Genomic DNA, 72,089 nt, shown 5'->3' on the forward strand with positions numbered 1-72,089 from the left:
TGTAAAATATATCATAACAAAATAAAATACAATAATACTGCACATAAATGAAATATTTGAAAAATGAAATACTCTAGTAGAATACACATTTCAGACACCTGAAACATCCCATTCTACAATGCTTTATGTTTTGGCTAAATTATAAGTGAAATTTTTTGTAAAATATGTTATACCATTCCTGAGTTAGTATTCAAAGCATGTTAAATATGATGTAATTTTTTCTTGAACTCTCAAGTGGTGTGCCATAATCAAATTCTATAAAAATACATGTAATGGAGGTTTAGGTTCAAGATAACAAACTGAATATGTTAATCATTTTCTCAAAATTCCAATGTAGTATCTGTAAAGAAACTATCAACAGAGTAAAACACACAACTTACAGGATGTGAGAAAATATTTGCAAAGTATGCATGTGGCAAAGGTCTGATATCTAAAATCTATCAGAAACTTAAATAAGCAAAAAAAAAAAACCTGTTAAAAAGTGGGCAAAGGACATAAACAGACACTTCAAAAGAAGACATACATGTGGCCAATAAGCATATGAAAAAAATGCTCAACATCACTAAGCATTAGATAAATGCAAATCCAAACTATAATGAGATATCATCTCACACCAGTCAGAATGGCTACTATTAAAAGACAAAAAAATAACAGATGCTGGCAAGGTTGTGGAGAAAAGGAAAAACTTATACACTGTTGATGAGAATGTAAATTAGTTAAGTCATCGTGGAAACACAGTTTGACAATTTCTCAAGGAACTTAGAACTACCATTAGACTTGGCAATCCCATTATTGGGTATATATTCAAAGGAATATATATAAATCATTCTATCATAAAGATACATCCATTTATATGTTCATCACAGCACTATTCACAGTAGCAATGACATGGAATCAACCTAAATGTCCATCAACAGTAGACTGGATAAAGAATACATGGTACAAATGCACCATGGAATACTATGCAGCCATAAAAAAGAACAAGACCATGGCCTTTACAGCAACACTAATGGAGCTGGAACCATTATCCTAAGCAAACTAACACATAAACAGAAAACCAAATACCACATGTTATCGCTTATAGATGGGAGCCAAACATTGAGAACACATGGACACAAAGAAGGGAATAACAGACACCAGGGACGATTTGAAGGTGGGAGGAGGGTGAGGATGGAAAAACTACCTGTGAAGTACTATGCTTATTACCTGAGTGATGAAATAATCTGTAAACCAAATTCCTGTGAAACACAATTTACCTATATAACTTACCTACACATGTACCCTGAACTTAAAATACAAGTTTATTAAAAGAAAAGAAAAGAAAAGAAAAATTATGGTGTATATATATACCATGAAATAGTATCCAGTCATAAAAAGAATGAGATCATGTCATTTGCACCAACATGGATGGAGCTGGAGGCCATTATCCTAAGTGAATTACCACAGGAACAGAAAACCAAATACCACATGTTCTCCTTTGTAAATGGGAGTGGACATAAAGAAGGGAACAACAGACACCGGAAACTACTTGAGTGTCGAAGGTAGGAGGAGAGTAAAAATAAAAAACTACCTATAGGGTACTAGGCTCATTACTTAGGTGATGAAATAATCTGTACACCAAACACTTGTGACATGCAATTTTCTCATGTAGCAAACCTGCCCATATACTCCATGAACCTAAAACAAAGGCTTGAAAAAAATTGCTAGATTATTAGTGCTCATATCTACTTAATAAATGCTTCTCTGAAAAAACTCTCAGTGCTATAATGAAGAAATCACAGATTTTTAAAAGAGAGACTTCAGTTCATATCCTCACTCTGAAAGTTCGTGAGTGTGTGACTTAGGACAAGTAACTCAAGCTTTCTAAGTCTCAAATTCTACTTTTGAACACTGAAAGTGGTAATCTATCCAATTACACTGTCAGAAGATACTAAGGTATATGGACTGACTGCTTCACTTACATGAGATGATACCAGACAGATGAACTCTTGTAGCTAGAATATTTTTCTTATACATTACCGTCTATAGTGAACTTCTTTGTATGTTTGCGGAATGCCTCACTTCATGAGTTTGGGCTGTGATCCGAGACCAGCTCCCTTTATAGGAGCTTGATATGTTGGATACTAATTTCTCCAACCTCCGTTGCACCTAGAGTGAGGCATGTAACCTTGAATCTGCCAGTGAAAGTGTCAGATTTCAATTCTAGACATGGGACATAAGAGAGCAAAGGTCTAGGCAGTTTACATTTTCTCTCCCTGACAGTGCCTACAGAAGCAAAGACTACAAGCTCAAATTCCTGATGCAGAGGTAGTTGCATTGTAAACAGTCACTTCTGATGCTCAGAGTAGATGAGAACAGTTTACCTCTCAGTGGTTCTGCCGCTTGATTTTGAATCTTGTGCCTGGGAACTTTGCCTTGAGCCCTATTCTCCAGTTTTCCCAATGACTCTAATCTAGCCAATATACTTAATAAACACCTCATTGCTTGCAACTAAGAATCTGACTGATAACGGCACACGGTGTCATTTCCTAATATTATGGTATCTTTTTTAGCAACCCTTGCTTCTGCCTAACCTTAAATCTTTGCCAATAAAAACCAGAGATGTCCAGAAGAAACCAGAGAAGTGTTTTAAAACAATGTGGTTCTATATGACCAGAGTGTGCCACTGTGATCACAGAATTGAGATTAAATAAAGGTGAATCATGCAGAATGAGAAAAATATAAAAATATTAGAATCAGGAAAATGATGCAAAAGAATAGGACAGCTCCAAAAATTGAAGAAAAGTTGACTATACCAAAGTTCAAGAAAGTAATACTAAAGTGAGCCTCTAGAAGAGTTTTTACCATGTAACGTAGTATGACTTTATCAGCTTTTTAGGGAAAAAAATAACATTCACTATAAGTCAGCATAAATTTACCAATAAATCATGGTAAGTTGATATTTTTTCATGTAAATAAATGAAGCTGGTAGATTATGAGAACCCAATAGATATAGTGTACATGAATTTCAACAAGACATTAGACAGGGTTCTTTCTGATATGCTGTGAACAAGATAAAGAAGTGTAGTCTGTACCATGTTGCACATAGACAATCTGAAATCATTTGAAAGATTATTTCACAATGAATTGATGTTGTCATAGTAACTAAAGAGAAGTTTCACAAGGCTTTATTCCATTGCTTCTCCTATTCAAGAGTTTTATCAGATGTAGGTAAATGCACTGAAAGTCTGTTTATAAAATTTCTGTATGATACACATTAAGGATCAAAGATACTATAACAATATCGCTTATAAACCATTCAGTCCCCATGGCATCCAACTATTGACTGGATTAAGCAAATAACATACCTCAGTTGGCTACACTGAGTTCATAGCCTATGCTTTCATAATAGTCTTTCAATGTCTATTCTCTATATGTAAGTTAGTATATTTGTGCTCATGTCGTAAGCATTCAATGGCTTAATATACATTAAATGCTTAGAACAAGGCTTGGCTCATGGTCAGTGTTTAATAAACATTAGCTACTATTACTATTATTTTTATGGTTATTAAATCTAGCTAACAAAGACCTGGCATTATGCTCATAAGGATAGATTGCTGAAAAAGACCATAATAAATGTAGTAGTTACAATAGGCATGGATCTCTAACCACAGAATCATTCAGTCTGAAGGGGAAGTGGTATTACTGAAGGAATCACAATAAGGCTGAAGAAACCAGGAAAGCACCTCCAGCAATAAAACCTACAAAGACACATACATGTAATATAGGCTCTCACCTGTACTTCCCTGTACCTCGTATTTTTAAAATATCTGTTGACTGAATAAATGAGTACATGTTTGTTGGGAAATTTAGAGAGCATAGACAATGAGAAAGAACACTAAGAAAAAAAGAGCCATGGGGTGCCTGTGTGTATAAAGCAGACTGTAGTTTTAACAAGAGTGAATAGCAAGTATTGGAAAGTCAAGGAAATAGGTGGGATAGAGAAAATAAATGAGTCTAACTAATATGTGATCATGAATACCAAGCGAATAATGAATTTAGATTTGACTCTGTGATATGGCTTGACTCTGTGTCCTCACACAAAGATCATCTTGAATTATAATCCCCAAGTGTCAAAGGAGGGAGGTGATTGGATAATGGGGGCAGTTTACCCCATGCTGTTCTCATGATAGTAAGTTCTCATGAGATCTGATAGTTTTATAAGGGGCATGTCCCCCTTTGCACTCTCTCTCTTTCCTTCTGCCTCCTTGTGAAGAAGGTGGCTGCTTCCCCTTCGCCTTCTACCATGATTGTAATTTCCCTGAGACTTCCTCAGTCATGTGGAACTGTGAGTCAATTAAACCTCTCTCCTTTATAAATTACCCAGTCTTGGATGTTTTTGAATAGCTGTGTGAAAATTGACTTAAATACACTTTGGTTCTTAAAGAAGGGAGATAGCACAACTAGAGTCCTGTTTTAGGAAGATTTTAGCAGACAATAGGACAACTTGATAAAAGAATCACTAGAAGACAAAAGGTCATGAGCATGCCATACAAATGACATAATTTTCTAAAGTGTGATAAGGACATTGACATGTTGAGATGAAGTATAAACATAAAAGTCTTTATTAAATCAAGCTTTTAAAAAATTGTATCTCATTTTTAATTTGTAAATAATTATATATATTTATGGAGTACATTAATACATTAGCATTAAATCAGGCTAATTTCACATATCCATCAACTCCACATATTTATCATTACTTTCTGATGAGACCATTTAAAATGTACTCTTAGCTACTTCAAAATATAAAATATTTTATTATTAACTATGATCACTATGGTGTCCAATAGATCACTGAAACATATTTCTCCTCTCTAAAATTTTGTACCCTTATCCCCCAACCCATGGTAACCACCATTCTACTTTTTATTTCTATAAATTTGACTTTTTTAGATTCTACATTTAGGTGAGATCATGCAGTATTTGTCTTTCTGTGCCTGGCTTATTTCACTTACTGTAATGTTCTCTGGATTTATCTATGTTGTCTCAAATGACAGAATCTCTCTTTTGTAAAGGCTAAATAATATTTCATTGTATATATATATATACACACACACCATGTTTTATGTATTCATCTGCTGATAGACAGTTAGGTTGATTCTACAAATTGGCTATCATGAATAGTGTTGCAGTGAACATGGGAATGCAGGTATCTCCCCTACAATCTAATTTTAATTCCTTTGGATATATACCCAGAAGGATTGCTGAATCATATGGTAATTCTATTTTTAGATTTTTTAGGAACCTCCATACTACTTTTCATAATGGCTGTACTCATTTATGTTCCCACCAACAGCAGCAAGTGTCCCATTTTCTCCACATCCTTGACAACACTTGTTATAACTTTAATTTTTTTTTTTTTTTTTTTGTAATAGCTATTTTAACAGGTAAAATATTATTATGGTTTTAATTTTCATTTCTCTGGTGATTAGTGATGTTGAACATTTTTTCATACATCTGCTGGTCATTTGTATGTTTTAAGACATGTTTAACCAGGTTCTTTGCCCATTTTTAATAGGGTTGTTTTCTTGTTATTGAGTAGTTTGAGTTCCATGTATTTGGGGATATTAATTCCATATCAGATATATGATCTGCATATATTTTCTCCCAGTCTGTGGGTACTCTCACTGTGTTGTTGCCTTTGGTGTGCAAACTTTTTAGTTTAATGCAATCCCATTTTTTTTTTTTTTTTTTTTTTTTTTTTTGAGACGGAGTTTCGCTCTTGTTACCCAGGCTGGAGTACAATGGCGCGATCTCGGCTCACTGCAATCTCCGCCTCCTGGGTTCAGGCAATTCTCCTGCCTCAGCCTCCTGAGTAGCTGGGATTACAGGCACGCACCACCGTGCCCAGCTAATTTTTTTTGTATTTTTAGTAGAGACAGGGTTTCACCATGTTGACCAGGATGGTCTCGATCTCTTGACCTCGTGATCCACCCGCCTCGGCCTCCCAAAGTGCTGGGATTACAGGCGTGAGCCACCGCGCCCGGCCTGCAATCCCATTTTTAAAAATTCAGATTGTATAAATATCCCACCTTTTACTTCAAACTTTAAATAGGTGATTATTCAATTTCCATTATTTAATCAACTTAATTTACTTTCAAATTAAAGTTTCATGTTAGCATGTAGTATCAGTTCCAAAAGCTTAGAATAGGATAAGTTCTGATCTATTGGGATAATTAATATCTGTTAAATAAACTAAATATTTGAATGAAATGGTATCCCCTACTTTCTGCAGGAGAGGAATGTTAGAGCTGAAGAAGCTGTAGAAGTTATCTATTCCAACTTCAATGTGGGGCTAATAGTTTATCTAGATGAGGTAAATTCAGAAATCATGAGTAAAAAGAATTTATTTCCAATGTGTTTATTAACTAGAAACCTTATTTTCAATAAAGACATGTTAATTATTTTGTGTATCCTGGTTAATTTTTACCTCCCTCATCCTCTGATTATTCTTTTAATTATATTATGTAACAGGAATCTTTTATACAAAAGTTTTCTCAGTTAATACATTAAAATTTTATATCCAATAATTTTCAGGTTTAAGTCTATTCCTCATGTTACAGTACATTAAAATTAGAGCCAGGCTTTGTCTTCATACAACTCCTATGATAATATTCATTCTAAATTGTTTGGCTATCCCTTTGACTTGATCAAAATTGTAAACTTCTTGTATCTGGAACCATGAAAATCTCTGCCATATATTCACAAAATTAAACCATTGAATAAGTAGTCAGATATGATCAAGAAAAAACATCTTGTGTGTTAGAGAATCTAGAGGTAACATTTGTTAAGCACTGAAAGTCTTTTTGTTTATGCATGTATTTGTGCAATCTTGCAATCTAAACTCTTAAATGAAAAAAGAAAAAGGTTTTTTATATGTGTTTGTGTATAATTAGCGTCCAAAAAGTGATACCCGATGATGTATTATATATTATAGGTTAATATTCCATATATTACCTATGTGCCATTTGTGAGCAGTTTCCAATTTTAAATATTTTACAATCTTGCCAATAAGAAATAATTTTAAATGTTCCACTCCATGCAGGTGCTTCTGAACTGTGCATATTTTTCCCAGAACTAAAACTCACATGATCTATTGAATTCGCTTTTTTCCAAGATACCGTTATCTCACATTTCTCCAAACTCAGGGGTCTCAATTTTCTGTCTTATCTCCTTTACATCTTCTTGTTGGCACATACCAGGGTTCACCTTTTGAACTTTGGTTCTATACACTTACTTTTTTGATGATCCATCTAAATCATAGCTTGAAATCTATCTGTAAATGGGTGAGTCTGGAATGTTACCTCTAGCATAGGTCCTGTCTCTCAACTCAGAAATTCAGTGCCACCTGAGTGTCTGCTAGGTATCTCAAACTCACCATGCCCAAAGCTCAATTCCTAATATTCCTCCTTAAGCATTACTCTTGCCCCAGTTTTTCTCATTTCAGTTGAGAGTATATATATATTTTTCAATGTTTCCACCAGTGCTCAGAGAAATTTTCCAGTAAAAGTCTAGAAAGTATGGCTTCTGATGGATATTATTTGCAGGGGTTTCTTGAACATTTTTTAAAAATGTTAAAACCACTCTTATCTTCTGGGTCATACAAAAACAGATCATAACCCAGATTTGGCCCAAGGGTCATTGTTGGCCAATTCTGGACTTAGACCAAAACCCTAGATCCATCATTAATTTCTCAATCTATTTCACAACCCATATCCACTCCATCAGCAGATGTTGAGTGCTGTACTTTCAAAATACATCCAAAATCCTGCCACTTCTCAACACTTCCTCTCCCAACAACTGATTTGAGCTTTCATCAGGGTGGTCACAAAAGCCTTCTATCTGGTCTTTTGCTTCCTTCTGCCTGGAACATTCTTCCCTCAGAGGTCCAAAGGGATTACTTCCCCTCCTTCTTCAAGTACTTACTCAGATGTCAGCTTTTCAGTGACCAATATGACAAAATGGAAACATTCCCTCAATATTTCTTACCTACTTTCTCAGCTTTTCCTTCTCCATAGTACTATGTAATCCATATTCACACTGTATATTGTACTCATTAATTTTGTTCATTGTCAACAATAAAGTTCCAAGTGGGCAGGAAATTTTTTCTCTTTTATTCAGTTATATACTCAATGCCTAGCATATTGTAAGCATTCAATAAACACATGTTGAATCATTTAGTTAATTTAGTGAGGACAGTAATTTCAACATGGTTATATAACTTATCAATTGTTCATGAGTATTAGATCAGGAACAGCAAGAAAAGATCAAGTCCTTTAAATACACTGGCATCACTGAAAGCCAGGTAGAATAATGTCCTGGTTTAAGAACACATATTTGGCAATCATAGGAGAATAAATCCCATCTCTAGTGCTTTCTGGCCATGTGAGAGAGGGAAGTTTACCTTATCTCCCTGCATCTAAGATTTTTTAGTCTATAAAATGTGTGTGAAAGCTCTTGGATTATTGATACAGTTGAATACAATATGTATATTAAGTGCTTAGCACAGTAAATGCCTCATAATTAGCCTCAGTGATTTGTAACCATTATCATCACTACTGTAACCACAAATATTAGTATAAGAAAATGAATAGATTAATCCTTTAGGCTGCTTTGTTCTTGTTCATGTACCTGAACCACTCAGCCCAAATGTGTCTGTTTAAAGTACTGGACTTCTTTTAATTTACATGTTAAAAATGGACAAGTAGTGAAATTGTTCTGTATCTTGATTGTGGCAGTTGTTTCATGATTGTATGATTTTGTTGCAAAACTGTACGATGAAAAGGGTGAATTTCACTGTAAGTTATGTCTTATTTCAAAAAAAAATAGAAGCATTATTGCAGACGTGTGGAACTATCATACTCATCAGAAATAATTACTTGCTTCCCCCTACAATGAGAAACAAAAACTACAAGGAAAAATTTAATTACATCAGAGATAGAGAATTCCCCCAGCCCCACCTCAGGGTATAGGAGACACAAAATGGCTATGCTTGCTTGAGTTCAGGCAAAAAAAAAAAAAAAAAAACCCAGTTATTTCAAAACAAAATCAAAGTATGTGCTGGCCTTGCAAAACCCTGGACTGATTCTCTTCTTTCTCTCTTATGGTAGGTAAAAAAGGAAAGGTGGCAATTATAAGCCTCTATTTACCCAAATATATGAGATAACCATATTATAATGCATTTATAATTTTATAGTTCCTAAAGCTTTAGAAGCAAATGTCAATTAATGTAAAATCATTTTTAAATGTAATACCACTCGGAAATGTGTTTTTATGGTTAGATGCTGAAGTATTATAACATATCCAAATTTTTACTATTCTTTGATAAATTAGCAACCCAAGTTAAGAGAAAACATCTCAACTCTAATGATATTGCCAGGTCTACTGAAATTTACACAAATACGTGTCAATGAGAACAGAAAAGAAAATTTTTTAATACATTTTTATAATTTAAATGATGCCGTTTTTTCAAACATGAAAGTCATAGTTTCCAATGTGGCAACATACAATGTGGTCAACAGGGAGAAGGGAAATCCAAACCTTTATTTTTAAAAGAGATTTTATTTCAAGATAAACTTCCATTTACATTCATTTTTTATTAAATTTCTCTAAGTTTTTTGCAAGGCTGACTGGCTGCCATATAAAGAAGAGAAATAAAAAATCAACAAAATGTTTTACTTCAAACTAATAACCCAACTTTTGTGGGAAAGTTCCGTTCGTATCCAGCTTGAAAGAAAAGAAAATCAACAACTGGAATTTTCTAATCCCTGTTTAAGGACTCAAGCCAAGATTACTCAGAGATTTAGCTAGACATCTTAAATAAATATAGCAGAAACAAGGCCCATTTAAATTGAATTTGAACAGCTGTCTGTGGTGTCTAGACCCTAAATGATACTGTATTTCAGAAACAAAATGCTAAATGGTTACGTATTTCCAGGACCTAATCTAGAAACACAAAGTAAGCTCATTTCTTTGTAAGCTGTTAGAGTTTCCTAGGTATTTCTAAATACCTGTTCCAAAGAAATGTTTTCTATGTTTAAATGGTGAAAAGATTTGAATCAAGGAACAAGGTCACTATGACATGGGCTTGAATTCCTCAACTAATGTATGTGAGACAGCAATTGGCAAGGGTAGAATTTTTTTTCTAGAGAAAGTAGTCCAAATGCAATTTAATAAAAGGCAGATGGCAAATTGGAAGATAGGATGGTTAGAATAATGGAATTTATGCAGTTCCTTTTTTGTAATGAAAATTATTTATAAATGAAAGATCAAGTATAATTTTCTAATTTCAAACTACAAAGATTAACGCAAGGCTGAGCGGCTCATGAAGGGTCCTTCCCTCTGTAACACTAATCTCCATCTTGCTACTGATGAGCTCTACTGCAAGTGTCATACAGGGCTTCCAGGCAAGCTGGAATCTGCTATGGCATAGGGATGGTTTTAAATGGTTGCAAAGCAGACATAACAAATAGAAAAGTAGAAGTACTTCCTCAGACATCTCCTCAGGGGTCCTCAGAGCTTCTGTGGGATCTTATTTTATGCAGCATGGCAGTCACTTCACAGTTAAGTATTGTGCACATTTCTGGTTTTCCACAAATCACAAGGGACATGTTGAATTAGCACAATGTTCAAAGCAAATCAATATAGATAATTAAAGTGTTGGAAAACAAGGTCTATGGGCAAAGGTGAAAGGAACTAGAACTCCCTCCCTTCTTTAGCTCCTTCAGGTAGGGCTTTTGTATCATGTCTCTTTTCCATCCCCTGAATCCATGAGTATAAAATACCAGGTGAAGGGAGTCCTTGGTAAAAGCCTGTTAGTTGGCCTGGAGGGAAAAAAGTAAAAAGAATGACAACGGTCTTCAGATATATGAAGGGTCATTATTTTTTAAATTTGTAACCAGCTGCATCTATTTCCACCCTGTTTGGTGCAAAGATAGAAGGCAAAAACTAAGCAGGAAAGGTTAGCATTCATTTACCAATCCAAGTGTGACCAGCTTGTCCAAGCTTGCCCAGGGCTTTCCCAGTTTTAGCAACGAAGATCCCATCCTGGGAAACTCCTGCACCAACCTGGACAGGGGGTCATCTGATGCTGCAAATGCTTATAAAGTAAGAGAGATTCAAATATGACTGACAGAAATTAGGCGAATCCAATCTGAATGCAAGGAAGAAAAACTAAGTGTTGTTTCACGGGCTTTCCAACCATACGATTTTGTGAGTATCATTACTATCACATTTATTAATTAACAGAGACAATAATGACAGTGGTAACAGTAGTAATGATTTCATTTTCTACCTGTCAAAGTGAGTTTGTTCTAATGTTAGTTCACTGAAATCCCATTAAATGCATGTTTTGACCCTGAAAAGCTAAGCCACATCCTTAAAGTCATAATAAGTGAGAACTACAAAAATTGAGTATAACCATTTTTTGTAGATACATAGCAAGCCAGTCAATGCTCTGTCATGCTTGAGATTGGTGAGGCCAAATAAAACATGGCCTCGTGGTTAACAGCAGAGGGTGTAATCATGCAGGTCTGGGTATGAGTATTACAAAATGGCCTTGGACCAATTACAGAAATCTCTAAGCATCTGTTTTCTCATCTGCACAATGGAGATAATAATGTTATTACCTACTCATAACAAGTTTATAAGATATTCTTTAATGGCCTTTACTGCTGAGTGATAGCATAATGGAAAGCAGGTCTATGAAATAAGAATATATTTGGGTTCAGGAATTGAGGTCTGTGGTTGTAACATGTATCTTTAATATACTTTATGTGTCAAACTTTCTCAGCAGTTATCATGCATTACACATTGAATATAAGAAACCTATAAGGATTATTATTCTCATCCTTATTTTATAGATTAGACAACTCAGGTATGGAAAACTTAAGTATTTTGCCCATAATCACATAGGTAAAAAGCAGCAGAGTCCATAGTGTGTAACCCCAGAGCCTATACTTGTAAACATGACAATATATTATTATATCTGGATTACCCTCAGTATGACCGTGAAGCTTTGTGTGAATTGAATATTCTTTTAAAAATAACACATAAATGCAACTTCTCTTAGTAAAACTTTTAATAAGTCTTAGTGGCAGTGAAATTGAGGTTAAATTCTCTCACAAGTACCTAAAACATTATATTTTTACTGGTTCCAAGAGTGAAATATTCAGACCTTCAGACATAATTTGAGGGATAAATATAATAGCTCCAATCCATTTTTTACCTAATCCAAAACTCATTTTTATTAGTACCATGTGCTGTCTATTATGTGATGACAACTATTATTGATAAATTAACTGCTAAGATAGCCCCTGTTGATTATTCCAGGTCTGGTTAGCTCACTACTTCATGCAGCAAGCTACTCTATATGCAATAGGAGTTAGGAGTTAAAAACGTGGAATCATGCAGGTCTTTAGGAGTTAAATAACATTTTTCTGATACAAACTTATTTGGCTTCAAGTAATAGAGATGCTTATATTGGACAAAACTTTCCCCAGATTATAGTCATAAACTCTGGAAAAATGTAAACATAAAAACACTATTTGAAGGTACTAGAGAATAATCAAAAGCAGACAAAACTGGTGAGAGGATTCTGGAAACAAAGCAGGGAACCACTCAAGGTAAAATTTATATTTATATAGCTGTTCACTTAAGTCCTCTACTGCTCATTTGGCATGGACAGGCTGGAACTCAAGTAGAAAGCCACAATCTTATTAGCTTGAGAAGCTCAAAGATTGCAAGAGGAAGCTCAAAGATTGAGGTGGAAATCTTAGAAAAGAAGGAGCAACAAAAAGGAAATATTAAAATCTACATATATTCACACGTGAGTTCTATTCGACATCTGAAGCAGCAGCAATGGTAATATTACATAAACTCCTTCAGAAAACATAGGAGAAAACATACCACAACCTGTTTAGACTAGTGTACAGCCTGATATGAAAACTTGTTAAATTATTACAAGAAAAAAATTATAGACCAATATCCTTCAAGAACACAGATATATATATCTTTAAAAAAAGAAAAACTGGTAATAAAATCCAAGGATATTTAAAACAGATAACACATCTTGACCAAGTGAATATCATTATAGTGACACATGGTTGGTTCAACATTCAATATACAATCATTGTGTGTTTTATAATATCAACAGACCAGCAAAACAAAATATGATCTGCAATATATACAGAGAAAGCATTTGATAAAATTGAAAATCCATTCTTGGTAAAAGCTCTCAGCAAAACTAATAATAAACAGGAACTTTCTCAATATGACAAAGGGATTTTACAGAAAACCTAAAGCTAAAATAATAGTGGTAAGATATTTAATGTTTAAAATTGGAAAAAAAGGAAAGAAAGGATATCTGCTCTCACCTATTGTCAACATTTTATTGGAGGTCCCAGTCAATGTAATAAGGCAAAAAAAATTAAAAAGAAAAACTGTCTCTATTTATTGACTGTAATTGTCTAAATAGAAGATTCTAAAATATCTACCATAACATAATTAAATTTATCAAGGTCACAAGCTATAAGGACAATTATAAAACATTTTATTTCTCCATTCTTAAAGTAAACAATTAGGAAACATAAATTTTTTTTTTTTTTTTTTTTTTTTTTTTATTTTTTTTGAGACGGAGTTTCGCTCTTGTTACCCAGGCTGGAGTGCGAGTGCAATGGCGCGATCTCTGCTCACCGCAACCTCCGCCTCCTGGGTTCAGGCATTTCTCCTGCCTCAGCCTCCTGAGTAGCTGGGATTACAGGCACGCGCCACCATGCCCAGCTAATTTTTTGTATTAGTAGAGACGGGGTTTCACCATGTTGACCAGGATGGTCTCAATCTCTTGACCTCGTGATCCACCCGCCTCGGCCTCCCAAAGGAAACATAAATTTTTTTTTTTTTTTGAGACGGAGTTTCGCTCGTTACCCAGGCTGGAGTGCAATGGCGCGATCTCGGCTCACCGCAACCTCCGCCTCCTGGGTTCAAGCAATTCTCCTGCCTCAGCCTCCTGAGTAGCTGGGATTACAGGCACGCGCCACCATGCCCAGCTAATTTTTTGTATTTTTAGTAGAGACGGGGTTTCACCATGTTGACCAGGATGGTCTCGATCTCTTGACCTCGTGATCCACCCGCCTCGGCCTCCCAAAGTGCTGGGATTACAGGCTTGAGCCACCGCGCCCGGCCAGGAAACATAAATTTTTAAAGCTACTCTGTTTATAAGAGCATTTTTAAAACCTCGATACTTAGGAATAAATTTAATAAAAACTGTATAAGACCTCTACACTGAAAAACTAAAAAACATTGCTGAGAGAAAGTAGAGAAGACCTAAATAGAGAGATAAACCATGTTCATAGATTGGAAAACTCAATACTAGATATCAAGTTTCTCCAAATTTATCTGTACACTTAAAGCTGCTCTATCAAAATTCTGGCAGCTAATGTTAAACAGAAAAATATAAGCCAACTCAAAATTTAAATGGGAGTACAAAGAACCTAGGATAGCAAAAAACTTTTTTCAAAAAGAACAACAAAGATGAAAGACTCATACCACACGACTTCAAGACTTACTATAAAGCTACAATTACAAACATATGGTGGTTTTAGCATGAAGACAGATTAAAAAGATCAACAAAACAGAATAGGAGTTCAGAAATAGACTCACAGTTGTAAGGTCAATCAATTTTCTACAAAACATCAAGGTAATTCACTAGGAAAAGGACACTCTTTCAACTGGCATACATCAGAGAAAAAACAAATGTTGCTCATCACCTCACAACACACAAGCCAAATAATTTAGACGGGTAATAAACCTAAAGACAAATACAAAACTATAAAACTTCTAAAAGAAAACATTTGAGTTTTCATGACCTCGGCATAGGCTGACTTTTTTAAATAGAATAAAAGGAAGCAAAAACCATTAATAAAAATATCTGTATATTACATGTCATCAAAATTTAAAAACACTTCCCAAAAGCCACCATGAAGAATACTGAGAGATAATATTCACAAAACATGTATCTGGACAAAGGATATAATAAAAATTGGCAAAGTACTTAAACAGACTCTTCACAAAGGAAGATATACAAACTGACCAATATGCACATGAAAAGGTGTTCAATATAATTTGTCATCAGGAAAATGTGTATTAAATTAGCTAGTAAATATTAAATTAAGCAACCAGCTATTATTACACATCAACTGAAATGGCTAAAATACTGACAGGATCAAATATAAATGAGAATGTGAAGCATAAGAATTCTCATAGACTGGTGAGCAGTATTAAATGAAACAACCAATTTAGAAAAGTGTTTGCTAGTTTCCCATATGATTAAACACAAATCTACCTATGACCTTCTCACTTTTCGATACTTACCCAAGAGAATAAAAACCCATGTCCACAAAATAAACTAGTACATGAATGTTCATAACAGATTTATTTATAAAAGCCCAAAACTGGGAACAACACATATGTCACAGGAAAACAAATAATCTGTGATATATTCATACAAAGAAATATTACTCTGTAAGAGCAGCTTTTAATACACAACAATATGGATAAATCTCATACCCAATACTCTAAGTGAAAGAAACCATACATGGTAGTCCCTGCCTTATCCTCAGGAAATATGATTCAAGACCTGAAACCTCAGATACTACCAAACCTGATTGACCTCAATAAGAATGGTACATAATTCAAAACTTACAAATTGTTCATTTCTGGAATTTTTATTTAATATTTGCAGACAGCCATTGACAGAATAACTGAAACTGCAGGAAGAAAAACCACAGATAAAAGGGGATAACTGAACATACCATATGATTCTCTATATAAAGCTCTCATAGGTAAAACTATTTGTGATGGGAAATAGGAAAGTGAGGAAATAAACTGGGAAGTGTCACCAGGAAGCTCTCTGGGGTGATAGAAGAGTCTGTAACTTGACAGGTTATGGGAGACACATGTATTGATGTATTTGTCAAAACGTATCAAGGTAGATACTTAGTATTTGTACATTTAACCATATGTAAATTTTATGTCAAAAAAAAAGCAAACAATGAAAGGGTTTTGTTTTGGGGATTTTTTCCCCCTCTAGATTTTACCTTTTTGTAACTTCTTCATTTGTTCTGGCTCTGAACTTAACTAAAACAAAACTGCTCCTCCCTTCACACATGTGTGGTCCAATGCGCTGATTAGTCTTAGACTGTGGTCTAGTATAGTGAAGGCAAATGAGTTTCAGTTTGAGAGTTAACTTCAGTTGACAGTAACTACGTAGGGCAGTATTTATAGAAAGAATTTGTGACTTTGTCCAATTTCTCTGCTGTAGATTGATGTTTATATCCCCCTAAAATGCATATGTTGAAGCCCTAATTCCCAGTATGATGGTATTTGGAGGTGGAACCTTGGGGAGGTAATTAGATTTAGATTAGGTCATGTAGGTGAAGCCCCAGTGATGGAATTGGTACCCTTATAGAAAGAGGAAGACACTTTCTCCCTTGGCCATATGATAATACAGGGAGAAAATGGCTGTCACTAAACCAAAAATAAAATCTGCTGGCACCTGGACCTCATACTCCCCAGCCTCCAGAACTGTGAGATAAAGACATCTGCTGTTTAAGCCACTCAGTCTGTGGTACTTCGTTATAGCAGCAGAAGCTGACTAAGACACCCTCTGAGAATTTTTAGATTAAGTGCTCTCAGTGGATGAACATTATCTGTCAGGCAAACAGGAGAAGTGATGAAGATGCCCTACCCCATTCAACATCTTCAACCCTTATCAATGGCATATGTGGTCTAACCTGAGAGGTTACCTTTTAAATACTCTTACAACATAAATATCATTAGGTCAACATAAGGGGACATCACACACTGAATTTTCTTCATATTGTGTCATGATAAATTGCAGAGCAAACTGAGGATGAAGTAATCTGAAGACAAGTGTTCCTGTCTAACTTTTTACCTAACATATCCCAGACCTAAAACTACTGATTATTTTATTTTTATGTATAATACAATACAAACATATACAATAGTATAATCTACACAAGTATTATTATAAACAATGATAAAATGAACATCAACCACCTACTACTAAGCTTAAGAAATCAAACACCAAACTGCGAAGCCCTGGGTGTCTTTCCCTATCATATTCCCCTCATCACTCCTATGATTTGTGCTTTTTTTGCCTAACATGTTTTTGAAATTAATTCATGTTGACATTGGTAGTTATGGTTCACTAATCTTCACTGCCATCAATTATTCCATTCTATCACACTTTATCCATTCTCCAAATAGTAATTTTTGTTGTTTCCAGTTTATCACTACTACAGTTAATGCTTCTATAAACAGTGAACATAAGCAAGGGTTTTGAGAGTATGTTACAGTAGTTTCCATGCCAAAAGTTAATATTTAATTTTACAATACAACTTGTTTCCCAAAATGGTTATACCAATTTACACTTCCATCCATCACATATTAAGAGATTTCTTGAATACTTAATAGTCTCCAGTGTGTTTTTGTTTTTACAAACACACTGTCTCACTCTGTCATCCAGGCTGGAGTGCATTGGCACCATCTCTCTGCAACCTCTGCCTCCCAAGTTCGAGCAATTCTTCCACCTTAGCCTCTCGAGTAGCTGGGATTACAGGTGCACACCACCAAGCCTGGCTAATTTTTGGATTTTTTGGTAGAGACAGGGTTTGACCACGTTAGGCAGGCTGGTCTTGAACTCCTGACCTCAGGTTATCTGCCCACCTCGGCCTCCCAAAGTGCTGGGATTACAGGCATGAGCCACCATGCCCAGCCTTCAGTGTTTTAATGTTTGCCAATCTAGTGGTTGAAAAATGCTACTTCACCATGGTCTTAATTTTATATTTCATATTACTAGTGAGGCTAGGTATATATTCATATATTTATGGGCCTTTCGTTTCTTCTTGTAAGAAATGTTTATCTATCTTTGCCCCATTTTCTACTAAATTGTTTGTTTTACTCTTATTAACTTATAGATGATTATTTTTCACAGGCTCAAATCCTTTGTTGGCTTTATACATTTTTCCCAGAATTATGATGTCTTGTTGCTTTTTAGTGATGTCCTTTGATGAGTAAATGTTCCTAATTTAAGCAAAGGAGAATAATCCTTGATGATTTTTCCTTTCTGTGTCTTTCTTAAGAAATATTTCCCTTCACGAGGTTATAAAATTTCTCTCTTATATTTTCTTCTAAAAATGTTTAGTGTTTTAAATATCTGGAATATTAATTTATATTTTAAATATCTGTAATAAAGTTTTTAGTATAGTTTGAAATATAAATTTTACTTTATTTTCCATATGGGTAACCAATAATCCAAGCACAGCTTATTGAAGAGTTCACCTTTCTTCCATTGCTCTATAGTTCTTTGCTCATTGTATAACAGAATTCTAGTTATGGATGGGTCACTTTCTTATATTTCAATGTCTTCCACTGATCTGTTTCACTTTTCCTGTACTATTGTTGCATTGTCAAATTGCTACAGCTTTATAATAACTTTTGATATCTTTAAATTAAACCCCCTCTCTCCTTGTTCTTCAGGTGAGTCTTGGCAATTCTTGGCCTTTTGATCCTTCATGCAATTTTAGAATAATTTTTTAAGTTTTGTGAAAAATTCTGTTAGTTATTAAATTTGGTTTGATTATATATATCCATTTGTATAGATCTAATTTTTTTCTAAGTTATATTCTGTATATTGCTAGAGCATAGAAATGCAATTAATCTTTCTATATTAGTTTTATGGTAAGCTTGACAATTTTTGCTATTTGGTTTTTAAGATACTGGTTAATATCTTTAAAAATACAGCAACACAGAGAATCAAAGTTAGAATAGTTTTTTACAAGATGAAATAGTTTCTCTCTCATGTAATGATTGAAGTTAGGAAGCTCTATCCTGCGAGGTCATCCAAGCAGCACTGTCTCTCAGAGCAAGCACAGTGGCTGCCCTGGAGCCTGCAGTGGGTTGGACCATGTTGTCACATGTATATTGGCTATTTGGATATACTGTTCCTGTACCTGTTCAAATGTTTGGCTTATTTTCTACTGGATTATTTAATTTGATTAGTATATATCCTTTATATATTCTGGATATGAGTAATTGGTAAATTACATGTGCTATAAATATCTTATCTCATTCTGGAGTCCTGCTGCTTAACTCTCCTAATTGTAGTTTTTGATAAACAGATTTTTAAAATGTGAATATAGTCTAATTTATCAATCCTTTTCTCTGTGGTTAGTACATTTTTTCTTCTGCTTGCATAGTAATTCCTGACTTGAGATTATGAAGACACCCTCCCATATTAGCTTCTAGAAGTTGTATGTTATATATGTCACATTTAGATTTATGATCCATTCAGAACTGATATTAGTATCAGGTTTTGGGGGGGTTTATATGAATATCCATAAACCCAGCATCATTTATTAAAAAGCTCACCCTTCCCTAATTCTCTATCAAAGCCACTCTTTTAACCAAGTTATTTATCTATGTTTAAGTGTGTTTCTGAACTTTATACACATATAAATGTCCCATTCATTTATATATTCATAATTATACTAATGCCACAATCTTAATTATTAGTGTTTTAATAAAGTAAATTTTCCTACTTTGTTCTTCCTCTAGCTAGTCTTCATTATTTCTGGTTTTATTAATTCTCACTAAATTTGAAAGGGTTTGTCAGTTTCTTCAAATTAATACTAATTTAGAATTATATAATTTCCTGGGTAACTTTATAAAATACCACTCTTTAGCTCTGAGGATGCTTTCTGCCTAAAATCTGTATTATATTATAAAATCATACTTTACTAGTCTTTTTGCATATATTATTCTTTTAATTATATATTATCTTTACTTTCAAACTTTCTATGTTATATTTAAAATGTGTCCTCTTTAAGCTACAGATTTTTCAATTTTACAATCTTTGTTTTTTAATTAAAGTATTTTGTCCACTTACTTTTGACATAATCACTATTGTATTTAATATTTTGTCTAAACATAATAGGTTATTTGACCTGTACTTATGTTCTTATTTCTATTCTTTCTGGGGTTTCTTTGGTTGATTTTTTAAACTTCAGATATTTATTGAAATAATACATTCACATGCAGTTGAAATAATTGTAAGAAATAATATGAAGAAATCCTTGTATTCTTTGCCCTAGTTTTTTAAAGATAACATATTGCTAAACTATAGTATAATATCACAATCAAAATACTGACATTGATATAATCTGATCTTATTCAGATATTCCCATTTTATTTGTGCTCATTTGTGTCTGTATATTAAATTCAACATAATTTTGTCACCTTTGTAGGCTCATATATTCATCATCACAATAAAAATATGGAACCATTCCAATGCCACACAAATTCTCCATGTTGCTCCCACCCCCATTTTTAATCCCTGGCAACTATTAATCTGTTCTTTATTTCCAAAATTTTATGATTTTTAAAGTGAAAAGCCTATCCTTCTTCTATTTCTTGGGTTTTTGTCCTAAAAATCAATGGTACATATTTGTATGACTCTCTTCCTGGGTTTTCTATTCTGTTCCATTGAGCTGTACGTCTGCCCTTCTACCAGCATGGCACTGTCTTGACTATTGTATCCATATAATAATACTTAATATTGGATAATTTCCCTTAGCTTTTTATTATTTGTAATGGTTGCTTTAGTTATTCTAGGGTCTGTTCCTTTCCACATAAATTTTACATAACCTTATCTATGTCTACACAAAACTTTTGATGGGACATTGGCAGGAACCACACTAAACTGATAGATATAAGAAGAATTGACATGATTACTATGTTAAATATTCCAATCAATGGACAAGATAGGACTTTTTGTTTATTTAGATCATCTTTAAGCTTCTTCATTAGAATTTTATAATTTCGAGTATATATATATTCCTTGTTTCATTAAGTGAATACCTAAGCATTTAATTTGGAGTGATTGTAAATGGTGTTATATTTATTTTCAGTTGCTGGCTGTTCATTGACAGTGTATGGGAATAAAATGGATTTTTGTATGTTGGTCTTGTACACTGACACCTTACTGAATTCACTTATTAGTTCTAGGAATATTTATAAATTTCTTGGCATTTCCTATAAATAAAATTGTAAATAAAAAGGTTTACTTTTTTCTTTCCAATCCTCATGACTTTTATTTCTTTTTCTTGTCTAGTTACAGTCCTATTTTGAATAAGAGTGATGAGACAGACATATTTGCCTTGTTTCTAATCTAAGGAGGAAAACATTCAATCTTTCATCCTTAAGAATAGTATCAGTTGTAAGGTGTTGTTTTGTTTGTTTTTTGGTAAAGGCTCTTTTTCAAGTTGGAGTAATTTCTCATCTGTTCTTGACTTGTAAAAAGTTTTTATCTTAACTGAGCATTGGATTTTGTCAAATGCTTTTTCTGCCTCAATTTACATGATCATATTACTTTTCTTCTTTAGCTTGCTGATGTGGTGGGTTACACTGATTAATTTCCCAATATTGAGCCAGTCTTGCATACCTAGAATAAACCTCACTTGGTCACAAAGTAAAATTCTTTTTACACATTGGTGGGTTTCATTTGCTAATATTTGGTTAAGTATGTTTGCATCTAAATTGATGAGAGACAGAAATTAGTACTTTTATGATGGATGAACCTTATAAAGCTTTAGCTGCATTTACCCTCTTATGACTTTCATGCTCTTTCATTTTGTATTTTAGTTACATAGAGATAGATATAAAATAAATATCATAAGATAGTATTTTTATTATTTGAAACATCAAATATTTAGTTAAGTTTATCCATATGTTTAAACTTTTCACTTCTCTTCACCCCTTTTCTGTAGCTCTCATTATTCTTCTTTTCCCTGTAGAACACCCTTTATTATTTTCTTTAGCACAAATGTTACAGTGAAAAAAAAAATTCCTCAATTTTTGTTTCTCTGAAAATGTCTTCATTCTACTTTTATTTTTACAACGTATTTTCACAAATATGGAATTCTGGATGATACATTTTCTTTCAGCACTTAGAATATATTATTCCATTGTGTCCTAGCTTCCCCTCGTTTGTATTAAGAAGTCTTAAGAAAATTGATAGTATTATTGTTACTCCTTTGCACTCAATAAAAGTTGGTAAATTTATCTAGTCAGTCATTATCAAAAAAGAAAATCTGTCATTACTTCAATGATCATATTAAGTTCAGCTGCTTTCCTTACAGGTCCAGTTCATGTCTCTCTCATTTTCTCTCATTGCCATCAATTTCCAAACTTTAAGTTCCCGACTTTGATATTTACTGCCAAGGCAGTTTCCTCCCTTTACATACTACTCTTATTTCAATTAATTAATTTATGCTTACTATGCTTTCTTTTCCCATTTTTCATAACCCATGGAGGAGAGGCTCCTCTTCCTTCTTTGTGACCTGGGCAAGATGTGTAAAAGTATCTTGCTGCTGTTGATGCTTTTCTCATCTATTTCTCAGTGTGGAGACTTTTTAGAATGTGTATTCCATCCATATTGCTGGACATAGGAATCACACAGATTTCAAGTAACTGTTAACACTTCTTTAAATGACACAAATTTGAATATGGTTTCTTATCAGTGTTGCTTCAGAAAAGCAATGGAATGAAGAAAGCCCTTCTGCTCTTTACCAGGTCAGACTTAGAAGTCACACCCAAAAAGGAATTCACCTTCAACTCTTCAAAAGGATACCACAGAAACCCTAAAATTTGATGGGAAAGGGAAAAAAGGCTACCCCCAAGTGATTTTTATGTGAAGATACTGCTACAATACCTCTGGACCAGATTGCTTTTAGTGCTGCCATCCTAGATTCTTCACAGTGAGGTAACATACATACAGATTACTCACTTCAACTTAATTTGTGACATTTCTGACTGATGTAATTATTTCTAATTATAATGTATTTCTAATTATATTATATTTCTAACCAGTAGTTTCCTATTAGTATGAACTCCACAATGTTGATTAGATGTTCATGGCATAGCTCCTTTAGGTACAACTCCATGACATTACCAATGACACTTTTAATATCACTGTCTTTTTTTCTATGCTAATTATCTTCCCCCCCCCCCACAGAACTAGCAGTTCATTAGCTACATATAGCTTACCAAAAGGTATTTCTTTAAGTCATTGCTAAAGACCACGATAAGTCTGACGAGGGTAGCTTTTGTAACTGCTTATTAAGTAGATGAAACCAAATACAAAGTTTATCTTTCTTGTGTGTCTGTTGCAACAGAGAGAAAGGAGAATATACAAACATCTGCCACAGTTAGAGCAAACCCGGAAAAACTCTAAAGATTAACTATATTGGACACCAACTTGGAAAAATGTCAGTATGATGTTTAGAAAAATGAAATCCAGGGTTGCTACCCAGCTTCTTTCAGAAAATGTTTTGCCAACTTCAGTATAAATACATATGGTAATAATCAATGTCTATGGCTTTTCTAGGTTATTACTAAATACCCATTCTAAAATGTATGCATTTATATTTAATGGTGTATTTCTTAATTTAAAACATAAATACTCTGTTGTTTTAAAATTATATTTGTTAAGATACAGATTTAGATGCTTCAAATAAAGAATAATACTAGCAGAATGTGAAGAGAGCAAAGGAAAAGGAGAAAGCAAAAACTAGGGAAAATAAAAATGCTAATCAAGAAGGGGATGCAATGAAAAACGGGGGGGCAAAGAAGTAGTCTGAGAGTAAGAGACAGTTTGAGGTTGAGAAGCAAGAGATATAGGAAAATTGCATTGGATGGTTAACTTATTAAGCTATTTGTAAATTACTAACAAATCTATTGCTAAAAACTATACCTTCCATCTGATCTTCAGATTGATGTCTATGGTTGTCTTTCTGCACTCATCCATGGGATGAGTCACAGACATTTCAAAATTAACAGGTTTAAAATCACACCGTCTATCCCAAACACACCCTCCTTCCCTAAATATATACGTCTAAACCTGCCACTCCCAATATTTCTTTTATCAAAGTAAGTAGTGCTGTACCTTCTTGTCATCTACCTAGGCAGTTGTGGTAAACCCTATTTTACTTTACTTCTTGAATAGAAAATATTGCCAAGTGATTTTTTTGATACTACCCCAAAAGAACAGGGAACAAAAGCAAAAATAAACAAATGAGATTACACCAAACTAAAAAGTTTCTACACAGCAAAGAAACAATTAACAGAGTGAAAAGACAAGCCACAAATTAGAAAATATTTGCAAACCACATATCTGACAAGGAGTTAATATCCAAAATATATAAGAAACTCAAACAACCAAATAGCAAGAAAACAGTCTTATTAAAAGATACACAAAGTACCCAGACAGACATTTCTTAATAGAAGACATACAAATGGCTAAAATAGATATGTGGAAAAATGTTCAACATCTCTAATCATCAGGAAAATGAAAATCAAAACCAGAATGAGATACCGCCTCACATCTGTTAGAATGCCTGTTACCGAAAACATGAAATGTAACAAGTGTTGCCAAAGACATGGAGAAAAGAAAACCATGTTACACTATTGTGGGAATGGGAATTAGTATAATTTAGTATAATTATTATGGAAAACCATATGAAAGTTTCTCAAAAAAAAAAAAAAAACAACTTTCATCTGATCTAGCCATCCCACTTTCGGATATAGACTCAAAGGAAACAAATTCAATATGTTAAAAAAAAATCTGCACTCACATGTTTACTGCAGCATTATTCACAAGAGCCAAGATATAGTGTCAACATAAGTGTCCATCAATGTATGAATGAATAAAGAAAATGTAGTATGTATACACAATAGAATACTATTCAGTGTTTAAAAAGAAGGATATTCTGTCATTTGTAACAACATAATGAACCTGGAGGCTATGATGCTAAGTGAAATAAGCCAGGCACAAAAAGACAAATACCACAAGATGTCACTTATGTGTAGAATCTGAAAAAGTTGAATTCATAGGAGCAGAGAGTAGAACAGTGATTACAAAGGTCTGGAGTGGTTGCAGGGAGGGCTGATATTGTTCAAAGAATACAAAATTTCAATTACATAGAAAGAATAAGCTCAAGAGATCTACTGTACAATATGTTGACTATACTTAACAACAATGTATAACATTCTGGACAAATGCAAAGGGAGTAGTTTGTTGTTGTTGTTGTTGTTGTTTAGATGGACTCTCGCCCTGATGCCCAGGCTGGAGTGCAATGGCATGATCTGGGCTCACTGCAACCTCCGCCTCCTGGGTTCAAGCAACTCTCCTGTCTCAGCCTCCCGAGTAGCTGGAATTATAGGCACATGTCACCATGCCGGCTAATTTTTTGTATCTTTAGTAGAGATGAGGTGTCACCATGTTGGCCAGGTTGGTCTCAAACTCCTGACCTCATGATCCACCCACTTTGGCCTCCCAAAGTGCTAGAATTACAGACGTAAGCCACTGTGCCCGACCAAAGGGAGTAGATTTTAAGTGCTTTTGCCACAAAAAAAATGTATGTGAGGTAATGTATATGTTAATTAGTTTGATTTCACCATTCTACAATGTATGCATGTATTGAAACAGCATGTTTACAACATAAATACATACAATTTGTATTTGCCAATCTAAAAAAAATAAAGAAAATATTGCCCAGATTTTTCAGTTAGGTGTAGCCATGTAGCTGACACTATCAACAGTAGAATGTGAATACAAAATACATTTGTCCCTCCCGATTCTTAATCCTTTATAGTCTACCTCCCTTTGTCTGACAGCCAGATGCACAGAATCTAGTGAAGACAGCAAGGCTCTGAGATATGGCAAAGACACTAAAGGATATGGCAAAGGAAGTAAAAGATATGGCAAAGGCACTAAAGGATATGGCAAAGGAACTAAAAGATATGGCAAAGGCACCAAAAGGAAAAAGCCCAGATCCCTGAATAACTGTTTAGAATAGAACCATTCCCCAACACAGACTATTATTAGACTGACATATAAGAAAGAAACACACTTTATTGTATTGGGACATTTGAGGTTTTGGAGATTACAATAATAAACATTTGTCTTTCCTAATTAATTGGTATCTTGAAGTGAGGAACTATGATAATAAATACCAAAAATACATGGCATTGGCTTAGCAGTTGGAAATCGAGCAGTAAAGATACAGCTGTCATAGGTTTTAGCTGCCATAGGTTTTGAAAAGATGGCAAATAATGTTATGCAACAGAAAAATCTTTAATAAAACTGTTGCCCATGACAATTTAGAAGACAGACCACTTGCCAACAAAATCTCAAGATCTAGGAAGAGTAGCCAGAAAGAATCAGAATGCTGTGTATTGCCTGTTATGGGCTTGTTTAGACAAGGTATTACAAGAAAGCAATGAGCTTAAAAAAGAATTGGCTTGCTCACAAGTAGAAATGGAAGAGAGTATAGAAGTTCAGAGAAAACTACGTCTACTAGATCTTTAATAATAAGAGATAAAATTGAGAAAGAAAGCAAAAAATGTCAAGTAAAATTTATCAGTTAAACAAAACATCTCAATCTTTTGTCAAAAATTGATTTAGTGTCCTAACCTCCTATCCATGCTAATTATTGCATATAGACACAGGTAGCCTCTGATATATTGAAAGAAAAACACGGAAATGAGAAATCATTTTAAAATGAAAAAAGCAAACCTGAGAACTAATTTAGCAAAGAAACCACCATGTGGTTATTGGCACATGGAACTGTCTGGAAACAATAAAATCAGGAGGTGACTATGTTTTTCTGAAAAGTTGTTCTGACAAGGAAATTAATAACCTGGTCTAAAAATGCATGTGAGGGTTCAGTAAGCCTTAAAACAAACCTCAAGCAGAACGGGCTATGAAGCAATGTTTTCTTCAAGAAAGGCATCAAATGTGCTCAAGGAATATACAAATAGGCAACCTCCCAGAGGGCAGAACCAGGGATCATAGACCAGAAGCTGCTCCCAGAGAAGAGAACCAGGACTAATAAAAGAACTTCCCCTGTCTCCAAGGTAAGGGCTTTTCACAATGTCTGTCTAGTGGATTTCAGAATTGCTATACACTGGTGACTATGTGTTTCCCACTGTCTCTTTCTAAATGAAAGTGTTTATCTGTGCTTTTCGGTCTCTATCACACAATGGTATGTGGGTGTGGAGGAGGTAGAACATTTGTTATTTTAGACCATAAGTCACCAAACTATGAAGGGACACATCTCTCACTGTAAATCATCTGAAGATTCTGCACTTTGAGCAGAATGAGTGGATGGGAACTCTAGGATGTCTCCATTAGAAAAAGATAAATGTCTTCTAGGTGACAGAAGAATATGATAAATATATTTGATAACTGGAAAGACAGTCTGTGTTTATGTCTTCAGCAAACTTCATTTTCTTCTCCTCCTGGACACCCAGAGAGACCACCTTTTCTAGGCTTCTTTGCAATTAGGCATGACTCTTTGAATCTGTTCTGACCAATGGAATTTCAGAAGTGAGATGAACAATTTCCATGCCTGGACTCTAAACATCATCTTACAATCCCCTAGGCTTTCTTTCTTTCTGTGTTAACCATCTGACTCTGATCCAGAAGAGGAGTCTGAAGCCCTGTGGGATTGCAGAGCCACTAAATAGAAGAAGTTTGGTGTCCTGAATGATTACATACAACAAGGATACCCCCTTCCACTACTACCAAATTGGACCGTCCCATGAGAAAAAAATAAACCTTTATTGGATTAAGCATATTAAGATTATGAAGTCACTGTTACAGCAGTTAATCTATGCTAATAGATCTCTCAAGCTGAACACTGAAAGTAATTCTAAGTTTTTCACTCTCTCTCATTGAGATGGTTTGGATTTATGTCTCCACCCAAATCACGTATCAAATTACAATCCCCAGTGTTGGAGGTGGGGCCTGGTTAGAGCTCAGTGGATCATGGGGGCGGATTTCTCCTTTGATGTTCTCAAGATAGTGAATGAGTTCTCACAAGATCTGGGTGTTTAAAAGTGTGTGGCACCTCCCCACTCTCTCTTTTCCTCCTGCCCCAGTCATGTAATTCATGCCTGCTTCCCCTTCACCTTCTACCATGATTGAAAGTTTCCTGAGGCCTCGCCAGGCATGTTACCTGTACAGCCCATGGAACCATGAATCAATTAAACCTCTTTTCTTTGTAAATTACCTAGCCTCAGGTATTTCTTTAGAGCAGTGTGAGAACAGATGAATACACTCATCTCTTACATATGATCATTTTTATATGTCTGTTTTGGCATCTAAATATTTTTCAATTTTTTCTTTTTCTCACACTACTATGTTAATTTGGGTCCTCATAAGCTTGCTCCAGAATTATTGATATATCTCTGCAAATGAAAATAGACATACAACATACAAAACCTATGGGATGCAGCAAAAACAGTTTTAAGTTTATAATAATCAAGGCCTACACCAAAAATAAATAAATAAATAAATAAAAGACTCCAAACAACCTAGCATTATACCTCAAATAATTAGAAAAAAGAATAAACTAAGGCTAAAGGTAGAAGAAGAAAGAAAATAATCAAAATCAGAGCAGAAATAAATAGGCACTAGAAAAAGATTGAAGATATAAAAAAAAACTAAAGTTTTTTTTGAAAAGATAAACAAACTTGACAAAACTTTAGCCAGACTAATAAATAAAAAAGATTCAAATAAAAAAAATTAGGAATAAAAAAGAGACATTAAACTGATACCACAGAAATATAAAAGTTCATAAGAGACTATTATGAACAATTATATACCAACAAATTAGATAACCTAGAAGAAATGAAAAAAAATGTATAGAAACAACCAACCTACCATACCTGAATCATAAATAGAAAATTTGAACAGTTCAATAAACAAGTAAGGAGATTGGTTTGGTAATAAAATCTCTCATCAAAGCAAAGCCTAGGACCTCATGACTTCACTGCTGAATTCTACTGAACTTTTTTGAAAGAATTAATGCCAACATTTCTCAAGCTCTTCCAAAAAAAAAAATTGAAGAAGGAGGAAAACTTTCGAGTTCATTTTATAAAGCCAGCATTACCCTGATACCAAAACCAGGTAGGGACACCACAAGCAAAGAAAATTGCAGTTCAATATCCCTGATGAAAATAGATGAAAATTCTCAACAAAATACTAGAAAATCAAATTCGACAGCATATTACAAAGATATTCACCATGGTCAAGTTGGATTTATCCCTGAAATGCAAGATGATTCAACATATGCAAATTAATAAATGTGATATACTATATAAACAAAATGAAAAACAGAAACAACATAAACACCTCAACAGATGCAAAAGAATCATTTAACAAAATTCAACATCCTTTCATGATAAAAAATAAGTCACTCTTAACAAATTAGCTATGGAAGAAATGTGCTTCAGTACAATAAAGCCACATATGACAAGTCTTTAGCTAACATCATACTCAACAGTGAAAATCTGAAAACTCTCCCTCTAAGACTGAGAACAAGACAAGAATGCCCATTATGTCATTTCTATTTAACACATTACTGTAAGTCTTCCAGAGCAATTAGGCAAGAAAAAGAATTAGAAGGCATCCAAATAAAAAGGAAGAGTTAAATGTCTCTATTTACAGACAGCATGATCTTATACAGATGTTCCTTGACTTAAAATAGGGTTATGTCCCAAGAAACCCAATGTAAATCAAAAATACCATAAGTCGAAAATGCATGGCTGAGAGCTGTGTCTCACTGCTTCTGCCCAGCATCGCAAGGGAAGTATGGTTTCTACTAAATGTGTATAGCTGTCACACCATCATAAAGTCGAAAAATGAAGTCAAACCATCATATGTCGGGGACTGTCTGTACATACAAAACCCTGACAACTACACAAAAAAAAAGAAAAAAAAACTCTTATAATTGATAAATTAATTCAGTTAAATTGCAGGACATGAAACCAACATACAAAAGTCAGCAGCATTCTATACACTAACAATGAACTATCCGAAATATAAACTTTTAAAAATCCCATTAATAATAGCATCAAAAAACACTTAGGAGTAAATTTAACCAAGGAGTTGAAAAATCTATATACTCAAAACTAGAAAATATTAATGAAAATTTTGAAGGGGCCGGGCGCGGTGGCTCACGCCTGTAATCCCAGGACTTTGGGAGGCTGAGGCGGGTGGATCACGAGGTCAAGAGATCGAGACCATCCTGGTCAACATGGTGAAACCCCATCTCTACTAAAAATACAAAAAATTAGCTGGACATGGTGGCGCGTGCCTGTAATCCCAGCTACTCAGGAGGCTGAGGCAGGAGAATAGCCTGAACCCAGGAGGAGGAGGTTGCGGTGAGCCGAGATGGCGCCATTGCACTCCAGCCTGGGTAACAAGAGTGAAACTCCGTCTCCAAAAAAAAAGAAAATTTTGAAGAAAACACAAAATAATGCAAAGATATCCCTTGTCACGGTTTGGGAGAAATAATATTGTTAAAATGTCCACATTACCCAAAGCAATCTACAAATTCAGTGCAATCCTCATCAATATTTCAATGTCATTTTCACAGAAATGAAAAAAAACAATTCTAAAATTCATATGGAACCCTGAGACCTCAAATAGCCAAAATATGGAAGCAACCCTAAGTATCCTTCAATAAATGAATGCATAAAGGAAATATGACATATATAGCAAAGGAATGCTATTTAGTCTTTTTAAAAAAAATTATGTCATTTGAGAAAACATTAACGAAACTAGAGGACTTTATGGTAAGTGGAATAAGCCAGGTACCAAAAGACAAATACTGTATGATTTCACCTATATTTAAAATCTGGAAGTCAACAACATGGGAAAGTAGAATAGTGGTTACCAGAGGTCCCAGGTAAGTGCAGGTAGGGAGCTAATAGGGAAAGGGGAGATGTTGCTCAAAAGATACAAAGTTTCAGTTATATTGGAGCTACATAGTTATATAATACATGCTGTGTATAACACAGAAGGATGACCATAATTAATAATAATGTATTGCACATTTCAAAATAGCTAAAAGATAGATTTTAAATGTTCTCACCACAAGTAATAATAATAATAAGGGGAAGTAATGGATATGCTAATTAGCTTAGCTTAATCATTCCACAGTGTCTACATATACCAAAACATCACATTGTACCCCATAAATGTATACAATTATTATCGGTTATTAAGAAAAATAAACAAGCTGGAAGAAATGGTTCACAATGATAATCCTAGCACTTTGAGAAGCCAAGGTGGGAGGACTGCTTGAGGCCAGGATTTCAAGACCAGCCTGGGCAACATAGTAAGACTCCATCACTCACAAAGGTAGCCAGGCTTGGTGGTGTGCACCTGTGGACCCAGCTACTCAGGAGACTGAGGTGAGAGGATCACTTAAGCCCAGGAGTTTGAGGCTTCAGTGAGCCATGATCATAACACTGCACTCCAGCCTGGGTGACAAAGTAAGACCTTAACTCTTAAAAAAAAAGAAACAAAAGCACTCTTTAGAGGATGAAAATTGAAAAACAATTATTGATATAGTCTTCTAATTAACTGTCCTATATTCCAGTTCTGGACATCCCTAATTCATCTTAGACACCGCTTCTAAAAAAATGTTCTAAAATTAAAATCTTCCCACTAAAAACCCCTCAATGTCTTCCAAATAACTTCAGAAGAATTTCAAACCCCTTAGCACAGACTGTTTGTGATATTATCACTGCCTGCCTTTCCATCCTCATTTCCTCCATGCTACCATGTGTTCTCAGAACTTCTACACACAGATATTTTATAGGTTTTCCAAATATGCAGCTCCTTAAGTAACCACCTATAGTCTGTTTGCCCATTTTGGGTGTGATTAGAAAACAGATTCCTGCTACCAAAAAAATGCTCTGGAACTGTCATGCTTTACCTACTGGTACCCTATTTCTTACTTCTCCCTCCTTACCTTTCATTCATTCATTTTCTTTATGCTGAACCTTGGGTTCCTTTTTCATGCATATCTTAATTTCACACGTATGTCTAGAATAGTGACTAATCCGATTTCTCGTAACAGTAGTCTGACTCTACTTGTCTTTATCCCTCAATTTTGTATTCATACTAATGTCTTTCAGGGTAACAGCCTGCCCTATACCAATGTCTCCTCTCTGGTCTTTTGAAAGACCATCAGATGTCTGACATTTTCCCAAGTCTGCCCACAGTGGAAGCCTTGTCTGTGTTCCCCACCTTGCTGGGGTTGAGAACAAGACTTGAGCATTTGCTCCTTCAAACTCCGATTCCAGTGTCCATACTCTTCACTCCATTTGAAATATGTCCTCTATTTTACCTAGAAATGTCTACTCATCTTTAAATCCTAGTTCAAATATTACCTTCTCTACAAGATTTTTCTTGATCCTCAAAGCAGAGTTCTATCTTCTCCATACTGCCATAGCATCTTTTTAATACGTCTATTTATCATTAATGCCATTATATTTGTAACATTTTGTTTGCCATTTATCTCCTTCTGGATAGTAAGATCTTTCATAAAATCACCATCTTAAAAAACATAGTTGAGAAAGAACAAACACAGTGGGATTCAGCTTGGTAGCATTAAATGCTTATAAATAGGTCTAAGCTGGGTCTAAAGACCTGACTCTCACTAACTCCAGGAGCAATGAGAAAGGATTTTAAACTGCCTAGATCATGGAGTCACTAGGTCAACATTAGGTATTTATCCTGCTCCAAATTCTAGTATCACATTGTGGGGGGAGGGGAACCCATGTAACATTTTTTAATGGACAATGCCAGACTCTGCAGAGAATTCCTTTAGAGTTTGGTGACCAGTTTATTCTCTCACATGTTAGCAGCAGCAATTCTGTTGGTTAGAATAACTTATCAAATACCATCTTCTCCCTCCAGTAAAATATAAACATGTATGTTGCTTTTTCTAAACCTTGTATTTTTATGAACATGCCTTCTTTATTTTGTCTGATCACTGTCCAGCTTCCAAATTAGCAAGAGCTTCTGCAAAGGATTTTCCCCATTTCACTGATAATTACATCTGAATATGTAAACAGAAGTGCACTGGTTTTAGAAATTATTTCTAAATCAAAAGTTAGCTGCTTCATAAGAAATATCTGATTCATAGAAGAAAATTGCCTATGATATTTGGCTTGGTTAAGTCCAACTTGGATAAGGGTTCCAAATCTGTCATAAATGATACTTTCCCAACATCATACTCAAAGTGAGAAACATACGCATGTTATCAAGTCATTACCTCATTATTGCCATCAGTTCTATGTGTGTGCTGGACAACACGTCTGTCTATCCTAAGTGTGAGAACAAAGACTTAATGCCAAATAGTTATCAGGCTGCTGAGAAAATGGCAAAAGCTAGACTGTGGTAAGATTAAGATTCAACTGTCCATGCAACAAAATTGAGAAAGCTTGGTGAATGAGTTCGATTTTACGTTTCTTTAACATATTTAAAAGTTTTAATATGCATACATAAATACGTCAGTTTTTCAGCAAGGCCTGATATCTCTACAAACTTAATAAAAAAAAATTTTTTTATAAAGTTCATGGTAACCACAGATTGTAGTTAGAAATGTGTGTTAAAGTTCCCATTAACTCTGGGAAAGAAATTCATCTTGCTCCCTTTTTGAAAAAGACTTTTTAAGAAAAAAAAAAAAAAAAAAAAAAAATCAGAAATATGAAGAAAGGGGATCTTTAATAGGAGTTTTCTTCCTACAAAATCTTTTTTTTTTTTTTTGGAAGAAAGAAAGAAAAAAAAGAATGAAGAAGAGGAAGAAAAAGGAAGAGAGAGAGAGAGAATGGGAGTATTGCTTTCTTGCCCAGGCTAGAATGCAGTTTAGTAATAGGTATTGAAAACCTCTTTTATACCAATAATTATACTTAATGACGTAGACAGGAAGGAATAAGGGAAGAAAATAACAAACAAGCAGCCAACCAATACTTCATTTAAACCTATGAAATGCTTTGCGATTACTGAGGAGTGATTTACTTCCAATTATGTAGTCACTTTTGGAATAGGTGTGAGGTGGTAATGTATGTTTTGTGTATTTGAAGTGAAGAGTTCTATAAATGTTTATTAAGTTTACTTGTTCCGGGTCTGAGCTCAAGTCCTGGATGTCCTTGTTAATTTTCTGTCTCGTTGATCTATAGAATCGTTAGCTCTTCTTGTTACATTGATCCTTTTGCCATTATGTAATGTCCTTCTTTGCCTCTTTTGCTCTTTGTTGCTTTAAAGTCTACTTTATCAGAGGCGAGAATTGCATCTCCTGCTTTTTGTTTATTTGTTTATTTTTACTCTCTGTTTGGTTGGTAAATCTTCTTCCTTCTCTTTGAGTCTTTGTGTATTGTTGCATGTGAGATGGGTCTGGATGCAGCATACCGATGGGTTTTGGCTTTTTATCCAATTAGAATATATATAAGTTTAATACTGTCATTTGATGCTAGCTGGCTGTTTTGCCCATTAGTTGGTGTAGATTTTTCATTGTGTTAATGCTCTTTGCTTTTTGATATATTTTTGGAAAGGCTGATATTGGTTGTTCCTTTATATGTATAGTGCTTCTTTCAGAAGCTCTTGTAAAGCAGGCCTGGTGGTGGTGAACTCTCTAAGTACTTGTTTGTTCGCAAAAGATTTAATTTTTCCTTCACTTATAAAGCTAAGTTTGGCTGGATAGGAAATTCTGGGTTGAAAGTTCTTTTCTTTAAGGATGTTAAATATTGGTCCCCACTCTTTTCTGGCTTGTAGGGTTTCTGCTGAGAGATCTGCTGTAAGTCTGATAGGTTTCCCTTTATGGGTAACCTGACCTTTCTCTCTGGCTGCCCTTAGTATTTTCTCCTTCATTTCAACCCTAATAAATCTGGCAATTATGTGCCTTGGGGTTGGTCTTCTTGAAGAATATCTTTGTGGTGTTCTCTGTATTACCTGGAGTTGAATATTACCCTGCCTTGCTAGGTTGGGAAAGTTTTCCTGAATGATATCCTGAAGAGTATTTTCCAACTTGGATTCATTCTCTTCGTCACATTCAGGTACACCTATCAAACGTAAATTAGGTCTTTTCACATAGTCCCATATTTCCTGGAGACTTTGCTCATTCCTTTTTATCCTTTTTTCTCCAATCTTGTCTTCTCGTTTCGTTTCACTGAGCTGGTCCTTGACCTCTGATATCCTTTCTTCTGCTTGATCAATTCAACTGTTTAAACTTGTGCATACTTTGTGAAGTTCTCGTGGTTTTTCAGCTCCATCAATTCACTTATATTCCTCTCTAAATTGTCCATTCTCATTAACATTTTGTCAAACTTTTTTCAAGGTTCTTAGTTTCTTTGCATTGGGTTAGAACAAGTTCTTTTAATTCACAGAAGTTTCTTATCACCCACCTTTTGAAACCTGCTTCTGTTATTGGAACACACTTGTTCTCCATTAAGCCTTGTTCCGTTACTGATGAGGAATTGCGATCTCCTGTAGAGGGAGAGGCATTCTGATTTTGAGTATTCTCTGCCTTTTTAGGCTGGTTTCTTCCCTTCATTATATATTTATCCCTCTGTCGTCTTTGTAATTACCGACTTTCTAACTAGGTCTCTGAGCAGACGTCCAACTTGTTGATTCCCAGCGCCAAAATCTGAGCAGTCCACTGTGCCGGCCAAAACGGCGGTGTTAAGATTGATGGTGCTTTTCTGCCCGGGAACCTCCGGACTCTGCACTAAGAACTGCCATGCTAAGGTGCCAGCAAAACCGCCGCGCCGGCCACAAGAGTCGCCCTGGCAACCCGTGGGGCTCCTCAGCTGGGAATCTCCTGGTCCATGAGCAACAAATATTCATCTGAAAGTGTGACGTCCTCTCGTTCTTTGCGCTTTCACTGGGAGCTACGAGCCCGAGCTGCTAGTGATCAGCCATCTTCTGTGTCCTACAAAATCTTAATCTCTGGGGTCCAAACCCCTTTTCCTCCTATATCAGCAAGGAGTTTCACAAATGACACTAACCAGATTGTGGGAACCGAGACAAAAGTGTAAGTTTTCCATGGATTTCTTTCCATTAAGCCAGCACCACATAAGACTGGAAATTTGTTTCTTTGGTTACATGCTTTCAAATATATACTATCTGTCATATTAAATATAAGTGCTAGCCGGGTGAGGTGGCTCACGCCTGTAATCCCAACACTTTGAGAGGCTGAAGAGGGTGGATCACTTGAGGTCAGGAGTTTGAGACCAGCCCTGCTAACATGGCAAAACCCTGCCTCTTCTAAAAATACAAAAATTAGCCAGGCATGGTTGTGGGCACCTGTAATCCCAGCTACTCAGGAGGCAGAGGCATGAGAATTGCTTGAACCTGGGAAGTAGAGATTGCAGTGAACTGAGATTGTGCCACTGTACTCTAGCCTAGATGACAGAGTGAGACTCTATCTCAAAAATAAATAAATAAATAAAGTGCTGTATTTCTCTGAATTCAAGAAAACCCAAATACCCAGTAAAATTCAGTAATCAGTTATGGAACTATCCAGTGTCTGAGTGCTTAGGAATATTCCACAAGAAATATAATAATTCATTTCCATATTGTGGTGACCCAATTTCCCTTCCTTTAAATTTAGTAAAAGAGCATAACTAATGAATACATACATAAATTTTATCTTTAAAAACTCTAGTGCCATCTCTGTTACCTGATTGACTCTACAAATTCCTGAAACTAAAATTTTTTCAACACAATATAGTGGTGTTCTCAAGGAGGGGGGAAAAAAAGGTAAATAATGCCTAAATACCTTTAACATGAATAAAACTCTAACATCTAATCAACAGCCACAATCTCTCAAGCCTCAAATTCTTGAGATCTTTAATGGCGGTTGCAAACTCTTTGCTGTTCCTACCGTGGAACGTTACAGTGTAATTCCCCTGACTTTTCTTGAATATAGACTGACTTGGTACATTGACTGACCAACAAATCGTATTAGTTTCAGCTGAGAGGGAAAGAGATTACAAAACAAAAACAAACAAAAAAACAGGCCTTTGAATCTTTGAACTTCTTTCAGGAGAAAGCAGGCTAAAAAACTACTCAGCTGGAAAAAAGTATTATTTCTTACAGAAAGGGGAGGGAGACTGAGGGCAGAGGTAAGAATCCACAGGAAAGCATGAATAGCCACAGAGAATAACTCCCAGGGAGCAGGTCTGGGCCCTAATTAAGAAGCAGGCCATATATGTCCATCCAGATTTCATAATTGTTTCTTACCAGTGACTACCTATATGACTTCTTTTCCCCTCTTTTTGAACCAGAGGGACTATTTGGCTTTCCTAGGCCAGCTCTACCATATTATGTTGGTTGTTGGGGAGAGGGAGTGGAAATATGACTGGAGTTCACAGGTCTTCGGACTGGCACAAACAGTGCTCAGGGAACTGCACCTGAGGAACTCATGCACATCTGGACCTGATTTGGCTACTCAGATGCTAGGCTTCAAGCCAATGCTGAAAAAGAATGAGATCCAGGGGCTTTGAGATATATGAATGTATTGTGTGTTTGGTAGGAATGTAAATAATTTGTGGCCAAAAGCAGACTATAATAGATTAAAGTTATCCACAAAATCTTTGCTGCTTCTCCCATTGAATCTTGACTGTCCTTAATGACATGCTTGGCCTGAAGAATTACAGTAGTAGTGGCACACTGGGACTTCTGAGGCAAGTATGAAAAGCTTTGCAGATTCTGCCAGGGCTTATTGAAACACCAGTCTCTGACATTCTTAGGCCATCATCTTAAAGCTACCTAGCTGTGGGAAGCATAATTCATCTGCAGGGGCCCTGAAGGTAGGTTGGTCAACTGCGGCTGCTATAAAGAATTCTATGAAGTGGGAGGTTTAAGCCACAGGAACTTATTTCTCATAGTTCTGGAGGCTGGGAAGTACAAGGCCAAAGTGCTAGCAGATCCAGTGCCTGGCGAAGGCCTGCTTCCTGGTTTGCAGATGGCATCTCTGGCAGAGAGTAGAGAGAGCAACCCATGCATCCTCCTCTTTTTTATTGCACAAATCCTATTCGTGAGGGCCACACCCTCCTGACCTCCCAAAGGCCCCAACCCCTAGTACTATCACAGTGGGGGTTAGGATTTCAACATATGAATTTGGCAGGGGAGGGAACAAACATTCAGTCCATAGCAATGAGACACCATGTGGAGAGAGAAAAAGGTCAAAGAGCACTGATGTACCAGATAAATGAATAAAGAAACCATCTCAGAAGTGGATGCCACAGCCTGATCTGCCCTGGAGTAATCCCTGTGGGGCCATTCCCAAACTTGTTATCTACATTATGGAGAGGGAAAGGAAAGAAATGGTGACTTAAGCCACTAAGCTTTGACAGTTTGTTACACACCAATATATAACCAGAACATTTTCCATGCTTGTTTTCCTACCATATTCCCTCCCAAGTTGAAATCTCTCCCTTTTAGACTCTTTCCCATGAGTTTAAGCTTTTAGGTCCCAGTAAGATATAAAAACAAGTACTTCTAGAATTGCTCTAATTGTAGAACTCATTTTATAAAGAGTATTTCACCTTTCACATTAGATAATAGTTTACAGGAAACTATTATGTATGCAGTAAAAACATTTTACTACAAACATGAAGGCTTATTATTTTATTCTTTTAAATTATGCTGCCAAAACTGAACTTGTAATTCTACAGAGGGCCAGAGGGCTCTATTTTTTAACAACAGCATATATTACATGTTACCCATTAACTGGCAAATGCCACTTTGTTCCTATCCTTTTTAGTAAAAAGTAGGTAAAATTTCAGTAGACTATCTTACAGTATTGACTAAAGTAATTTTCCACATAGCTTAAAAATTACAAATTTTCTCCAACATCTGACTATTGCAACTGAAATTTAGCATCCATGTTGTGAGGAAGCCCAAGCCACATGGAAAGGCCTTGTGTAGATTTTTCAACCTGCTATTAGATAGTAGGACTGAGAAGTAAGAAAGGAGCTGGAAAGAAACATCCAGTTGGATTTCAAAGTCTCTTTGGACCATGTATTGCTGTGTTCTTCCTATTTCCCTCTACCCATTACTCTTTTTGAATGGGAATGTCAATAGCAGTTATCTGTGCTTGCCCTCCCATGGCATATGGATTATATAAAGATACACGTCATTTATCTCTTTAGTTCACAGATCTTTAGACCAGGAAAAATGGGCCTCAGAGACCTCTACCTGATAATTTACACCCACAGAGCCAGATATGGATTTCATTTTAATAGTGACATTCTAAACCTCAAACCCAAGTCTGATGCTAAAACAAAAAACTGGGATTTCAGAAGCCTTGGAAGAGGGCAAGTATATCTATTATATTGTAATAGTGAGAGGGCTGTTGGTAGACATTTTATTTTCCCAAAATTACCAAAGCAATATTTTTCAGTCCCACATGCTCTTCCAGAAATTGCCATTCCCCCATCAAAAGGTGAGATTTCTTTTGATTGTCCTTGAAATTGGGCCAACTTTTGTGGGACTTCCTGAATGAAAAGAATATGGCAGAATTGATGTCTGTATAACTTTTGAGATTAGGCCATAAAAGGCAATATGGCTTCCATCTCTCTCTCTCTCTCTCTCTCTCTCTCTCTTCTATCTCCCTTCTCTTTCACGATACTCACCCTTGGAACCCAGTCACTATGCTGTAAGAAAACCCAGGCCTCATGGAGGCCCATGTGTATATGTTTGGCAATGGTCTCAATCATGGTCTCAGCCAACAGCCAGCACTAACCATCAGACATGTGGATGACCAAGCTTCAGATGATTCCAGCCTCCAGACTTCAAGCTTCCCCAGCTGAGGCCAAGTTGGAGAGAGACAAACTATCTCCAACAAGCTCTGCCCAAAATGCTGATTAATGAACAAAACAAATGTCATTTTTTAAGACATCCACAGTTTTGAAAAATAACTGACTTTGGAACTCATCACGAAAATTATTTATCTTTCTCCCACACCAGGAACACAGTATCTGTCACAATCTATGTTTATAGGAACTATTGTATATTTAGATGGAAAAAAACTAGACTTTTCTATGAGGGTCCCCTACCCCAAAAATTTGTGAGGATCATCTACCCCACACAATCTCCCAACCCTTGCTACGACTGAAAATAATAATTCTTATTTTGCAAACAATATGCTCCCTGAGTGTAATTAAATGTAACATGGCTTTTGGTGAGGTCAGGACTGAGGCTCAGAAAGCCACAGTACAAGGTCAGTCTCACCCCACACACTGCAGTACCACAGTGCCTGTGTTCAAATGATCCTTCTTTTACTTAATAATGGCCCCAAAGCACAAGAGTAGTGATGCTGGCAAATTGGATATGCTGAAGATAAGCCAGAAAGTGCTTCCTTTAAGTGAAAAGGTGAAAGTTGTCAACTTATAAGGAAAGAAAAAAGATTGTATGCCAAGATTGCTAAGATCTACAGTAAAATAGGATATTTTCCAAGAGATAAAGACCACATTTGCATAATTTAATTACCATATATTGTTAAAATTGTCCTATTTTATCATTATTGCTAGTATTTTACTGTGCCTAATGTATAAATTAAACCTTATCAAAGGTATGTGCATACAGGAAAAAAACACAACATATATAAGGTTCAGTACTATCTGTGGTTTCAGACATCCCCTGGGTATCCTGGAACATATTCCCTAGAGATAAGAGGATCTACTGTATAGATAAATGTTATAGAGGAAAGTGGAACAGGATAAAGAAGCTTGCGGTGGTAGTAAGAGCAGCTTTCAATTTAAAACAGGGTGGCAGAGGCTGGCTTCAATAAGAGGATAGTATTACAGTGAGACTTCAGGGAAACAAGGCATTTCACCATGCCTGGAATGTTCTGCTCACATGTGAGTAGAGTGCAGTGATTGAAGGGTGAGCCATAAGAGATGAAATCAGATTAGCAAAGATCTTTAGGTCTTCATAAGGACTTGGTCTTTAAGAGTGAAATCAGGATCCCCTGTAGAATTTTCAGCCAAGGATTGACAAGATGACAGCCAGAATCACTGGCTGCAATGTTGAGGAACAGACTGTAGGGAGCAACGGTAGATGTGGGGAGACCAATCCAAGGCAGTCACAGCGATCCAGGTAAGAGATGGTGGTGGTTTGTCAATGGCAGTAGCAGTGGGTAAGTGAAAAGCAATGACTCTGAGTATGTTTTGAAAAATATAAGAAGAAAAAAGTGCTTCTCTACCAATCCAAAAGAGAGATGAGCTGTGAGTGATAGTTTTGAGGTGGCAAACACAATATAGAAAGCCCAAGGAGGACCAGTGCCATTTAAGTGGTGTCAATGCAGCATGAAATGTGCAGTAGCCCAGTAAAGCAAGCACAGTGCAACAGAGACCCGGAGCTGATTGTTCCAGAACGCCACAAGGAGCATTAGCAGAGAAACCAGGCACAGGCAGCTGTTGAAAATTCTTATCCTAATCACTGTTTGCTAAAATTAATTACATAATTTGAAAGGTCCAGCATGATGTGTCTGTCCTGAACATTAAAACTACTGATTCGGGTTCCCCAATGGCAAAACTTCCAAATTTCATTAAGTTAATTTTTGTAGCTTGTATGTTTTAATTTCACTTTAGCCAAAAGCATAAAAGCAGAGAGAAAAAGAAACATTAAAGAGCAGGATACACTGCAAAACAGAAACTGAAAACTTCAGAATACACATCAGCACTGTTAAGCATGCTCCTCGTCACAGTCTAGCTTCTAGCTTCCATCTTTGGGGTTTCTTTCTTTTACCATTAAAAGATGTAGCACCAGCAATGGCGTAAAGTTGTAATATATTGAGATCTCCCTCAAGATATATGTGGCAGGTATTTACACTTGGGGAAATATTTTCATATAATACTCATCTTCTTAATAACATGGGGTTTTAATCTCCATGAAGCCATGTGGACTTGTACATTTATACAAAGATCTCCTGAGTCAATGTATTCCCATGACACAGTTTTCCACTGGCTTGTTCTCTACCCAACCTTAAAGGTAGAGTCAGAACCTTGTTTCTCCAAATATCTATGATTAAATAAAGAAAAAATGGGAAGCTAGCAAAGAAGGGTAGAAAAACTACATTTGTCTGATTCCTTTTCCCTTCCCCAAGAAAAAACAGAGACAACTGACACTTTTCTCCTAAATCTCCAGAAACTGTCAGACTAAAATTTTTAATGTTCCAAAAAACTTGTTTTGATAGATGAAAACATTTCAAGAATACCTTTAAATTTTTTAAAAATTTCACTGAAATGGATTTTACCCAAAGGGAAAAAAATGGCTAAATGGGTTTATTTTCATCTTCACAATTAACATTCTCTAAGCAGAAATTTTTGTACTTTAGGTTCTGGGGTACATGTGCAGATCATGCAGGACTGTTGCATAGGTACAAACATGGCAATGTGGTTTGCTGCCTCCATCCCCACATCACCTACATCTGGCATTGCTCCCCATGTTATCCCTCCCTGACCTCCCGACCCATCCTCTGTCCCTTCCCTGGCCCCCTCCCCAACAGACCCCAGTGCGTAATGCTCCCCTCCCTGTGTCCATGTGTTCTCATTGTTCAACACCTGGCTATGAGTAAGAACATGTGTTGTTTGATTTTCTATTCTTGTGTCAGTTTGCTGAGGATTATGGTTTCCAGATTCATCCACGTCCCTAAAAAGGACAGAAACTCATCATTTTTTAATGGCTGCATAGTATTCCATGGTGTATATGTGCCACATTTTCCTTGTCCAGTCTATCATCGATGGGCATTTGGGTTGGTTCCAGGTCTTTGCTATTGTAAACAGTGCCGCTATGAACATACATGTGCATGTGTCTTTATAATGGAACGATTTGTAATCCTTTGGGTATATACCCAGTAATGGGATTGCCGGGTCAAATGGAATTTTTCTATTTCTAGGTCCTTGAGTAAGTGCCACACTGTCTTCCACAATGGCTGAACTAATTTACACTCCCACGAACAGTGTAAAAGTGTTCCTATTTCTCCACATCCTCTCCAGCATCTATTGTCTCCAGATTTTTTAATGATTGCCATTCTAACTGGCATGAGATGGTATCTCAATGTAGTTTTGATTTGCATTTCTCTAATGACCAGTGATGATGAGCATTTTTTCCTGTTTCTTGGTCTCATAGATGTCTTCTTTTGAAAAGCATCTGTTCATATGCTTTGCCCACTTTTGGATGGATTTGTTTGTTTGTTTCTTGTAAATCTGTTTTAGTTCTTTGTAGATTCTGGATATTAGCCCTTTTTCAGATGGGTAGATTGCAAAAATTTTTGCCCATTCTGTTGGTTGCCAGTTCACTCTAATGATTGTTTCTTTTGCTGTACAGAAGCTCTGGAGTTTAATTACGTCCCATTTGTCTATTTTGGCTTTTGTTGCCAATGCTTTTGATGTTTTAGTCATGAAGTCCTTGCCTATGCCTATGTCCTGAATGGTTTTGCCTAGGTTTTCTTCTAGGCTTTTTATGGTGTTAGGTCGTATGTTTAAGTCTTTAATCCAACTGGAGTTAATTTTAGTGTAAGACATGAGGAAGGGGTCCAGTTTCTGCTTTCTGCACACTGCTAGCCAGTTTTCCCAACGCCATTTATTAAACAGGGAATCCTTTGCCCCGTTGCTTGTTTTTGTAAGGTTTTTCAAAGATCAGATGGTGGTAGATCTATGGCGTTGCCTCCAGGGCCTCTGTTCTGTTCCATTGGTCTATATCTCTGTTTTGGTACCAATACCATGCTGTTTTGATTACTGTAGCCTTGTAGTATAGTTTGAAATTAGGTAACGTGATGTCTCTGGCTTTGTTCTTTTTGCTTAGGATTGTCTTGGCTATGCGGGCTCTCTTTTGGTTCCATATGAAGTTTAAGGTGGTTTTTTCCAGTTCTGTGAAGAAGGTCATTGGTGGTTTGATGGGATTAGCACTAAATCTATAAATTACTTTGGGCAGTATGGCCATTTTCATGATATTGATTCTTCCTAACCATGAGCATGGAATGTTTCTCCATCTGTTCGTGTCCTCTCTTATTTCTTTGAGCAGTGGTTTGTAGTTCTCCTTGAAGAGGTCCTTTACATCCTTTGTTCGTTGTATTCCTAGGTATTTTATTCTCTTTGTAGCAATTGTGAATGGGAGTTTGCTCATGATTTGGCTCTCTGTTAGTCTGTTATTGGTGTATAGAAATGCTTGTGATTGCTGCACACTGATTTTGTATCCTGAGACTTTGCTGAAGGTGCTTATCAGTTTAAGGAGATTTTGGGGTGAGATGATAGGGTCTTATAAATATATAAGCATGTCATCTGCAAATAGAGACAATTTGACTCCTCTTTTCCTAATTGAATACCCTTTTTTTTTTTCTTGCCTAATTGCTCTGGCTAGAACTTCCAATACTATATTGAATAGGAGTGGTGAGAGAGGTCATCCTTGTCTAGTGCCAGATTTCAAAGGGAATGCTTCCAGTTTTTGCCCATTCAGTATGATATTGGCTGTAGGTTTGTCATAAATAGCTTTTATTGTTTTGAGATATGCTCCTTCGATACCTAGTTTATTGAGAGTTTTTAGCATAAAGTGCTGTTGAATTTTGTCAAAGGCCTTCTCTGCATCTATTGAGATAATCATGTGGTTTTTTTCTTTGGTTCTGTTTATGTGGTAGATTACATTTATAGACTTGTGTATGTTGAACCAGCCTTGCATCCCCAGAATGAAGCCTACTTGATCATGATGGATAAGCTTTTTGACATATTGTTACAATTGGTTTGCCAGTATTTTACTGAAGATTTCTGCATCTATGTTCATCATGGTTATTGGCCTGAAGTTTTCTTTGTTGAGTTTCTGTGGGTTTTTGGTATCAGGATGATGTTGGTCTCATAAAATGATTTGGGAAGGATTCCCTCTTTTTGTATTGTTTGGAATAGTTTCAGTAGGAATAGTACCAGCTCCTCTTTGTATGTCTGGTAGAATTCAGCTGTGAACCCGTCTGGACCTAGACTTTTTTTTGGTTCGTAGGCTATTAATTGCCTCAACCAAATAGTCCTTGTTATTGGTCTATTCAGGGTTTCAACTTCTTCCTGGTTTAGTCTTGAGAGAGTGCAAGTGTCCAGGAATTTGTCCATTTCCTCCAGGTTTACTGGTTTATGTGCATGGAGTTGTTTGTAGTAATCTCTGATTCTTGTTTGTATTTCTGTGGAATCAGTGGTGATATCCCCTTTATCATTTTTTATTGCATCTATTTGATTCTTCTCCCTTTTCTTTTTTATTAATCTGGCTAGCAGTCTATTTTATTGATCTTTCCAAAAAACCAGCTCCTGGATTGATTTTTTTGAATGGTTTTTTGTGTCTCTATCTCCTTCAGTTCTGCTCTGACCTTAGTTATTTCTTGTCTCCTGCTAGCTTTTGAGTTTTTTTTGTCTTGTTCCTCTAGCTCTTTCAATTTTGATGGTAGGGTGTTGATTTTAGATCTTTCCTCACTTCTCATGTGGGCATTTCTTGCTATAAATTTCCCTCTAGATGCTGCTTTAAATGTGTCCCAGAGATGCTGGGATGTTGTGTTGTCATTCTTGTTGGTTTCAAAGAACATCTTTATTTCTGCCTTCCTTTCCTTGTTTATCCAGTAGACATTCAGGAGTCAGTTGTTCAGTTTCCATGAAGCTGTGTGGTTCTGAGTTAGTTTCTTAATTCTGAGTTCTAATTTGATTGCCCTGTGGTCTGAGAGACTGTTATGATTTCCGTTCTTTTGCATTTGCTGAGAAGTGATTTACTTCCAATTATGTGGTCAATTTTAGAGTAGGTGCAATGCAGTGCTGAGAAGAATGTATATTCTGTGGATTTGGGGAGGAGAGTTCTGTAGATGTCTATTAGGTCCACTTGGTCCAGATCTGACTTCAAGTCCTGGATGTCCTTGTTAATTTTCTGTCTCATTGATCTAATATTGACAGTGGAGTGTTAAAGTCTCCCACTATTATTGTGTGGGGGTCTAAGTCTCTTTGTAGGTCGTTAAGAACTTGCTTTATGTACCTGGGTGCTCGTGTATTGGGTGCCTATATATTAAGGATCGTTTGCTCCTCTTGATGCATTGATCCTTTTACCATTATGTAATGCCCTTCTTTGTCTCTTTTGATCTTTGTTGGTTTAAAGTCCATTTTATGGGTCTTGACATTTTGTCCAATTTGCCAGTCTGTGTCTTTTGATTAGGGTATTTAGCCCATTCACATTTAAGGTTAATATTGTTATGTGTGAATTTGATCCTGCCATTTTGATGCTAACTAGATGTTTTGCCGGTTAGTTGATGTATTTTTTTCGTTGTGTTGATGGTCTTTACCATTTGGTATGTTTTTGGAGTGGCTGGTACTGGTTGTTCCTTTCCTTGTTTAGCGCTTCTTTCAGAAGCTCTTGTAAGGCAGGCCTGGTGGTGATGAAATCTCTCAGCAATTTCTTGTCTGTAAAGGATTTTATTTCTCCTTCATTCAGGAAGCTTCTTTTGCCTGGATATGAAATTCTAGGTTGAAAGTTCTTTTCTTTAAGGATGTGGAATATTGGCCCCCACTCTCTTCTGGCTTGTAGGGTTTCTGCTGAGAGATCTGCTGTGAGTCTGATGGGCTGCCCTTTGTGGGTAACCCGGCCTTTTTCTCTGGCTGCCCTTGGCAATTTTTCCTTCATTTCAACACTGGTGAATCTGACTATTATGTGCCTTGGGGTTGCTCTTCTTGAGGAATATCTTTGTAGTGTTCTCTGTATTTCCTGGACTTGAATATTGGCCTGCCTTGCTAGGTTGGGGAAGTTCTCCTGTATAATATCCTGAAGAGTGTTTCCCAGCTTGGATTCATTCTCTCCGTCACATTCAGGTATACCTATCAAACATAGATTAGGTCTTTTCACATAATCCCATATTTCTTGGAGGCTTTATTCATTTCTTTTCACTCCTTTATCTGTATTCTTGCCTTCTCATTTTATTTCATTGAGTTGATCTTCAGTCTCTGATATCCTTTCTTCTGCTTGGTCGATTTAGCTGTTGAAACTTGTGTATGCTTCACCAAGTTCTCGTGCTGTGTTCTTCAGCTCCACCAAGTCGTTTATATTCTTCTCTAAGCTGTTTATTCTAGTGAGCATCTCATCTAACCTTTTTTCTAGGTTCTTAATTTCTTTGCATTGGGTTAGTGCATGTTCTTTTAGCTCTGAGAAGTTTGTTATCACCCACCTTCTGAAGCCTGTTTCTGTCAATTCATCGGATTCATTCTCCATCCATCTTTGATCCCTAGCTGATGAGGAGTTGTGATCCTTTGGAGGAGGAGCGGCGTTCTGGTTTTGGATGTTTTCATCATTTTTGTGCTGGTTTCTTCCCATCTTAGTGGCTTTATCTACCTATGGTCTTTGTAATTGGTGACTTTCAGATGGGGTCTCTGAGTGGACATCCTTTTTGTTGATGATGAAGTTATTTCTTTCTGTTTCTTAGTTTTCCTTCTAATAGTCAGGCCCCTCTGCTGCAGGACTGCTGGAGGTCCACTCCAGACCCCACTTGCCTGGGGTTCACCCACAGGGGCTACACAACAGTAAGGGTTGCTGCCGGTTTCTTCTTCTGTTATCTTCATCCCCAAAGGGTACCTGCCAGATGTTGGCCTGAGCTCTCCTTTATGAGGTATCTCTTTGGGTATACAGGGGTCAGGGAGCTGCTTGAGGAGACAGTCTGTCCCTTATAGGAGCTCAAGTGCTGTGCTGTGAGCTCTGTTGTTCCATTCAGAGATGCTGGGCAGGTACTTTTAAGTCTGCTGCAGCAGAACTCATAACCACCTCTTTTCCCAGGTGCTCTGTCCTAGAAAGGTTGGCTTTATTTATAAGTTCCTGTGGAGCTGCTGCCTTTTTCATAGGTGCTCTGCCCCGTATAGAGCAGTCTAGTCAGAGTCTGCCAGCAGAGGTGTTGCTGAGCTGCTGCAGGCTCTGCCCAGCTGTGTGTGCGCTGCCTCAGTGATGGCAGCCTGCCTCAGTAGTGGTGGTTGCCCTTCCCTCCACTGAGTTGGATTGTCCTGGGTCCAACTGTGCTTGCTGTGAAACTCTCAATCCAGATTGAGTTTCAGATTGCTTGTTTTGTGGGGGTGGTACCCGCTGAGCCAGATCACCTGGCTCCCTGTCTCTGCCCCCTCCCTTTCAGTTGAATGGGCGGCTCTGTCTCCCAGGTGTTCCAGGCGCCAGTTGAAATGGCTGCCCAGATTTGTGAGAGTTTCTATGCACCAAGCCAGTACCGGCTGAAACTGCCGTGCTGAAAACTCGTGGCGCTTTTTGGCCCGGGAATCTCCTGGTCTGTCGGCAGTGAAAACTTGTTTGGAAATGCAGTGGGCACTCACCCTCTGCATTGTTCTTGCTGGGAACTGCACTCTGGAGCTGTTCCTATTCGACCTCTTGGATCCTACCCCAGAAAATTTTTTTCCCATTATTCCTGCCTCCATAGTCATGCAGCTATGCTGTTCTGTATTAATATTTCTTTTCATAATATGTCTTGAATGCTTTTACCACTCTTAGGTATCTTCCTTGATACCACTCCTTCCCTCTTTACCCTGAAATCACAGTAGTAGTCCTAGATCTGACTTTTTGTACCTATTCTTTCCTCTTCACTCTGTCTGCCAAATTAATCTTCTTAACATATTTTTGGTAGGTCACTACCCTGCTCCGAAACCTTCCATAATTCCCAAGAGCCCACAAAATTCAGCCTAAAAGCTTTACATAGCTGCCCCCTAGTGGCCATCTGCTGACTCACTGTGCTGGATTCCAATCCCTACAAGCTGCAGAGGATATTCTCCATTCAAGATGGAATGGCTTTTTATGTTCTAAAGTGAGGCAAAGGTAGGAAATTAAAAGGCAGAAAGAAGCCTTTACTTTAATAGCTATGGCAAAGAACACAAGAAGGGAATAATCTAGTGCTTCCAAGGTGCCATTAGTCTTACCAAGAGCTCTTGTAGAAAGAGCTCCACATGTTAAGAATGCTCTTCCGCATCATTTCCACTTCTGATTACTACTTCAACAGTGAAATTTTCTGTACAAAGCATGAAGAAATGCAATCCCAGATTTACAACCTAGTTGGTCCCCTGACCTTATTTCCTAAAGGTGCAATGTTGTAAATTAAGACTCCACTCTTGGACTAGAACGTAACATAAAAAAACAAAGTTGATCAGAAAATACACCTTTAAAAACACAAAATTTGCTTTTACAAATATTAAGAATGTAAAACAAATATTTAATGTCACTTCTTAAATGTTCCTTTGGGGGATATTTTTCTTTTTGTGGTCTGGACAAGCTAAAGTATCTTAAGTTTTAAGTGCAAAAAAGGGTTTTAACATGAGCTATTTTGGTCTCAGTCTCAGCTGAGGTCTTAATACAAGGAAATGTCAGTTACTCTGACATTCAAAAATATAATCCCATATCACTTATGCAGAATTAGCAAAGGAAGTGCCTAAAAACCTGGTTGCAACATTGACCCCTCAAACATATTATAAGGTATAAAAAGGTTAAATGTGAAGAGTCAAAAGGAATTGGAAATTAGAAGATTTCTTTGAAGACAACTGTAGCTGTGTGGAATCTCCACCCATCCACACTTTGAGAGTGGAGTGGGAGCATTGAGTTTTCTCCTAACTTAAAGCCTAATTTAAAAGAGGTTGAAGGAGATCACTTAGAGAGCTTGAAATGTGTCCCCTGAAGTTTGAGAGACAGAGTGGACAGTATATCTGACTCATAGCTGAGTAATCTAAAAGACGAGAGTCTGGTTGGGGCACAGAGAACAAACTGTAGTTTGAAAAATAATCCCATTCCTTTGGACAGAGAGTCTCTGATGTGCATTTCTCATACACCAAATGTGAGCCATGAGCAAGGTAGTGGAAGAGAAGGTATCTTAGATCCAGTGCAAGAGAGCCTCTGGGAGGAGCAAAGAAACATCAAGGGTAAGAGGCTAGAGGAACTGCTAGGATTCTCAGGAAATGACAACTGAATCCCAATGATAATCAAAGAGGATACATGTCCCCACATTGAAGAAACTGCATGTATAAGATCGAATGCAATGGCAGGGGGTAGAGAGGATGTCTCCCAAGAATCCAAGCACCCATGAGATGCCACCATGGTCAAAGTAAACCTTTATCATGTCTGAGATGTTTAAGAATACTTCCTTCTGTCCCTTCTACCTCTCCTTCCTTCAATTAACTATAGGGAAACCAATCCCATGATAAAAGGAGAGGAGCAGAGGCACTAGGCATGGAAATAGAGAAGCTAACCATGCCCCCTTAATCCCACTGCATTTCACTAGACATAGTTCTGAACTTAGACATTTGGTGATTAAAATGTCTACTAGGAAGGTTTGTATTTTTGACAAAAAAAAAAAAGTCATGAGTCTACATTTTACTTGAAAACAGAAAAAAAAATAACTTTCCAACTTTATTAATGTTCATCAATAATAAAATACTGCTGGTGGGATACTTTTCATGTAATTTAATTCAATTTTTGTATTTCAAAAATTCCTTTTTCCATTTGAATAAGATCTACATAATTCAAGAATAAATACTTTATAGTTGCTTCTTAAATTATTCCAGATATTTTATAACACAAGAATTTATATACCATAAAATTAAGGGAAAAAATGCTGGTGATCAACTAAAAGAGTTATTTTAATATGTATCAATTATGAGAAGTCCATGCAATGAATCCAAGATTCAGAACTTTATAAAGTTATTTTTCATTATTTTCCAAATAATTTTTTTTTCCTGAGTGTGTCTGAACATGCAAGAATAAAGTTTACTTGATTTATCTGTACTTTAAGAAAATTTTCCTTGAGTCTGGAAATGTAAACCTGAGATTGGATCATTGCTACTTTTAACCCTCAGTTAACTGCAGAATAGATCTTGTCTTAATAGCCTTATAATATGACTTAATGTGAGTTATGGCATATTCAACATCTTTGGATCCCAACTATAAGAAACCTCAATCACTGTTAGGTCCAGAAGGTGCCCACAGGTTAATCATACTCAGAAGGCCACAGGGGATTGGTGGTCACTCCATTTGCTCCTTAAGTTGGTATAGTATTAGCAAGCATCTACTGAATGAGAGGATAGGTAAGATATATTGAGATGGGAGGATGGGCATTAAAAATAATTGTTTGTAGCAGCTTGATTTTCACTAACTATCTGTTATTCATCTTACTAAGTGAAGAGACAAAATTGGTTTCATTTCACATGTATTTTGAGAGATAAATATGCTTTCTCAAATATTAGTACCACTATGTCTAGAATTTACGTACCACATTTTTATCTGCTAGGCTATATATAATGTCTGCAAAAGAGAGGGACCAACGCTCTTTTTTCTTACCCATCCAAAGATACGTGAAGTGTTGCTTATGCTAAGCTTGAATATAGGAGTGAATAAGCAATCTAACTAAAATACAATTCAAACCAAAAATAGGAGATAAAGACAGATAGGTAAATTGTGGCCTAGATATAAAGGTATTGACTTCTACTTAGTCATCGAATCATAGTAAAGTAGCAGGGACTGGATTAACTCATCTGCCTTAATAACAAGCAGATGAAATATATACGACAGCACATTTCAGACTGTAGACAGCAGGTAGTGTAAGACATGATCTTTGAGAGAAGGTAAACAAGGTGAGCTCTTCAGGTGACCTAGCTGACTCTCATCTCTAGCCTAGAGAGTATTTTCCAGTGGAGGGAGCCCACACACAGCCTGATAGTCTCCCTGAGTTGAGGACACAGAGCTTAAAAACAGGAAACTATGGCAGCTAGAATCAGCAGGGCAGAGCACCCTGGAGAAGAGACATGCGCAGAAAGCAAGCAAGCTCAGGAATCCGCAGAGTGTTGCCTTGCTTCTTTGAGTAAGGAACAGGGTGAAGGAAACTGTCAAGGCCAGAGAAAGAAGTACCTGAAAGAAGCAGGAGAAACCATGTCTGGAGCTCACAAAGAGCTAGGAAAAGTTTCCATTCCCACCAGCCAGAGAAGACCTCAGAATACACGGAGCATTGAGGAGTGTCCTCCAAAGAGTTATAACCCTAGTAGTGGTGCTAAATCAGGCATAGACTATAGAGTATAGGCTACTCTGGACCTGCCCAAGAATGCTTAAAAGCATGCCTCAAAAGGATCAAACTGATGCTAACCAACTTAATTACACCCCAGAGCAAAGCCAAAAAAAAAAAAAAAAAAAAATCCAGCAGCCAACAATGCAAAATTCACACTGTTTTGCATTTGATTAAAAAAATTATCAGCCACAGCAAGAAAATATAAGCTATAGCCAGAAAAATATAAATTAATATAAAGAATCATAAACATCATGTGAGGTACTTTGTAATTCTTTCTTGAAGGGGAGAGTATGGTATTTAGGAATAGAAAATGAAGGATTTTAATGAAAGATGCAATGAAATAGAACCTGTTGCAAGATTTAGGAAGAAATCTTGAGATAATAAGGTCCTGCTCAAGAAGTGCTGCTCTTGAATAAAGAAGAGATCAGTTTCAAATGTATGATCCATAGAGCTTGCATGATTGTTTGCATATGGCAAGCCATGAAGAAAAAGACATTAAAAAGCTCCATTGTTTTTGAATTAATGTAACTTGGAAAAGAATGTTATCATAAACAAACAAAGGAAAGTTAGACGAAGATAAGATCGGTGGATATGGTGAGTGTAAGGTCATGGAGGGGCGTGTCCAGTGGAAGATGGGCCATGTGAAACTAGAGAAGGATGGAAAGAACCAAGTAAAGGGTGGCAGCCACTGTGCTGCAGGCTCTCACTTGCTTTCTGAGAATCAGAAGCCTCCAGGCATATGGCTTTGTTGCTATCCTATGCATTGTTAAATCGCCCAAGTAAAACTAAAGAGGAAACCCTATTCAATTGCACAACTCCATGGAAAAACTAGACTTGCTTCTGAATAATCTATAATTTGCAAAGGAATTTCATGTAAAATTGGACTTCTGGGAAAGCCTAGAGACTTCTGACTTGCATCCTTCATCATGGCCTCTGCACCCTGGCACCGATCCTCACTTTTCTGCTTTGGGGTCTGTTTTTTATCCCCTGCTGACCTGATGCCTTTATGCAGCTTTGGCCACATTAAGTGGGTCCTTTGTAGATGAGCTCTGGGCAAGCTCCATCCTGCCTGGGCCTTGTAGCTCACTTCCTTCTCAATCTGTGTCATTGCAATTATTTCCAGTAAGTTGATTACCCTCCCAGGTGTCTACCTTATGTTCTAACCCAGTGCCCAAGAGCTCGGCTGGGGGAATACCAAACCAGTGAATTGACCTGTACTCTCTTCTGTTTTACCAGCTACATTAAATTGATGTTCAGCTTCACCTGATGGGTAAGTCCTAAAGATTTGTTGGCAACCCTTTCCCCCTAAATGTCAAGCATAGTTTGCTTTTGTCACTTGTGCTCAATTTAGTCTTTGTTGTAGAATAATAAGACCTACAATTCCCAAAGCTTAATTTCCCCATCACAATATTTCCTATGGAAAATTCTTGTATTACATTTTAGTGGTTATCGGCCTGGGATCAGAGAACTGTAGACTATATATGATTAGTTTCCATAGAAATCCTATGTATTATCTTTTATGCATATATAAAATACTATTCTGAATAGAGACCTATGAGTCTCAACAAACTGTTGAAATCATTGTGAAGCCAAAAAAAAAAAAAGGCTAAGAAATCTTATGAAATCAATGGTCTCATTGCAAGACTCTATTCTTGAACTCTGATATATTTGAAATGTTGAGTACCTACAAAAGTGTAAGGTAGTTTGTGGGAAAAGTGGAGATCAAGATGAGTAAGGCATGGTCCTGGGTAGTTCAAGTCTACTTTGAGATAACAAGCACATATTTTTATGTTGTGTGCCTGTCATAAAAGCTAGACAAAGTCACTCTCCACCACATGTTCCTGTTCTATTTTCATCAGAGCACTAATAATATTTGACATTATTTCATCTGTTTCCACTTGTCTATTATTTATTGTCTGTCTCTTCTACCAGAATATCTATCTGTCTTATCGACTGCTAAATGTCCAGACCTAGAACAGTGTCTGGCTCATAATAGGAAGTCAAATAATATGCAACAGATGTATATGTGAATAAATGAACAAGTAAAAAGTGAGAGTCACTCTAAGACTAAACTAGATACTGGTTATGAAATTTTTATGCAGCACCATGCCAAAAAAAGCTAAACAAAAACAAAAACACTTTCCTGCTCATTATTTTCAGATAGCCATTCCTTCCTCTCCCCAAAAGCCCACACTGAGAAAAGTCACTTGAATTTTCTCCCGCGCCCTCTCTTCATGGAGTCCCCTCACCCACGTGCTGTGTTGTCTGTCTTCTTCCTCCTTTGTCTTCCCAGAGCCAGTTCACAGCCTGCCTTCACCCACTGTTCTTCATGAATGACCTTTCTTGCCAGACAGCCACTTAAAAAGTCATTCTTTTCCCAAGCAGCAGCAGCCCCCAGAATTGCTGTTGGATAAAATTCTCCATCTTGCTACACAAACACGAAAGTCTAAATTAATAGTGCGATCTCGACAAATGCATATGAGTTCAAAGGAGAGAAAGATCGGCGGGCCCTGGAGTTGTCAAGAAAAACTTCATGGCCAGTGTGTGACTTGAGCTGGTGCTTGAAGGATTAGGTTGCAAGAAGTTTGCACCATGCCCTGTCCCAGGAGAGGGCCTCACACAGCACAGATCAGCATTTGTAGCACTCACTGGCTGACATGCAAAACTGTTCAGAAAGGGAATTGGAGCTACTATTTAAACAGGCCCAGAAGGATCCTCAGTACTGTGGGTCCATTCACACTTTAGTTCAAATAAAAGTGAACTCTAAATTCTCCAAGTAAACTTCATCACCTCTCAAACACTTATCCCTTCAGCAAACTGTGGCATATTCCCTGATTTATGAAATCTTTAGAAAGTGCTAAAGGGCCTGGAGGAGGATATTCAATTGCAAATTCCTCAGTGCCTCCCTGCTCTGGGACTCTATAATGACAGGAACACTAATATTTAGCTTTTGACTAGGACTTTCCATGCAAGGTACCCAAAACTCTTCACACATATTATCTCCTTATAATTCTTCCTGGAATTCTGCATTTTAAAAATGCTTCAGGAAGGCCTCCCATCTCTCTAACATTTCCTCAGGTTCTAGTCCCAAAGCGCCAACCTATCTGACTCCATGGGACCTAAACCGTTACGGCCCTCCTTCCTTAAAGTGGTATATTTCCAATAGGTCATTTTTAAAATACCAATCTACTTTCTGGGATGGGTCACACATCACAAACTGATGGAGTATTTGTCAGATCCAGGCTGGTCTCTTTAAAAAGTAGGGAGAAAGGTATTAAAAAAATGAAAACAAAGTGAAAAAATTTAGATTGTGGGGAGTAGGAAAAAAAGAAGATGAAACTCCCAGATCATAAAAAAACAGTAGTATATGAGACTCTTGGCCAACACAGTCACTAAATGAAGTCAATGGAAGCTCTAGGATAAATCATCTAAAAGAAAGTGGTACTCCCCAAACTCAAGGTGAGCTTGTTGGACACATGGGTTAGTAGAGCTACCCTGACTGCTGAGAGCAGTTGTTCAAGAAGTAATGGAGCTGGAAGCTGCATCAGAATTTATTATTCTTAGTGATGATTTTAGGAAATGCACAAGATTTTTTGGCTGTAAAACAAGACTGAGTAAAAGTCAGTTCTGATTCTGCTATCATCTCATCAAAGCTCTGCTGTATATACAGTAAAGAGTACAGCAGATCTATCCATTCTGAAATTGTTCCCAATGATAATTCTCATGAACATGCTCACTCCACTCTTTCTAGTCTGTTCTTCCTTCCTGCTGAAGGTGGTGGCATCTCTGCTGTCAGCTCTCAATTCAGACCTACTTCTACTCTTTATGGGGGTCTCTCGATTTAGTTGCTCCTGCCACCTCTATGCCCATCATGGTTCCTCTTAGCTCCCTTCCTCTCTCTATCCGCCTCAAGAGCCTCAGCAGGTCTCCTGATGTGAATTCACCATGCCCCTGCCTACCTCTAAAAACAACCGAACTGATGGTACTAAGATCCATTCTTCCAAGTCTGTATGCTTTAAAATTAATTTATAATTCCTAAAATTTATCTCTTAGATATAAAATGTATTTCTCCCATGTAATCTGTATGTCTCAATTTAGGAAGGTGAGGTAGACAGAATCTATTGAAAGAGATGTGTTATTTAGAATGATTATTTCCCTAGCATATTATTACTATCGTTTTTAGTTGTTTCCACTCTGAATAAAAGAAATATTCTAAATTCCATCTTTCCTTTTCCACAATGTGCAAGATACTAACTCTTAGTATCTTATTTTGGGAAACACAATATTAATCTTAGTTTTTCTCTCCAGACTTCTCTTTAGTTCTGTGTATCTAAAATTTTCATGTAAAAATAAGCAAAAACTACAGGTTCCCTTTAGAAGAGAATATTTTCGATCAAACGTCACTTAGCCTTCAACAGAGAACCTAGAACAATGAAACATGTGTTTGGCTCCCTTTCAAAAGAAATATTGCTTCCCCATTCCTCTCACTGCCAGTCCCTCAAGGCAAGCATTGATCCCCAGAGGTCTGTGAAGTTTCTACATCTCAATTGCTTACTTTAGAGCTTAAGGGAAGGAATCTTTCCAAACTACCCGGTACTAACTGATCAGTTTAGGTAAAGTGCTATCATTTCTTCATTAGCGTCATTCTCTGGGGTTGGCATTACTGCTCTCTTCCCAGCACTTTTTTTTTTTTTAGATGGAGTCTTGCTCTGTCTCCCAGGCTGGAGTGCAGTGATACAATCTCAGCTCACTGCAACCTCCACCTCCAGGGTTCAAGAGATTCTCCTGCCTTAGCCTCCCGAGTCCCGACTAGCTGAGATTATGGGCATGTGTCACCATGCCCAGATAATTTTTTTTGTATTTTTAGTAGAGACAGGGTTTCACCATATTGGCAGGCTGGTCTCGAACTCCTGACCTCCAGTGATCCACCCATCTCGGCCTCCCAAAGTGCTGGAATTACAGGAGTGAGCCACCATTCCCGGCCTCTTCCCAGCACTTTCATACTTTATTTGCCTTGAATACAAACATTAATAATATGAATATTTCCTGTGAAATAAAATCAACTTCCTTTTTCTCTTTTTTCCACCAATCCTTCTCCTTGTCATCCTGTTACATTTTGTTGCTAAAACTAAAGATTTCTTCCTTAGAACACCATCAAATTAATCATACCATGCTTCATTGTGAAAGGAACGTTCAGCTCCAAGTCAAAACACCTTGGTTCTGTACCAGAACCAACCTATCATTATGTAATTCTCCTCGTTCCACTAGGTTTCAACTTCATTAGTAAAATTAGCAAGGCAAGCTGAAAGTCACTACTCTCTTTGCAAATTTTGTTATTCATTTATTCAGTATTTATTGAGAACCTGCTATATGCCAGGCACTGTGCTAGACACCAGATATATAAACTGCCATGGTGTTCAGGAACCCACATGAGACTGACATGTAAACAAGTATCCACAGAAGAAGGGGAGATTGAGAAACACACAGAGAGGGAATCCTACCTTCTCTGGGGGATGGGAGTGTAGGTGGTGCAAAAGAGGTGACAGCTGAAAGAGGCCTTGTGGATTAAGTAGCAGTCCAGGAGAAAAAAAAGGCAGAATGAGGGGCTCTGGGTGGGGAGAATTGTAAACATACAGGAGAGAATGTGTAACAAGATAATATGCTGGAAGTTCTTTGGCTTTTCCAACAGCACAAACATATGAAAAGGAATGACATGTTTAGAAACTGAGAGACATTTGGATTAGCTGGAACTCAGTGCCTGGTAAAGCAGGGCCACATATGATCCAGAGAGAGAAAATGAGGCCATGCTGTGTAGGAGTCCTATGTGTATCAGGATTTAGGCTTCATCCCAGGCAATGGGAAGCAGCGTATGTCTTATGTTTTTTGTTTTTTTTTTTTTTAAGAGACAGACTCTCATGCTATTGCCCAGGCTGAGTGCAGTGGCATGATCATGGTTCACTGCAGTTTCAACCTCCTGGGCTTAAGCAATCCTCCCACTTTAGATTCTCAAGTAGCTGAAACTACAGATGTGCACCACCACCACACCAGGCTTTTTTGTTTTTGTCATTAAGGCAGGGGCAGGTAAAGATGAGGATCTTGCTATGTTGCCCAGGCTGGTTTTGAACTCCTGGGCTCAATCAAGCCTCCTGCCTCGGCCTCACAAAGTGTTTGGATTACAGGTATGAGCCACCACACCCAACCAGGCACTGGTTTTAAAGCAGGGGATCATGTTGGCAGTAGGGTGAGGATGGGCTGGTAGGAGCAAGCCTGGTAGTGGCGAGAGCAGTTGGAGTGCCCCTGCAAGAGTCTAAGCAAGCCAGAGGAAGGGCTCAAAACATGGGGTGGCTGGGGGGCATGGAGGAGGAAACATATATGAGAGATACTTGTGAAATATCATTACTGGCTTTGCTGACGGCTAAATATGGATGGAGAGTGGAAAGAAGGAACTGGAAGCTATTTGGGTGATGATCTCACTCACCAGGGTGGTACAACCAGGAGGAGAAGCACTTATGAGATGAAATGTTTGATTCAGGACGTGAAGTGTAGAAAGTGTCTATGGAACATGCAAATAGAAATATCTGTAAGGTAGTTACACAATCAGACCTAGAGTTTCCTAAGTAGGTCAAGAGTTGGAGGTTAATAGGGACATCAGTCATAGCACACAGAGGGTAGTTGAAGGCTTGAAGCTATGAAAATGGATATTTTCCAAAGAAAATATAAGTGGGTCAAGAATGGAAACAAACAGAACAGTAAGACTGGCTCTTAAACTGTTTTAGATAACAGACCATTTGAGAAACCGATTATAGTTATGGAATATCTATATCCCCAGATAAAGCTCACGCTAACAAATTTTAGCATGAAATTTAAGGGATTCACTGATTCCATGGTTCAAGGATCCCAAGTCAAGGACAGGGAGCAAGAGAACACACATAATTAATTTCTATTTCTCCATTTTGTGGTTATAAATCATATATCCAAGAATACTAATTGTCAATAAATGTGACACTCAGAGCCTGTCCCTCCCCCCGCCCCCCCACCACTAAAGAGTCTCTGTAGTATGATTCCTTACACGAAGAGAGCATTTGAGATTCTGTATTATGGAAAGTTTGCCTCTCTCTGAACGTGTCTGAGGCACTGGATCATCTGATCAGCCACCTATTTCAAGTAATAGAAAAACCAAAACTCTACCAGGAAAGTGGCATTGTATCTTGGAGGCAACTGTAATGTCCCAGACAGCCCATCTGCCCCACGCCTGAAGAATTTGAGACCTGAGCTCTGTCTGACATCCAATTATCAAAGAATAATTCTACTCGTGCCTCTCCTCTTTTCTCTTGACTCACTTCATTTCCCATCCAAGTCCTTTTCTCCTTATAGAACCTGACCCTGACCTTCTGGTCCAAGAAAGACACCTGACATCTCCCTACTTCTGAGTCCAGCACTGTTTTCTTGCTTTTCTCATTCAGCTCCCTGAACTCCAGGGTCACAAGATCAGGGCCTCCCTAAAGTACACTATACCTGCAGGAAGCAACAGTGCCACCACCCCCAGTAGAACTCGTAAGCAAATAGATTTTTGAAAAAAGCTCAGACAGAAATTGATTTTTCTTATCTAAATTGGGATCATGTCAAAGTTTTAACTGCGTTTTGAATTATAAGGAAGCTGTACTTTCCTAAACATAAAGAGGGGTGGGAGAGGTTTGTATCCCTTTTTATCTTATCCTACCTTAATCCTAAACTTTCCCACCTCCAAGGCACAGACAGAATGAAACTTTGCCTTGTCATTTTCTCTCCAGATTTTATAGCCTTTTATCATTTACACTTGACCAACTGAGGCTGAAACTACTGCACCTTCCTCAATACTCGCCTGTACACACGTGCAGTAAAGGACACCAATGTTAAATGCATCATTTGGCATTTGAGTAAGGAATGAATTCCTGCTTTCAGATCACACATTCATTGCTACATTTTCCTGAATCTACCTACAGCTCTATGTTTATTCTCTTTCTCAATCCACTAAACGCTGAACTATGGATATTTCTTTCAAAGGGTTCTAGGAAATAGTCTTGTGATACGGCACTAAACAAGGATGCTTTGTTTAGGAACTTTTTAATGGTCAAATTGGGAAACAATTACTTCCATTTGTAACTCCAGGTCCCTTTTTCAGATTATAAGAGCAAACTGTCTTTAGTCCTGTGAGTTTTCTGAGGATTAAGAATACCATGACCATTCACAAAATAAATCAACGAAAAAGCATTTCAAGAGCTCCTAATTCTAAGTCCGGCACTGTGCTGGGGATATGAGCAAAGCACTGTTAAGGAGAAAAGAAACGAAGCCAACACATCTCTCTAAGTCTCTGTCTTTTTATCTATAAAACGGAGCTGTTATCTGCTACTGTGTCATACAGTACTATGCGGTGCTCTTGAAAGAATCGAAAGACACTCTGTTGGCAAAGCTCTGGCCAAGGTTTGGTCTCCCTGTCTTATAGTTCTTTGAACTTTTTCTTTATACCACCTACCATAATGGTAATGATATTGCTATTTGTGCAGTCATTAACCGTCTCCCCCATAAGACTATAGTTCTAAGAAGAAGTAATGTCCATCTTCCACTATACTCCATAATGCTCAACATGTGGCACAACCTCAATAAATGTTTGTTGAATAAACGAATGGAAGAACAAAGGCCAATACGTTTTAGCTCTATTTCAAGCTAAACTAAGAGTCTTGTGTATTATTTTATTTGAGTCTATCCAAAACGATACCAAAAACTGTAAGATAGGTTTCACTATTATTTCATATGGATGACGGAAGTTTAAAAGGAAGCTCACCAATGAAACGCAAAGCTCAAATCCACATTTTCTGAATTCCAGTTCCTAAACTCTTTAAAATTGGAGCAATTGCCTCATTTGACTATTTTTTTCTGTACTCAACTAGTTATCCTTAATTACATAAGTGTTATTTAAAAAAAACTGTAATAAATCAGAGACAAGGAAAATGTGGAGAAAATACTCCGAAGAATCACTTTTTTATCCTGCCCCCTTCTAGCCAAAACATAAACTAGGTAATATTCCTTAGCCCTAACAGTATGCTTACAAGCTTTTTTCCTAGTTGGCTCACTGTTTTTCTTATTTATTTTATTAACAATACACCAGGCTCTGTCACTTGGGGTGCTTTGTGCCTTTGACCAGAGCCTTGTCCCCCATTCCCAAGTGAAACAGCATGGTGTCCTTAATGTCCCACCCACCCTCTACTTCCTCTGATATTCCACACTCCTAGGCACCAGGGACCTCAGAAAATTTATAATATTGCATCCTCAGGAACCCAGGTAGACTAGAAGCTCCAAGCCTTTCTTAATTTCTGAATTTCATTAAATCCATCTGTGTAACATTTGTCTCTGAAAACTATAATCTGTATGTCAGGTTCATCAGATATACAGTTCTTAGGTAAGTAATATGTGGCCTAGCCAAAGAAAGCAAAAATAAATAAATTAATAACTTAGTTAATAGATTCTTATTTTCCAAAGGCAATTGAGACTCCCTTTCGAAACTCAATTGCAAATTCTGTGGAGATGCTGAGAATGATGTTGACCATGACATGGTTTGAGTCCATTTTTATGATCATGTCTGGCAACAATTTTCCAGCAGTGCCAGGGCTCATGAACACATAGCTCATTGTTACCTTTTGGATGAACACTAAGAATTTTAAAATGCATATACAAAACGTTTATACATTCTACATATGAGAGTCCATACTTATATATAACTCTCAGTTATGGAATACCATACAGCAATAAAAACAAACAACTGGCATATGCTATAACGTGTATGAAGCTAAAACACAATGCACCCTGTCAAAAAAAAGGCAGACACAAAAGACTACACACTGTGTGGTTCCATTTATATAAAATGTCCAGAAAAGGCAAATTTGTAGAGATACAAGCAGATCGGCAGTTGCCTACAATGGGAAGTGGAAGTGGATCCTTTCCTCAAACAGACGAGCAGAAACTTTTTAAGGTGATGAAAATGTGCTAAAACAGGATAGTGGTAGTAGCTGAACAATTCTGTAAATTTACTAGAAGTCACGGATTGTACACTTATAATACGTGAAAATTTAGAATGGAAGTTATACCTCAATAAAGTTGTTTTTAAAACGATGTCTCTGGGCTGGGTGTGGTGGCTCACCCCTGTAATCTCAGCACTGTGGGAGGTTAAGGTGGGAGGACAGCTTATGACCAGGAGTTGAAGACCAGCTGGGCAACAGGGATACTCTGTCTTTACAAAAAAATTAAAACTTAGCTGAATGTAGTAGTACGCACCTACAATCCCAGCTTTTTGGGAGACTAAGGTAAGAGAATTGCTTGAACCCAGGAGGTGGAGGCTGCAGTGAACTGTGATGGCTCCCACTGCACTCCAGCCTAGCATAGCAACAAACCAAGATTCTGTCTCAAAAACAAATAAATGAATGATATATCTGAGAGCCAATCAGCACCTCAGGATTTAGAAATGGAGCCCTGATGCTTGAATGCACTGTCTCATGATGCAGTATTTAGACTTTATATTCATAAAATCCTTCTGTACCGAGTTATGGATAGATTGGTTCTTTTCGAGGAGTCCTATTAATCTGCTGGGCTGGGTTTGTCGTGATTATAAAAAGATTGAGTCTAACAACTATCCTGCATTAACTCTGGAAATTGTTATAGTAATTCCCTGTGGTCAGGAGGGAATTTGTGACTGTGTGAGGTTGATACCCTCAGCAGATATTCAATGAGGATCACTTATGATGTTACTATCCCTTGGATAGTTGCAGTGGTTTGGCTCAACATAAGTAATTTTTTTGTCTTTAGTATTTGCTTAGGTAGAACCATCATCATTATGCCATTAGGTTGAATTTTAGGACTTGGGCTTATTTTGCTGGCTTTTGGTGCATTTATTTTTGGCTTTCTTAGGAATTAACCACAGACCATTAGTGAAAACAATAAAGAGGCCGGGAGAACTGTACAGAAAGCCTGGGCAAAGACAGTTGAGAAGATTCTTAGCAAAGTGTCCCAGACTTTTGCCTGGGTTACCCAAATACATTGACAAATATCTCTATTTTAAAGTCATTAAAAATGAAAAATATCTGGAACTATTTCTGCAGAAATCCCTTGGACTTTCCTCATTTTCCCCTACTTCCCCTAAGCCCATACCTCAACAAGTACTGCTAGACACACATGACAAATTACCGAGACCACACCATTTTTTTAAAAGTAAAGCAAGATTAAGTTTTGTTGTCCATAAAAAGAAAAGAGCTAGAAGCACCTTTTAAACTAATCCCCCACTACTACCAAGATTCTGATGAGTGCAGCAGGGGGAGACGTTAGAATATATTGGTCATGGGAAGGCTGCCTTTGGAAGAGTCTGACACAACCCTCAAGTGGGAGGGGGCATATATGGGGATTAGGGATGAGGGTGAGCACATGTCCTTCGAAAAATCTATCCAGATAGTTTGCCGGTAGGAGTAAGATGTTTCCTCTTTAGTACTTTCACACCTCTTTGAATCTGATTCTGATTTAATCATAATATATTGTTGTCCTTCTTCCTCATTAGATTAAAATCCTCAAAGAAAGATACAACTAACTGTATCTTATACATTGTTCTATCCACAGTTCTGAGCAGACTGCCTTTTTTTTCTCAACTTTTAAGTTCAGGGGTGCATGTGCAGGATGTGCAGGTTTGTTACGTAGGCCAATGGGTGCCATGGTGGTCGGCTGCACAGATCATCCCATCACCTAGGCATTAAGCCCAGGATCCGTAAGCTATTTTGCCTGATGCTCTCCCTTCCCCCACCTCCATCCTCCGACAGACCCAGTGTGTGTTGTTCCCCACCGTGTGTCCATGTGTTCTCATCACTCAGCTCCCACTTATAAGTGAGAACATGGAATGTTTGGTCTTCTGTTCCCGCATTAGTTTGTTGAGAATAATGGCTTCCAACTCCATCCACGTCACTGCAAAGGATACGATCTAGTTCCTTTTGATGGCATATTGCCTTTCACACATAGTGTGTTCAATAGCCATCCCTAGGAGGAATGTATCTAATGAAAGACAATTATAGAAGTTTTTACAAATAAAAGTAATTATGTAGCGAAATGAATTTATTGGAACAGCTACATTGGTTCATACATTTTACCTAGGGAAAGAATGTACTCATTTGAAGATTTTCTATCAGGTTTTATACTCAGTATCTATATAGTTTTTTTTGTAAGCCAGTTGCTTATGTGAATGTATAGCATACTACATGCCTTTAGCACCAAAAAGAGTCATGTCATGCTATCACTAGGAGGTTCTCTAATATCATGGCAGACAAACTTAGGCATACTTTAAAAATGCTTATGTACTGTAATCCCAGCACTTTGGGAGGCCGAGGCGGGTGGATCACGAGGTCAAGAGATCAAGACCATCCTGGTCAACATGGTGAAACCCCATCTCTACTAAAAATACAAAAAATTAGCTGGGCATGGTGGCGCGTGCCTGTAATCCCAGCTACTCAGGAGGCTGAGGCAGGAGAATTGCCTGAACCCAGGAGGCGGAGGTTGCAGTGAGCCGAGATCGCGTCATTGCACTCCAGCCTGGGTAACAAGAGCGAAACTCCGTCTCAAAAAAAAAAAAAAAATGCTTATGTAAAATGTTTCCCTGTCCATGATAACATGTCAAGACTAAATATAGGATTTGCTGTCTGTAGTGTTTTTAGTCTTTGGCACTGTTCTTTTTACCTATAGCTGTGCAACTTGTTTTGTGAACCAGTCAACCTGTTATGATGATGTATTGAAGTTATATAATGGTCTTCCTTATTAAAGATACATGACCAATATTATAAAATATATAGATCTGACAGAATGCTTTATAATTAGATGGAATATGCTTTGGGAAAAATTCTAATAAAATGTGCCAAATAAATAATGTGACAAATCAAGCCCATGAAATCATCTCTTACTCTGTGTAACTCTTTTAGCTCAGTATCACAATTTTTTCAGATATGCAGAACTTACTAACAAACCAAAGGTTTATTAGTAAGAGAGGAAAAGGAACGGAGACAGAACCAAATCAGTTCCCAATACTTTATAAAGTGAGTTTCTATTACATTTAAAGTATATTAGGAAAAGAAAATGTATTGATTAAATAAGTTATCACTAGTTATTCTATTACTGTTAAACAGGAAAGCTAGACTTAAAGTAAGCTGACACAGATCTGCCGATGAATACATACATAGCAGGGGAAATGGCTGCATGCCACGGTCTGCCATCTGGTGACACCTCATTGAAAGACAGAGATAAGGAACAAGAAAAATTATTGTGAACTTTCTTTATCCTGGATAGTTAGGATGTTTACTTCCACTCACCTTAATGACTACATATCACTAGTTCCCAATATCCGACCTAGAGTAAACAGACTTTTTATGATTTATTTTACTACATTTCAGTTTCTCATGAAGACCCTATTGAGTATGAATTCTAAAAAGATTGGTCCTTAAGCAACATGAGAGCTCAATGCCCAGTCAGGAAGATAACACAGCTGTTTGTTCAAACACTTTTCTAAGTGATCCACAGTGGCAGCAGGAAAGAAAATGATGTCTCCTGGTAAGTAACAACTTGGCTAAAGTTAAACTAGCTTCAGTAAAGAGCATAAGAGAGAAAGACACAAAAGAATGCTTGGAAAACTATCCTAAAGAAGCTCAACAACCAGCGTTACTTATTTAAATGTCTAAGAAGTGGACATTTGGGTGTCTCTTTAAATCTTGTAAAATAAAATGATGATTGTAAGTTAAACATGATCTGAAGTGTTAGATGATTTTATTTTTAAATCCATATTTTAAGGTATATGCAATTTTTTGATTTTTTGCCTAAGTGTAATTTTTTCTTTTTTAGACAGGGTCTTGCTTTGTCACCAGGCTGCAGTGCAGTGGCACAATCATAGCTCACTGCAGTCTTGAACTTCTGGTCTCAAGCGACCCTCCTGCCACACTGCCTCAGCCTACCAAGTAGCAGCACACCACGATGCCTGGCCAATTTTTTTTTTTTTTCAGAGAGAGTATCTTTTTCTGTTGCACAGACTGGTCTCAAACTACTAGTTTCAAACAATCCTCCTGCCTCAACCTCCCAAGTATTGGGATTATAGGCGTCAGCCACTGTACCCAGCCGCTAAATGTAGTTTCAAAGAAGTAGCTGATGTCAAAAATGTATGAGAAAGTTTTTAACAAGCCTTTTATTTCTCCTAAAGCTTAGTAACAGGTATTTTTGCCTGGTAAAGGTGGATCTAAATGTATTATAACCTCAGAATAAATTTAGTATTTATAAATGTGATTTATAATTATACGTTCTCTAAAAAACCAAGAATACTATAAATTGACAGGCTACTCTCTGGCCAATGCGCTGCTACTTTAAAATAATCTTTTCTAGGTTTATCCTAAAAATCACCCTTGCTGCATGAGAAAAGAGAATGGAGTCTAAGGAAGCAGATCTGAGTGAAACTCAGATTTTTGTCGCCTACTCATGGTATGGCCTGGTATAACAGCTTCACTTTTCTTAGATTTTGTTGCCTCCTCTGTAAGGCATATAATAACTCAATTATAATAATAATAACTGCCTCCCTTAAAGGCCACTGTAAAGATTAAATGAAATAGCATGTTGAGAGTATCTGGCACATATTAGATCTTTAATGAATACTAGTTTGCTTCCTTCTTCCTGTAACAAACACTGAAAATAATATGTTCTAATATATCTAATGGGTTTTTATTGGCACAAGATTTTGCTGACACTAGAGAAGACAGTGGACTAAGAAAAAGTGCCTATCTTTGAAGAATTTATATCCTTTCTATGTATTGAAAGAGTTCCACGAGGTAAAACAGGATTTTCCTCTCATTTGTCACTTTGTTCCATCCCCTCCACAGACTGAGTGGGAAAGAAAATTCACAATAACTCACAGAAATTGCATTTTAAAAGAATGTCAATAATATCTAGAGAGATAAGCTTTTGATTTATAATCACCCATCTGCAGAATCAGAAACAGCAGGTCTTAGGAATCTGGCGAGGGTCTGCCACATGTAGGACTGGAAGGACTCTTTCTCTCTACATTTACGTGAAAGCCAGTAACAGCCTGGCACCCTCCAAGAGTACTGGCTTTAAAAGAGTTGGAATGTGATACCTCAGAATGGATACTGGGATTTCCATGATGGATCTCAGGCACTGCTAGCAGTAAAGATACCTCCAGTCATTTCAAGAGCAGAGGACATCAGCAAAAGGAAAACAGAGGGAGAAAGAGAGACTATGGCAGATCCCACTCATCAACTGGAACCAGTAGATTGGTTGGCTTCCCTTCAGGGACTTCAGGAATATTTGAGTTTTTTATATACCATAAACTTTACCTTTAAGGTGTATAATTCAGTAGCTTTTAGTATGGTTAGAGAGTTGTACAACTCTCACTACTATCTAATTTTGAAACATTTTCATTACCCCGAAAAGAAAGCCTAAACCCATTAGCAATTAATCCCATTCTCCACCACAGCCCTGGCAACTACTTATCGCTTTCAGTCTTGACACTCTTATCAAAGTGCTTCATTTTTAAACCAATCTGTATGAAGTAATCTTTGGTTTGCTTCCTTCCTCTTCTCTCATGTATTTTTCATTTTTGCTAACATTTTAAATCTCTACTTTGCCCTGAATTTCTCCTTGCCTGTCCTTCTTAGCTGACACTCATGCTCCCACACTTTCTAACCTGTGTTGGCGTTAATGTGTCTTAATTCATTTGACAAGTCTCAGAGACAATGGTCATTTTATCATCAAAACCTAAGTGAGAAAAACCAGTGAATGCTTAAGTCTGGGATTGGTAGGGCAACTGTAGGTATTACTGAGGGTGTCTCTCAAGTTCCTTTGAGGAAGCTATCTGAATAGAGTTATGCCCAGTTTTACCCGAGACTCCAGCTGGTACTGTTCTAATTCTCAGCGTTTGTACAACACCTGGCATATAGCATGCCCCAATACATCATTGTTGAGTGAAAGGAATAAACATCTTCCTCTGTGATGCCTACTGGTTTGCCCTTTCCATAGAACCATTTGGCTGGAACATTATTTATATTCCTTCAAAAATTGTCTATTAAATGGCATCCTGGTGCTTGAAAGACTATAATAATATAAAGCAAGATACATATGTCAACTTGGAGTGTTTTTCCTAGATTGCTGAATCCAGCACATTCAAAGCACCTAGAAAATAATAGCCTGTACCTTTCTCTTTAAAAAGCATGAAAATATAAATACATTCATTTACAATGCACATTAGTTTTTCATTAGTGTTTCTTCTAGATGACTCCTCAGCCAGTGCTATTCAGGACATGCAGAGGATTTTCCAGTCTTTGTGATATTCTTTAACATGTAGATGGGAGGGGAAGGAAAAAGAGGTCCGAGGCAGTGAGCTACAAGTCTCCACACAAACCTTTCTTTCAGTTCAAGTAAGAAAAGGGAGATAAAAAGCCAAATGCAGGCATACTGTACCCAGCAGGAGCCAAGAGCTACCTTTAAGACTGGCAGTTCCAAAAGGCATCAACAGGAATCCTTTTGGTAATTACCAGTTCGGAAATGTCATCCCATTGATTGTGACAGACATAAACCAGCTGTGCTTTGTTGAGGGCGAACAGAGGCCCAGCCTGAGCAGAAACAAACAGTGGGCCAGCTGCAGCCTGCACTCAGACTTCCTCCCCACAGAACTCTCCCACTTAATACTTGCCAAACTCTGAAGCAATTAATCACACAGCAGAAGTAGATCTGAAACGTCTGAAACTGACTGCTGAAGATTAACTGAATCTATCATATTTCCAGCCTCACTGGGAGGGAGGGAAGAGTGTCTTTTTGTTGCAAAAGATTCTCAAACAAATTGCTAAGCTCTCGGGCTGGTCCTCCCAATTCCAACTGGAATTTAGAGAATCTTCTGGCCAGAAATCCTTATTCTTAAGTGTAAGACAGGGAAAGGACAAAGATATGTGCATTTATGAATTCCTGGGGTAGAATCAAAGGCACAGCTTCCAGCCAACACTCATGTCCCTATAGCCTAAATAGCCATTTGAAGAGCAATTTTTAATTTATTCTGCCTATTGTTTGTATGAAACAGCTCCTCTGCTCCAACACCCACCCCTTTCTGGGTGGAGAATTGCAGTGTGTGTCAGGGGTCACAGGGGCTCCCACCACATGTGCCACCCACCTCACATTCAGGGCAATGTGGGCCTCTCAGCTGGAGCTCTAGTGTGGCTCTCAGCATCCAAAACAGCTACTGCATGGAAGTCACACTGCCTTGGGCTTAGGAACAATGAGCTGCTGCCATGTAGCTGCCTGGTGCAACTCACCCCCATACACCTGAGGCAAAGGCTTCTGGCGACTCCAGCCCTGGCGTGTGGGCAAAGGGTGAGGGATGGGCATCTGCCCACAGGGCATCACTGATCTCCAAACCCTGAGTGGTGTGTCTTGGGCTAACCCAGGGCATCTTTACATCCTTATCTAGTCACTATCATTAAATAACCAGACTAGGCCTCCAGGGAAGTCTGGGAGATTGTCATTTCTCAGAGGGAAATGATCATGTCTTCTTTATACCCAACCAGAGTGTCGAGTTCAACTCTCTGCCCGTTCATTCTTTTAAAAGTGTCATCATTGCAGGATCTGGAAGGAAGTTTACTTCTTCCTGTTTTAAACTATTTATTTACATAACCTTGATTCCTGCCAAAAATGCTATTGTTTTTATTTTTAAAACCTTTGTTTACGTAAGTATCTTCTTAGTGACATAACTTCTAAACAACATGTGTGGCATGTATTAGCTATCTTTTAAACAGAATGAAAAACCTATAGGTTCTTACATGGGATGAAAGCCCAAAATATGCTAGAAAGTAAAAAGAGCAACCACAGAATGTTTTTTATGAGTTTGTTTTCTGAAAAATAGTCATATATATGACAATTTTTCAGAAATATATATATATATATATAATTTGGAAGAATGCACACTGCGTTTTGACAGAAGCTGTCTTTAGGAAGAAAGAATATTAGGAACTTTTGATCCCTGCATTTTGCATGTCTGTCATGTGTAAGATTTTTACATTAGCTCTTGGTAGTTGGAAAAAACTTAAGAAAAAAGTGATTACCAGTCGAAGCCAATCACTAGTTGTGATTTGAAAACAGAGAAAGCCTAAACCCCTTTGGGCCTTCCACTCCAAACGTGGTCCCTAGAACACCAACAGCAGCATGACCTGTGTGCTTCTTAGAAATGCAGAATCTTAAGTCCCATCCTGTGTCTATATTCATGTTCACGTTAAGGTGGGAAAAACACTGACTACCCATGTTAAATTGAACTGTGTTCATGTTAACTATTGCCTTCTTCTCCAGACGTATGTAATTCCTTGTTATATATTAAAAAAAAAAAAAAAAAAAAAAAAAAAAAGGCTGGGTGAAGTGGCTTACACCTGTAATCCATGTAGTTTAGGAAGCCAAGGCTGGAGGATAGCTTAAGCCATGAATTTAAGACCAGCCTGGGCAACAAAGTGATATCCCATCTCTATTAGTCCATTTCTGCACTACTATAAAAGAATACCTGAGACTGGGTAATTTATAAAGAAAAGAGGTTTGATTGGCCCAGGGTTCTACAGGCTATATACAAGCATGGCGCCAGCATTGGCTTTGCTCCTGATGCAGCCTCAGGAAGCTTACCATCATGGCAGAAGGTGAAACAGAAGCAAGCACATCACATGGCAAGAGCAAAAGCAAGAGAGAAAGGGGAGGTCCCAGACTCTTAAACAACCAGATCTAATGTGAACTAACTGAGCAAGAACTTCCTTATCACCAAGAAGATGGGGCTAAACCATTCATGACAGATCTGACCTCATGATCCAATCACCACCCACCAGGCCCCACTCCAACACTGGGAATCACATTTCAACATGAGATTTGGAGGGGATGAACATCCAAACCATATCGCCGTCTCTACAAAAAAAAAAAAAGTGTTTTTTATTGTTGTTGTTGTTGTTGTTTAAAATAGCTAAGAATGATGGCACATGCCTGTAGTCTCAGCTACTCAGGAGGCTGAGGTGAGAGGATCACCTGGGGCCGGGAGGTCAAGGCTGCTGTGACCCAGGACTGTGCCACTGCCGTCCAGCCTGGACAACAGACAAAGATCTTATCTCAAAAAAAAAATCTAAAACTTACCAAAATATCTACAGTTACTTTATTTTAGAACTAGAACTATGGTATAAACAGATTTTTGTAAGAGCATATTTTCAACCCTTAGATGGCAATGAACTAAGCTCCCACTGAGAACCTGTCTTCACTGGAGACAGAAAGTCAAGATGGAGTCCATGCCTCCAGGTGCACACAGTCAAGTAAAAGAAAGAGACAAGGCCGGGCGCGGTGGCTCAAGCCTGTAATTTCAGCACTTTGGGAGGCCGAGGTGGGTGGATCACAAGGTCAAGAGATCGAGACCATCCTGGTCAACATGGTGAAACCCCGTCTCTACCAATACAAAAAATTAGCTGGGCATGGTGGCGCGTGCTTGTAATCCCAGCTACTCAGGAGGCTGAGGCAGGAGAATTGCCTGAACCCAGGAGGCGGAGGTTGCGGTGAGCCGAGATCGGGCCATTGCACTCCAGCCTGGGTAACAAGAGCGAAACTCCGTCTCAAAAAAAAAAAAAAGAAAAAAAAAGAAAGAGACAAATAAGCAGTTGGATGGGAAAATGTGTGAAACTGGTACAAACACAAGGCAAAAAGTGATAAGGAGCCACAACCAATCAAAATTTTGTTATTTGTATTATTTGGTGAAATAAAGAATGTTCAATAATGTCTTTGCATATCTTACTGATTTTTTTATCACTCAGAAGTAGAGGAAGGATATTGAAGCAACACTCTCTAGACTTAATTATGTCCACTAGGAAAAAACAAGTTGGAGCTATTAAAAAAAAAAAAAGGAAATGGGAGTGGGAAAGTAGCAATATTATCTTGAACTTATGATATTAAAAACAAAACAAGTAAACACAGAAGAACAATGAGTACAGCCAGGTTTTAGACAAGCCCCAT

This window comes from Aotus nancymaae, unplaced genomic scaffold (assembly GCF_030222135.1).
Source record: "Aotus nancymaae isolate 86718 unplaced genomic scaffold, 86718_ANA_hifiasm-v0.15.2.pri h1tg000048l, whole genome shotgun sequence".
In the NCBI taxonomy this organism is placed as follows: Eukaryota; Metazoa; Chordata; class Mammalia; order Primates; family Aotidae; genus Aotus; species Aotus nancymaae.